This window comes from Rosa chinensis, chromosome 5 (assembly GCF_002994745.2).
Source record: "Rosa chinensis cultivar Old Blush chromosome 5, RchiOBHm-V2, whole genome shotgun sequence".
Taxonomy (NCBI): Eukaryota; Viridiplantae; Streptophyta; class Magnoliopsida; order Rosales; family Rosaceae; genus Rosa; species Rosa chinensis.
The window spans coordinates 64,128,317-64,199,490 of NC_037092.1; the positions used below are offsets into that span (position 1 = coordinate 64,128,317).

Below are 71,174 nucleotides of genomic sequence, written 5' to 3' on the forward strand. Positions count from 1 at the left end.
ATATGCTTGCTTTGAGCGTATCAACAAATATATAATCTATCGCCGTACTGTGTGAACTGACATATTCATACGAATTTCCATGTGAAATACTATGATTTCACACTGATTCTCATCCGTGTGTGATGGGTACTTTTTCTAGTCGTGGTGGTTGACTTTATGGATGTTTATTTTATGTTAATATCATTGTCTATGTAACCTCCCCGAAAGAACACATTGTCTTCGTTGAAGATGTTTTGGGCTGCCATCCAAATGCAAAGAGCCAAAGACTCAAGTCTTGCAAATACAATAGTACAATTCCAAGTCATAGTTTTGGGAGGGCAGTGTGAAGAAAATTTCCAAGATCCCTCGGAGTTCAAGTACGTTGTGATCGATTAGTGAAAAAAGAATGGGAGTATATAGTCCGGTTTTGTTGATCATCTCTCTCATCACTAATCTCATTGTTCTTCACTCTTCCAAAGAAGAAATTTGTCGAGCAGCCTTCTTCTGTAATGAAAAGATGAGTGATATCAGCTTTCCCTTAAAAAACAAGACTCATCCTCCTGACTGTGGATTTTTCATTGTTGATTGTTCTCAACCTTCTCATCCGAAGATCCAAATGGAAGACAAAGGATACTGGCATGAACTCCAAAACATCTCTGTGGTGTCAGATACACTCATTTCTGTTCATATCAATGACAGAGAGCTTCAGGAACAATTGGTTTCTTGCCATGATGAAGTTCTCAGCGGTTTGAGTATTCCCAACCCTTCTCCAGTACTATATAGTCTATCCACTTGCAACGTGACAGTGTTCAAATGCGAAAACGAGTTGATGCAGGCCGACATTGCTTATTGGGCTCTTAACTTGGCCTGCAACAATGCTTTCCATACTTACTATTTTTCATCAACATATAGTACTTTACAAAAGAAGCTCCCACCACCTTGTTCAACAATCCAGCTCCCCCTTCGGAGTCACAATGAATCTCCCTACAGTCTTTCAGGATTGACTGCAAACTTCACCCTTGAAGTGCAAGTATCCCGGGACTGTTTTCAATGTTATAGTGCATACGGCACATGCCGTCTGGATAGCAATGAAAACGTTCAGTGTTTCAAAGGTATCAGAATTTATATTATCAGAGTTTAATCTACTTTGCTTTAACTAACAACATTTTTCTTTTCGATTTACGTTGCAGGAGAGGACATGGGATGGAGCATACTACAAGGTAAGATCTATATATATGACAAAGTTTCCAAGTATAGTAAGGGATTGATATGCTAGTTTAGGGATTTGAATATAGGGAAATTCATTATAGACCCAATTCCAATAAAATCTAATGGAAAAAACCTACATATTATTTTTTTGCTTCCAATCTACACCAAATTATTGCCAACTAGGATAAAATATTGTCTTTTTTTTCTTTCCTAAATTACACATATTGCCACTATTTAAACTTGATATACATTAATGAACTAGCAAAATTAACGTTCCCTTTAAATATCTTAATTGTAGATTTTTTATTGGTCCTTGTTGTAGAGAAACTGAATTTGAGAGGAATTTGCTGTGTATTCTCATTGATAATAGGGGCCTCTTTATATAGAGGATTACAATGCATAGAATCTCAATCATACAAGGAAAGTAATTCTACATTGATTAGGATTCTAGATCCTTCTAATTAAATCCTATTACCACTAGGTCAAGTAACCTAGAGTTTGGGCTAAACACAAATTAGGTTTTCCTTGAACACTCCCCCTTGTGTTGCCCAAACGCGGTGCTTCTCTCATTGCCTCGTTAAAAACCTTGTCGAGTAACAAAAATCCAGTGGGACAAAAATAACCTCGGTCGAAGGGGAAAAAGAGCACAACACACCCTTCACGATTCGAGACGAACATGTAGACATCTCCCCCTGATGTCTGCGCCTCCCCCTGATGACTACGATCATGGGAGTTCAGATAATTTCCGCAAGCCAATTCTTGCCACATGTTTCTCGAACGTGGATTTGGGCAATGACTTAGTAAACAAGTCTGCCTCACTGTCCTCAGATTGAATCTAGTTCACTTTAATCTCGAGGAGAGTCTGTTGTTGATGATTATGCTTGGTGTTATCGCTTTTGATGTAGCCTTGCCTCATTTGTTCAAAACAAGCAGCATTATCCTAAATGCTTGTAGGCTCATCTGTGGTAGACTTCAAACCATAATTGTTCGAACATGCGTAATTATGAATCCAATCCATATTCATTCACGAACCACTTCATGAAGAGCAATGATCTCTGCATTATTCGAAGATATAGCGACTAGGGTCTGTTCTGTAGACCTCCAAGATATCACGGTCTTTTCCCATGGTGAACACTTAACTAGTTTGGGAATGACCATTGTGTGGGTCAGAGAGATACCCAACATCAGCAAAACCTTCCAAAACACATGTCGTTTTGGGATGGGGATAGAGAACGCAGGCCAGCGTTGGCGGCGTTTCTGGTGTGTGATGGGTCCGAATCCATCATCTCTTTGTAGGGATAGAACAAGCCCATATCATTCATACATCTCAAGTATCGAAAGATATCTTTTACACCAATTCAATGGCGTCGCGTTGGCGTAGAGCTATATCTAGCTAACAAGTTCACAACATATGAGATGTCCGGTCTTGTGCATTGGGATAAGTATAATAATGCGCCTATTGTACTAAGTAAGACACTTTTGCCTCTAGCACATCTTCGTCATCATCCTTTCGACGAAGATGATCCTTTTTAGGATCAAGACTACGGACGATCATGGGGGTGCTCGAAGGCTTGACCTTGTCAAAATGCCTAAGCATCTATCGACACGATGCTCAAGTTCCAAACCGAGACATAATCGTGTTTTCCCAAAATCCTTCATCTCAAACTCGGATTTCAAGTGTTCAGCGGTTTCCCTTAACTCCTTAAGGGCTTCTAATGAAGATCATGTCCAACATGAACCGCGATAGAATCCGAAACTTGTCATAGAAACGCGTGGGCATATCCCTTCCCAATCAAGTAGTCACTTTAGTGAGCGTTTCAACCTCTTTGTAAACGCGCTCCATGGTCTAGAGCCACTTGACTTGGGTAAATGAAGTTCGCCATGAACCTTCATGTATATTCCGTATCTAGATCCCTATAGAGATACGTAGTGACCATATTTGTAAGCTGCATGTTCAGTTATTCGGAAACTACCAAACTGACAGGGTAGTGGAGTGCAATGACATCCATTACGAGAGAATATGTCTCATCGTAGTCGATTCCAGGGCGTTTTGTGAGAAGCCTTGGCCATAAGGCGAGATTGCCATCTCTTTTTCTCATCACGCTTTCTAACGAAGACCCATTAGTCAACAGGTTTTATGTTAGGAGGTGTTGGCATCTCTAGCTGGAAAACCTTCCTCTTCGTTAGAGAATCCATCTTAACCTGGATCGCATCTTTCCATTTAGGCCAAAAACTCTCTACGTTGGTATTCATTCATCAACGGAGCGTAGTTCGATATCATCTTACTCAACAAACTCATGCGCAACGAAATGCGCAACTACATCATCAATTATGATGGAGTTTTTATCCCACGTCTCATGTACACTAGTGTAAGTTTCATAGAGCTCTATATTCTCAGGAATAGGTTCTGATGTTGAGGCGTCCCCCAACGGTAACCATAACCCGGAAGATACTCATGAGACGGATTTTGAGTCTTGATGATCAAAGGATTGGAATGTGCCAAAGTATCCTTCGAACCCACGGGCCTCCCACGCATCCTAGCTGGGGCCATGGCCTATAACGCCATAGTGCCACTCTCTTTGGCATTGGCGCCATGCCTACCTCCGTGTAGGGTGGCGCTACGTCCTTCCTTGCAGGCATGTTTGCAGCATATTTGTGTGATCTCGTCACTTTAATAGGGATCAAGATGAGACATAGTGGGGACAGACCACGACAAATCCTGTCGTTCCTGTTGAACATCTGTGTTCTTATCTCCCCCTAACGACGGGAAGACTGTCTCATCAAAGTGACAACCCGCAAATCTAGCGGTAATGAGATCGCCTTGCAAGGGCATTAAGTGGCGGACGATTGTTGGAGTCTCAAATCCAACGTAGTTGCCTATTCGTCTGTAAAGACCCATCATAGAGCGCTGTGGCGGCGCAATTGGCACATAAATGGCTCACTCAAATGTGCGTAAGTACAAAAGACATGTACCCAGTCACTAGCTGTAACGCATAGGTACATTGAGTGGCGGTAGGTCGTAGACGAATTAGCATAGCTGCATGCGATATTGCATCACCCCAAGCAGATGTAAGAAGATTGGTGTGCATTACCAATGTTCGGACTACCATCGTAGTCGTTTCCGCGAGACCAATTGGGTGTGTACATGGAAATGTGATGTCCAACATCAAGCCCATTGCAATATCCATCGAAAGTCTTTCGATGTAAACTCTCTAGCATAGTCAAATCCAATTGAATGAATAGGATGATCTGGGGAGTGAGCCCGTTGTCATATGATATGTGCTAGGAGTGTAGCATAAGCAGCATTTATAGGTGGACAATGGCACAACATGTGACCGGCGTGTTTGCGTGTCAACCAACATCATAAAATATTTAAGCGTCCGCAAGTTGGTTGAATTAATCCACAAAATCCCTACGGATTCTTTGTAAGAACAGAATGAGTAATGTCATATCCTTTGCATAGGACGGTCTCAGTCCTAATTTCCCTAAGGAACAGGCTTAGTAAAAGATGTCCGTGTGAAGTCTTTTTGTAGACGGATCATCATATCATGACCAGGATGACCTATCCTGTCGTGACAAAGCCAATATGTGTCTAAGTCCAAGAGATCTTCTCTCATAACTTTATTGGATTTAATAGCTCGAATAGTGACATAAAGTCCACTAGAGCGACACATAAACTTCTCTAAGATGCGTCTTTGTTCGCAATCATTAGAGGTAATGCAAAGGAACTCATTTCCGTTCTCTACATGCATTTTCGCATGGGATTCGTTGGCTATTCATAGGGTACTATTTACCCCAAGAGCGTAGAGAGTTTCTGTGATAACTGTAATCAAGGTGCCATTTGGCAAGTGGAACTTGGGCTATTCCATGTCCTTGAATTAATACTGATGGCCCAGCCATTGTAGTCACAAAGTCATATGCTCAGAATCAAAATTGAGTCATAATGAAAAGAACTCGAAATTTTATTCATAAGCCAACGGAATACATCATTGTTTCTATGATCAAAGAAAATCTAATCCAATAAAAAGTAATATGGCAATCGCCTACAACTCTTGGAAAATAAAAAGACTTAATCAAAAGCGCCAGTTTCTGGGTCTTGATCCTTGTAGTCTTCCACCCTTAGATCTAGATCGCCATCTTGATCTTCTTGTGCCATGTAATTCGCTTCCCTTGCTTCACGATACGTCTTGTATGCGTTTGCAACATTCTGGGGTGCGGTACATGATTTGGCCCAATGTTCAGTTGATCCACATCGAAAACAAACATCATTATGGTCAGGCTCCCTTGATCGAGGCGCCATTGGGGCGCGATTTGGACGACCTATCCTCTTGGTGGCGTTACGACCATGGTCGGAGGCTCCGCCTCTCTCTCTCTTCACACGTTGACCTCCACGGTTCCGTGCACGCCTCTCTTGGCGATTTCCTTCCTCTTTAGGGCGAACATATGGACCAGAATGTCCAGAATTGTCCCTATCCTTAGGGTTTCGCTCCTTACGTCCTCCATTAGGGGCGCGACTATAGTTAGACTCCGGAATAGGCTTAGTTCCCACGGGTCTAGCATTATAGTTCTTCACAAGGATATTGTCGTGCTTTTCAGCTACGTTCATGGCGCCAATGAGCTCATGAAACCTTGTGATACGTCCTGCATTTACATCAATCCGATAATTCTTTGAAATCATCAGTGCAGAGACAGGGAAGGTAGAGAGAGTCTTCTCGATCAACATCGTATCAGTTATGGCTTGGCCACAAAACTCCATCAGAGACTTGATACGAAGAGCTTCCGAGTTATAATCAAGCACAGACTTGAAATCACAAAAGCGGAGGCTATGCCATCGCACTTCTAAATCAGGAAGCAGGGAGTCACGAACGTTGCCAAATCGCTGCTCAAGTTCTACCCATAGCTTTCTTGGGTCTTCCTCATTGAGGTATTCATTTTCGAGCGCGTCATTCATGTGCCTTGTCATGAGAATTATGGCTTTAGCTTGTTTTGCTTCGAAAGCAGTAGCTTGCTCAATGGAGAGCACGTTCTGACCAGGCTCTTGGATGGCTCCCAGAAGTCCATCAGCCTTAAGATGTTGGTGCACATCTCGGACCCACCTATGGTATCCTGCGCCAGTTGTTTCTAGTGGAACGAAGTTCAACTTGTTCAGGTTACTCATCCTGAAAAACAACATAAGATTAGGGTTAGTTTCGGAGCGAAATGGCTACCACGAAAAACTATTAAATTTCTGAGCGTAGTCGCTTCCAAGAAATTAGAGATTTTCTGAGCGTAGTCGCTTCTAAGAAAATCCGATTCCAAGAGGGGTTTTTGGATTAGATCGAAACAACGATGTATGTGGTCGATCGTTTTCTTCTCAACAAACTCTAAGTTTGGAGGACTCTACAAGCTCCAAGCTTGGAGTGAGCACGAACCCCCACAGTTCGGCTTTTGGTCTCCCCTATAAAGAAGAAAGGGGGGTAGAAGAAGGGATGTTGGAAGTCCCCGAGAAAAGAAGAAGAAATTGAAATAAAACTTCAAAAACGGGAACTTTTAGAAAAATTACCTTAAAAAGATGATCGGAAAAAGTCGTCGCCGGGAAGTACTGTAGCTGCCGGAATTACTGTAGCTGACAGGAAAGTTGCCGGAAGTTAGCCGGAAAGTCGCCGGAAAAGTGGTCGGAAGTTGGCCGGAAAAGTCGCTGGAAGTTAGCCGGAAAAGTCGCCGGAAAAGTGGTCGGGAAGTTGGCCGGAAAAGTCGCCGGAAGTTGGCCGGAAAAGTCGCCGGAAAAGTGTTGACCGGTCGTTGACCGGAGGGTTGACCTGTCGTTGACCGGGTGCTGACGTGGCAGGTCCGCGCGCTGACATGGCAGATTAGTTTGGCGGCTCGGTGGCTTGGCTTGCTGCACGTGGGCCTGCCGCACTTGGGCCCAACTTTTGGGCTTGGGCCTGCAGCAGGTGGGCTGCACAGGATCTCCTCCCCCTTTTTTTTTTTTTTTTTTTTTTTTTTTCCTCTGCCGGTTCAGGTTTAGGAGGATTCCGGTGGCCGGTTCGGTGGAATTTTGGCCGGTTCTGGTGATGAAATTTCCAGTTCCGGGTTTCTGGGGTGGAGACGCTGCAGGTGGTCGAGTATGGCTGCAGGAGGTGGTGAGGAAAGCTTTGAACCGGGCAGGGGAACCTTTGCTTTTTCCGGTGGCCGGTTCTGGGGGTGAGGCCGCCGGTTCTGGGCTCCTGGAGTTGGGATCTTCAAGGTGGGCGGCGGTGGTTTCTGGGATTTGAAGGCTACGAATTTAGGATTTCAGGGTTAGGGCTTCGTGCTGATAACGTGTTGTAGAGAAACTGAATTTGAGAGGAATTTGCTGTGTATTCTCATTGATAATAGGGGCCTCTTTATATAGAGGATTACAATGCATAGAATCTCAATCATACAAGGAAAGTAATTCTACATTGATTAGGATTCTAGATCCTTCTAATTAAATCCTATTACCACTAGGTCAAGTAACCTAGAGTTTGGGCTAAACACAAATTAGGTTTTCCTTGAACAGTCCTATTATTATAGCAGTTTTCCTTCTACCCATCATTATTGCTAGAATTATGGAGCCTTTCTTTACTATTTTTTTTTAAAAAAAAAAAATTCAAAAGCTTTATAGATTTAAATGAATAAGAAATTTACTTTTTGGTAATTTAAACTGGAAAACCTAGGTGACGCAGTCAGAAATAACATGGGTTTACAAGCAATAAACCCTAAAAAGATAAATCTGGAGTCCACTAGAGAATTAGAGAAAAACTCTCGTTTTTATTAAATTTGACATGATAAACTTGTTCCTAATACAAAGCATGACGGTGCTTTTATAGGCATCCAAGACCTAATCATAATCTAACAAGAAATCCTAAAGAATCAAAATTATAAAGGAAACTAAGAACCCAAAAGTAAAAAGAAACCTAAATAGAATGTAAAATTAGCCTAAAAATATTAAATCCTGAATCGGATAATTAAAACAATATATTTTGGCCTAAATCTAACATGGCTCACAAAAGTGAGTCTTGAAGATCTCTTCGTTCCCATTCTAGAAAGGTATCATGCGTTTCAAACAGACATTTGAAGTTTATCCTAATCTGATTCACAATTAAGACATGTCTTTTTGCACGAGAAACCAGAAAATTCCAAAAACAAATCTTCATGAATATTCGAGCGGCTAGTAACCTCATTACACGTGAGTTACTTAGTTTCCAATAACTTTTCTTGATTTTACGCCGCTTCTTTACTTTTATGGTTTTTGGGCTAAACTGGGCTCATTCTAGTCCTACATCATTCTCCTCCACTATGAAAGAACTCGCCCTCGAGTTTCTTTTGAATAAAAAATAAGAATCGATAGACAAGAAACCATATAAAAAATTAGACACTTGAACTTGTGAGCTATTGGCCTGATCCTCTGCAAACTTTGATGGCACAAATCATGAACCCAACGCCAGAGATGAGTCGGTCATATGCATTTTGGCTCTCATACGCAACATTAGTAGATTCTTCTCGGCTCTCAAGGTTGCATTCTTGAATGATATCCGGATCTGAATGATTTATTTTAGGCTCCAAAACTTCTTCATTATTAATAATCATATCTACATGAACAATTTCATCTTTAACCTCTTCTTGGTCATCATGGATAATTTCTTGTGGAGTTTCTTCTGATCCATTAGAAATTCTTCTAGCTTTTCTTTTGATAAACTATTAATCTCAATCGGCAAAGAAAATTCTTTGGACTTTAACTTCTTCCCAAAAATCTTAGGAGGGTAATTCTTGATCGAAAAATCTCTTAAGTAGAAACTTTTTGCTAAGAAGACTTTTCATCTTCCACCATGTCCGAACAAGCTCTTTTCCTTCCCTTTGACGAGAACTCAGACTGATCCCACCAATAAGCAGCATCTTTCTTCAGCTTCCGAGAAACCATCCTAACTTGCTTATTCTCCAGGATATCCATTAGATTGAAGAACCTCTCAACCCAGGAATTCATCCTCAAGTAAGGAATATCAGCCTTGGTTCTGAGATCCTCATAATCATAATCAACATCACCTCTACCACCATGTGGAGCCCTAGCACGTTGTCCTTCCCCGCCTCTGTTACAGTTGTTGTTGTTCATTTCTTCCAACAACCCACAAAATTCTACCATTTGAGCGTTCATGGCAGCTGTCATCTAAGCGATAAGAGCATCCAAATCCGCTCTTGTAACTGGAGCACGTTCATCAATCATTGCTACAAAGATAAATAAAAAGAGATAGGGAAGACCTGCTTTGATACCACCTAACGCAGTCGGAGGTAACCTGGGTTTACAAGTAATAAACCCTAAATAGATAAATCTGGAATCCAGCAGAGAACTAGAGAAAAACTCTCATTTTTATTAAATCTGATATGATAAACTTGTTCATAATACAAAACATGATGGTACTTATATAGGCATCCAAGACCTAATCATAATTATAATTATAATCTAACAAGAAATCCTAAAGAATCAAAATTATAAAGGAAACTAAGAGCCCAAAAGTAAAAAGAATGCTAAAAAGAATGTAAAACTAGCCTAAAAATAATAAATCCCGAATCAAATTAAAACTATATATTTTAGCCTAAATCTGACAGGGCTCACAAAAGAGGGTCTCGAAGACCTCCTCATTCCCATTCTGAAAAGGTATCATGCGTTTCCAACAGACATTCTGGCCAAAAGTTGATCCCAATCTGATTCACAATTAAGACTTGTCTTTTTGCACGAGTAACCCGAAAAGTCCAACACCAAATTTTCTTAAATATTTCAGCGGCTAGTTACCTCATTAAGCATGAGTTACCAATTTTTTAATCACTCTTCTTGATCCTATTTAGCTTCTTTTATGATTTTTGGGCTAAACTGGGCCCATTCTCGTCATCATTATTGCTAGAATTATGGAGCTTTTCTTTAGATTTTTTTTTAATTCAAAGGCTTTATAGATTTAAATGAATCTGAAATTTACTTTTTAGTAATTTAAACTTTCTATTTTAAAGGTAGATTATGTGCTTTTCATCAAAGGTTACTTAAGGATAGAGGTTTAAGTTTTTAACCTATCTAATAGGTTTTTTTTTTTTTTTAATTACAACCTAAACAATTTTCATATCAATATCTTTCTTAGGTATCCTATCATTGCGAGTTGACCATATTTCTTCGATTGAAAATCTCTAACTTATCCCTATATGCATATATCTATTGATTAGGTAACATTTTTTAGAATGAACAATGATCAAATTAATATGACAATATACAAAAGGAAAAGTTCAAACCTAGAACAAAATAATTTATTATAAGAAAACTCAGGGTACAGTGATGAGAAAAGAAAAGATTTTAGAAACTAAATCTCATGAATAACATTCCTTATTAGTAGATACCATACTTTCGAAAGAAAATATGGTCACGAATGCATAGGTGATACATAAGTTCACAACAAAAAATTTGAACTTCTTTCTTATGGTCTACATGCAGGAACTAAACTAGTATTTGTATAGTTTGAAATCATGCTATATATAAAAGTTTTCCTCAATAAAAATTTGAAATCAAAGCATGCATGAATTAAGCCATAAATCACATACTTTTCAAAATGTTATAATTATATATCAACACTCTGTAAGAAAGATTCCCTAAGGGTAAGTCAAGCATATAGAAAAATAAGAAAAAATATTAATTATACCTCAATACTCTAAAATAAATGTTTGCCTACGTGGATTTGGTGTTGATTGATATAAAAATATACATGGTTTTTTCTCAATACCTCTTTAAAAAATTCCTTCTCATTTGAATGTTACTATAAAAGCTTTTATGGCCAAAATTTTAGAAAAGCTGGTTTATAGTTTTATTCCATGACTTTGCCATTTTGTTGTTTCATCAGTCAGTGCAGTTGCTGGATTCATGGCTATAGTGATCATTGCTGGCCTCTTATTCAGGGGGAATTTATCATTTGATAGATCTTTTTTCTTTTTGAAGAAGCAAGACAAAAGTTGTAAAATTGTTAAGACGTCCTTTCTAAGGAACTATGGGCCACTTCAAGTTAAAAGATACAGCTATTTGGATATTAAGATGATGACCAACTCCTTCAAAACAAAATTGGGGCAGGGGGGCTTTGGTAGTGTATACAAAGGTAAGTTACCGGACGGCAGTCTTGTAGCAGTAAAGGTCTTGAACAGATCTAAAGGAGATGGAGGAGAATTCATGAATGAAGTGGCCACCATTAGTAGAACTTCCCATGTCAACATTGTCAGCTTGTTGGGGTTTTGTTTTGAGGGTTCAAAAAGAGCTCTCATCTATGAATTCATGCATAATGGATCACTAGAAAAGTTTATCTTCGATGCAAAGATTCCCCAAAAAGGTCATCACTTGGGATGGGAAACATTGGAGCGAATTTCAATTGGCATTGCTCAAGGACTTGAGTATTTACATCGTGGCTGCAACACAAAAATTTTGCATTTTGACATCAAGCCTCATAACATTCTTCTTGATGAGAACTTCTGGCCGAAAATATCTGATTTCGGCCTTGCCAAAATATGTGACAGGAAAGAGAGTATTGTGTTGATGTTGGGTGCAAGAGGTACTGCTGGATACATTGCTCCAGAGGTGTTCTGTAGAAACTTTGGAGGGGCCGCACAAATCTGATGTGTATAGTTATGGAATGATGCTTTCGGAGATGGTTGGAGGAAGAAGAAACATCAATGTTCAAGCTGATAATAGTAGTGAGATATACTTTCCACACTGGATTTACAAGCGTCTTGAATTGGATCAAGAACTTGGCCTGCAGAGCATCGTGAATGAGGAAGACAAAGTAAGAGCAAGGAAGATGATAATTGTGAGTTTGTGGTGTATACAAACGGACCCTTCAAACAGGCCAGCCATGAAAGAAGTCATAGAAATGTTGGTAGGGAGTGTGGAGTCCTTACAAATACCACCTAAGCCTTGCTTATTTTCTCCTCCTAAATCCCCTGCGGTGACAGATTCTTCTACTACATTGGTTTCAATACAATAGCACGTAATCTGCATTTATATTTTAACTGAAGGCATCAATCTGTATAATGAACAATATTTCAGTGAACTATCTATGAGTGTTCTCATCAGGTGACAATACGTACTATCTCATTATGTAGGCACTTATTTTCTATTGTAACAGCCTCATTATGAAATATTGCAGATTCTCATTATCTTTTACCTATTGAGCATTGGCTATCCCATTGTCTAAGTCAAGCCCAGCCCACGACCTCAAGGATTCCAATTTCCTGATCTGAACAGCCTTCTCCCACTTAAAATTAATTAACAGAGCCACAGACTTGGTCAAGAGTATGACATTCCTCAAATTTAACACTAGCTCTGCACATTCACAGCTCCAAACTAGACTTTCATCATCTTTCTTTACAGAATACCAAAGTGAAGCATGGCCTCTTCTTCTCCCTATTCATAAACTTACAGGTTTCGACAGCCTACAGTTGGTCAAGACTGGCATGCCTCAAGTTTAATCATAGCCTCTACACTATTTGAACATCTTTGTTTCAAATTCTGTGGAGGTGAAGGTTGAAACCATGTTTTCTCGCAACATGAACTTGTTTGAGCTGTAAAAGGTCGACGTGTCTTGGTGATGCAGGGCAGAAGCTAGAAGTCTTCTGGATGATCAAGGCCAATATTATCTATGCCACTTCATCTCTTTGCCATGGTTAACCACATGTACTTTCTGGGTACTTGCTGGGAATTGAGTTTATTTACTTATTTATTAGGGAATGAATTATCTTGTTTTTGTTGAATGCCAATTTTATTCGTGCCAGTCCATTCTAGATCTTCTTTATTGAAACGGTCAATCTTAAAACCCCTCTAATCATCATCATCATCGTCAATGTCATCATGATTGTAATTAACGCTAATTAATCTTTCTGGAAACATACTTCCATCATATTATGGTGTACATGCTAGCCTTGGTTTAGCTTGGGTGCCCTATAAAATAGATTAAACAATCACGACTTCAACATAATTAGTGGTAGTCTTGCCAACATAAAGATCAGTAGGAGCGCCTCCACTTCATTCTAATTCTAATATACGAAAGTTTGGTTTACTATTCAGTATTCATACTGTTCATAAGCGGTTTGGTGTATCGGCTCGAGCCGAGCCGATCATCAAATTACGGTTCTGCCCCTGCTTCCTCTCCTGTTAAAGCATGACGTTCAATTATTATATTGTTGTTTGATGTAGATTAACATCAAATGCATTTTGAACTTCTGGCCAAAATGATATATTCGAAATGTCGAGTTTAAATTATTTCATGACCATAACTTATGAGTGAAGGACTTTAGATGGTCATCTAGTTGGTTTGATCATTGAGGAACTTCAAGTTCTCATGTAATTAAGGATCAGGAACTACAGGTTTTGATCTCTTTTAATTACAAAATCCACGATCACAAATTTAGGGTATACTCATACTCATTCGTCATAAACCAACGGTTAAATATCTGCTTACTTTTAAATTGGTGTCAAAATAATCCCCTCAAAGCTTCAGGTTTGAGGTTGACCTAGCACTACTAGAAAAACATGATTTAAGGACATTGAAAATGAGTCCTCTATTACATTTAAGGACACGCAAAAAACGTGTCCTCTATCCGGGAGTCATTATAAGTCACATACAAGGACACTGAAAAAGTGTCATCTTTTCCCTACGAGGACACTTAAACAGTGTCCTTAAAAGCAAAAAATCAGTGTCCTTGTATCTACAAGAGGACACTTGAATTGTGTCCTTATATCATCAAAAACAGTGTCCTTGTAACTATAAGAGAACACTTGATTTGTGTCCTTATATTATCAAAAACAGTGTCCTTATATGTACAAGAGGACACTTGAGTTGTGTCCTTATATCTGAGAATAGATGTCCTTAAATATAATAGAGGACGCATAAACCGTGTCCTTAAAACTAAAAAATCGTCCAAAAAAATATATATTAAAAGTATGATCTATACTCCAATTCAAGTCCATATCACAATACATATGACTTGCCAACCAAAACGATCTTCAAACTAGCAATATTCAATTCAATACAATCTCAAATCACTTGATTACAAATGAGGATAATTCAAGATATTGAGTATTTGGGATAGACTACACTAGCATTCTAATTGTTTACAGTATATTTGATTTCTTGACAGTGAAGGGTTCAAATAGAAAAACCATGTTGTGCTCTGCTTGGATTGGCTGTAGATATTATCACTTGATGAACTTTTAGAACAATGTTTGTAAGTGAATGCCTTCAGAATAAACATAGAGTCAAAGCTGTGCTTTTGCAAGTACCTACAGCAGAATATAAAAAAACGACCATAGTAAGGTTGAATAAAGAAACAAAATTACTCAAACAAAAACATTTCTAAGCATGAGCAAGTGATAGGATTTCCATGAACAAAAATATACTTGAACACAGAAACAATCCTGAGTTGGTTGAATATAAAAACCATAGTAAGGTTGAATAAAGAAACAACACTACACAAACAAAAACTTTTCTAAGTCTGAGCAAGATGCATAACTATTCTATGTTTTCTAATCAGAAGAAAAAGCTAAAGTATTAGTAAAACTATAGCAAACAAAATAATGAACAACAGCAGCCGATCCAGACTATTACTTACATGCAATATATTAGCACACGGTCAGGTAATAGACCTTCCCAAGCTCTTGTATCCATGTCTTCCTCATCACCTTCCTTGCCTTTTGCAAAACGAATGTCCCTGATAAATTTGGTTTTTGCATCAACCGACTAGACACGATGAAAGTCCTTGATCTTATAACAGAAAATTTGAAGGAAATAAATGAGATCACAATTAAGACACCAGTATACCGTGGCAAGCATTTACGGTGGTAGGATGTAGGACAACGCCTACACACAGCAAACTGCAATTCAGGATCCTTCTTATTCTCTCCTTGCTTACAAAACCAGCACTTGTGAATTGGACATGTAAAAGATTCCCCCAGCATAATTCTTTTCTCAAGTTCTTCTGCAGAAACTCCGGTCTCATGATATCTTAATTTTGCAATACAATGAGGATGATAAAACTGACCACACCTTGCAGAAGTGCAGGGGAAGACCTACAGTTCATATATATACCTCAGTGCTAACTTCTGATGAAAGAAACTTTCATTGTGCACAAACTCAGACACAAACAGCAGCCCACGAGTCTATACATAAAGCACAATTTACAAGAAACAGAGCAATTACAAACTCACATGACAACTCAAACCACTAGCAGTTTAGTCAATACTCCAGAGTAACCGAGAATAAAGAATTGCCTTTCAATTCAACCGAAACTGAAGGCCACAAGGCACAAGGCTGACAAGAACCCAGTCATTCTTCTATATGTTTCACATTTTCTAAAATAACATTTTTCAGAGAGGAGGGGGGGTTGTGTGTGTGTGGTGTGGTGGAACAAACAAATTGAAGCAGAGTAATATATGTTGTAAAACTTAAAACTCTGGATAAAATGAGAATCATATAAGATATGAATGCCAACCAGAAATAATGGATACGCGATGCACTGCGCACTACAAAATGCAAATAAAATGTCATTATGAATGTTTATTGCAATCAAAATAAAATTGCAACACCTTCCCTTCAAAATGACAACAACAAAAAACAAAACCACAGGCAGTAATGGGGATAGATCAGTACAATACTGATTCATACCTCAGCACCTAAAGATTTGTCCGAGGATCCTAACCTCCCACAAGCATAGCACTGATGCTGTTTATATTGACAGTTCTTGCAGTAGAAATCAATTTTTCGAATTGCCTACCAAGTTCAAAACATAGCACAACAACAATCAATAATAAAAATACCAAAAAGACACAACCAATAAGAAAGAAACATGACTTAGAAGTATAAAGGAGCATACATCTACTTCATCCTGGGAAAATCCAAGAGATTCACAAGTAAAGCCCTCACCGTCCTTTACAGTTGCATGAAAGGACCTTAGGCATCGCCCTTCACAACTGGTTTACATAACAAAATCGATTAAAACCATAGATTCTAGACATTATATTATATAAATAATCTCAGGATTGTTAGAAATTAGCCAACACAAGAGCATACCACAAAAGGCTGCCACCATTATCACAAAAAGCACAAACCGTATCGAATATGTCATCAGTGGACAATCCTGGCTTTTTTCTAACTTGGATATCCTGAATGAGTTCATGCTCAATTAATTAAATAAAGTTGATAACAGAACTCAAGAATAAAAGCAGTATGCATGATGAAAAGGGTGAACAGATTAGCGAGAGAACTTATTTTTGGTTTCGAATTTGTAAAACAGGGCTGGGGAAGCAAAAAAGAGGCCACATTAATAAAAAAGATGTAAAACAGTGTAACTTTCCATGATAATTACAAAGACAGTGCATAAAGAATAAAAAACCTTATGCCAACCAATGTCTTGAAATCTTGGATTTATATTAACTATAATTTGATGTCTTCTGATCAATTAATTATAAATACCAGTATCAGTTCTTTCCAATCAAATTAGAAAATAATGTTTTTTGTACCTGATGACCAACATCCCATATGATTTTATCGTCAGGGGTGCTGAACACATGATGCAATGCCACTGATAGCTCCACCACACCCAAGCTAAAACTGAGATGCCCACCTGTCTGTGAAACACTGTGAACAATATCCATTCTGAGCTCTGCTGCTAGTTGTTCGAGATCCTGAAGAAAAATGGTTCGATAACTATGAGTAAACCAACATAGATGAATGAAGCGACGGAGGAGTAACACCACAACAAAACTTGTTGCCTGTATCTACCTGTGTTGATAGATTCTTCATGTGAGCTGGGTAATTGATTGTGTCCAGCAATGGCGTGGCTGGTTTTTCAGTAGTGTACTCGATCTTACATCCTCCGTCCTTCTCCTTTCTTGTCAACTTGCGGTCCTCGCCGTCTGAGTTACTAGCTGAAGCCTTCAAACAGAACTGCCACAGAGAAACAAAACAATCATTGAAACATCAGTAAACACAGTTCTTAAACAAGACCCACATCAGAACAGGAAATTCAAGAGTCAATCAGAAAAAGCAAAGGGACAATCGTGAAAGGACCATTTTCATAGAACACAGCCAATTCACTACTGCAACCTGTAATCCCCAACCGGGCCAAGGCTCAAGGAATTGCTTTCCTCGGCATCTCCGTCACACGATTTCGCGGGTTCCGCCGCCTTCATCACCTCCTCAAACCCCTCCACCAGCTCCTTCTCCATCGCCCCCGATTCTTTCAATCTTTCCTCCCTGAAATCCCTAAGTCAAATTCACACCCACGCACAAAACAAAACTTTGAATCACTGAATTGAAGGGAGACACTGGAACCTAACACAGAGAGATCGACGTTGTTAAAATCAACGAGAGAGGAAAGAGACACTGTCATTCTCTCTCCAATAAATTTTCCAGATTTTCTGTTTGGGAGGGAGCAATAATGAAAAAGCAATCGACAGATCAAGAAAGAGAGAGAATTACCCATCCGTGGGGAGCGGATTTATTTTGCTCAGAGCTAAAGAATCTGAGCTCCAATTTGGTTTCGACGAGAAAGAGATGGCAGACGAGAGAGAGAGAGAGAGAGAGAGAGAGAGAGAGAGAGACTCTGTGAAAACTGAGAAGTTTTTAACTTTTGGCCCAAATTTGTGTGGGAAAGAGGGAGCGGGAGGGAGGGAGTTTTTGACTTCTAGCCGAATTTTGTGTGGGAAAATTTAAGTTTGGCCAAAACAAAAAAGGCTAATGTTGCCCTGTTTTTTTTTTTCTCGTCCTCTTAAGGTATTTAGGGCACTTCAATTAAAACGTGTCCTTGTAAGTAGTGTAGATTAAAACTTTATGATAAATTGTCTATATATGTTTACTCGAGACTTATAGCTCGAGTCTGCACAATTAGACCTCCAAGTTCTAAGGTGGAGTGAACTTCTTGTACAGCTGTACAAAAAACTTATCAAACGACATACGAGAATTCATTGAAACTTCTGGTTCGAAGTGGATATAGAGTTAAATAAACTGTGAATGTATATCTGTAATCGAAGCTTCAAGTTCAAATATTTTTTTTCTATGAATTGCAAGTTCTAATATTCCGTAATTTGAACTTTGGGTTCAAATAAATTTGGTGCTCGAAACTTCAGGCTAGAGGTGACGAAAGTGAATCTTCAAGTTCACTTTTAACTAATTTATATTTTATACTCAAAGGTTCGGGTTTGAGTTTACTGTTAGAACTTCAAATTCTGGTATGAAATTTTTGAACTTCTGGTTCAAAAATATTACATTCGAAATTCATATGTTCGAGGTATAGGACTGCTGGTCCGTATGAGTAACAAAAAAAATTATTTAAAAGATAAGTACTATAATGAAAGTACATAATAAAATAGAAAAATTGCGAGGAAAAATAAATAGATAAACTATGCAATAAAATTAACTGTGGAAACTTTTGGTTCCATTAATAAAGAAATTACACAGAACTTCTGGTCTGCTTAACTTCTCAAAATGATAATCTTTTTTTTCTCTCCTCTAATCACACAAGAACAAGAACATAATTTTATCTTGTGGAGAACGTAGCTTCTAGCTTTGGCAAGTGTTCAAAATTGAACTTCAAATTCATATTGTCGTGCAGAGGAGGGAACCCCAATACCCAAACATTTTACGGAACTTCTGGCCCTCTTATAATTATTGGGGATCAAAAATATGTGAGTTCATATACTCGATTATATAACTCTGAGGATCTTCTGGGCCTTGTAATTGTATAAATTTGAGAGACTTCATGTCACAATTTTCCAATTTACATTTCATTTTTCCAATTTACATTTCATGATCCTAGAGGAACTTCAGGTCTCCATCTGATCAGGGATCAAGCAACATGCGATTTTGATCATTGTATAATTCTGAGGAACTTCTGGCCCTCGTTAATTGTATAGGCTCTGAGAAAAGTTATATCACAGTTTTAATTGTATAACTCTTGAGGAACTTCAGGTCCTCGCGTAATTGGATCATGAAGCTTTTGTTTTGATCTCTTGCGATTACAAATTCACAGTTACATATGTGACTTTATTCATTGCTGGAATTAATAGTAAAGAGAGTAAATTAAGATTGAAACTATACCAACATACCTGAGTTTCTTTCAATTATGTGTGTTCCAATTCGCACTGTACCACAACTATATTTCAATTCGGGTATTGCATATATGATATGATGACTATCAATTTTGAAACATAATATACAGTTGCACCATTAGCTAGCACCGATTATACAATAAAATATGCTATACTATAAAAGATCCACTATGCTAGCTCTAATATCAAAAACAAAATGTCATGGTCGAAATAAAAGGAACAGGCTGCAATTGAAATTAAACAAAACATAGATGGTACATATATAACACAGTAGTGATTATAAGGTACGGTCAAAAGCAACAAGTTGGAAAAGTTAAGCAATTATATAATATGTAGAGAATCAAGCCATTCGTCATCTAGGAGTTAAGAAACAAATCATATATTAGTTTTTGCATAATTGGAAAAGTTAAGCAGTCCTGCAATATGTAGAAGGCATGCGTAAATGGTCTTGGGCTCTGTATCTATGCATATAACCGACTTGCAATATACAGGTATCGCAAACGATGTTAATTTGATAAAAAATCATCACAAGAATATGCAATCGCATAAGTCAATCTAAAAGGATAAACCCATAGATCATGAGTTAGGTCAAAAAGCAACCTGCTTGCCCCAAAAACTCTTAGATCATCATAGAGTTTTCAGAAAAATAAATAAGAGCAAAGCGTGCTGATAACGTGTTATATAGTAGAAAGAAGATAGAGAGAATAATTGGGAGGAAGAAGAAGTACTCTCATTCAGTCTCATTAGCCTCCTTTATATAGAGGTAGGGTTTACATCAAAGTACATAACTAATGAGTATTTACGTGGACAGCCATACAGATAATAATATCTACAATATGCACACACACACACACAGAGTCCTTTTATGCTAAGGAGGTCCTTAACTTAGCTTATGGTACGGATTTCCATATTTTGACCACTTTTCGATCATATATTCATATCTTAACCGTTCAGTTTTTAGGTCCTAATGTATAGATCATATCTGCAAATTTTCAGTCAAATTGATGATCGTTAAGACATCCAAAACTGCAATTTACACGAACGAACTGAATCTGTCAAACCTGAACCGTTCGTGTAGATTGCAGTTTTGGATGCCTTAACGATCATCAATTTGGCTGAAAATTGTAAGATATGATCTATACATTAGGACCTAAAAACTAAACGATTAAGATGTGAATATGTGATCGATAAGTGGTCAAAATATAGAAATCTGTACCGTAAGATATAGATATATATATATATATATATATATATATATGCACGCGAGAGAGGGAAAGTTGTACTGTGCTAGTAGAAAGTGTTCTCTTAGTTTCCTCCTTCCCAAGGCCATAAAGACTTGTTCTTAATTTCAATAAAAGAAAAGGAAAAACAAAAGAGACTAGTCGTTCCTTTTTTTTTGGATATTAATGAAGCTTCATTAATAATTACCAATGGGAGTAAACCCAATGGAATGTGCCCAAAACAAGTCCCAAGTACAAATAAACCCAATAAGGAAAATTACAACTCAACCATAATCCACATGGATAGGGCAAAAGAGTGTAACCCTAAAAATTAAATAAAACATCAACTCCTACAATACTAACACAGCCGCCGCCACCCAAACTCTTCCGAACAGCCGCCGCTGTAGTCGCCACCACCGCCACCGCCAGAAGCCAAGAGGATGCGAGAAGTGCTAAATCGAGGTGATGAGTATCGAATAACCGTTGCCAGAACAATCCTAAAAAGCAGATCCAGTCAAAACCAAAGTTAAAGGGGATGAGAGAAATGAACCAATACCACACATTGATTCTCTGTTCTCCACCAGAGAGACTCAAACCGGGAAGGGAACAAAGCCACCGAAATGGGACAGAAGACAATAACAAAGAAAAAATCCAGTGGTGAATGGGGGGTGAAATACCCATGCGTGAGCACCCATACTCCTTTTGGTAAGTGATTCTCACTTTTAAGAGGTAACCACTAAATCCTTGATGGAGCAGGTCTTTGGTAGATGGAGGGGAGCTGGTGTGAGGTGATGGGTGAGGGGAATCATGGAGTTTTTTGGATCTAAAATTTTTTTGGGTTGATCGGCAAAGAGAGGAGGAACAAAGTCCTCTAGAACTGGACATGAGCCAGCAAAATCACCACAAGATGGGTGAAAATCACCATAGGGGTGTGAGAGAAGCAAGAGAAAAAGATGAAGAACAGAGGAACTGAGAAAACAGAGAAGCCAAACGAGAGAGACCGCCCCCAACTCTCAAGCCTTCGATCTAGATCTGGCAAGAGAGAAGGGGGAAGGAGATAGGTTTTCTCAGATCTGTTTTCTCTCTCTAGGTTTTAGAGAGAGATGCTCCAGTGACTCAATAAGTCGTCCCTTGGTTTGCATAGATATGCCTAGACTAATATTATCCCCTTCCTGGGAAGTATTCTCTATGGATGAATTCATTACTAATCAGCAAGTTCTTCTCTTGTTATTACAACTTAATGAATTTATGGTCCCCTCAAGTCATTACAAATCAGGGTATGATGTGATTGTTGCTGGAGGCAATCTAATTGATGCAAGTTTTGTTTACATGTGTGTTCACTTCACGGTATTGGACCAAGAGTGTTGTGGATAGGGATTGGCGGTTCAATCTTTTTTGGCCAATAAATGGTTAGCAACATCCATCACCTCAATACTGTTGATCACCATTAAAATGCTACGACCGGTAAATTGACATAAACACTTCTGTATCAGAGTCTTCAATCGGCTCTGCCATCAAGGGGCATCCCCACAAACATGGCCTATGCTAGAGATAACCATCTCAAAAGTGGATGTCTTTATTTTCAAAGCTTGGCTGCCTTCCACATATGATTATAATACATTGAAAGTTTTATCAGCTTCAAATTCAGTTATACATTTCTCAAGTTTTTTGAAGCATTCTAGCTTATGCCTTATCATACAATAAAATCACACAACTATATATCACAATACATTTCTAAAGTTTGTGAAACATTCTACCTTATGCCTTATCATACAGTAAAATCAGACAACTATCACAATACATTTCTCAAGTATTTGAAACATTCTAGCTTATGCCTTATCATACAATAAAATCAAACAACTACCACAGACGGAGCTACTTGAAAAATCTCATTGTTTTATCGCACATCACTTTGAGTTCATCAACATCTCTCTAATTCCAAGCTCGAACATGATCCTAGCATAAAACAAATAAACAATACAGCAGTGCAGGACTTCTTCATTTTGAAGCACCTCCAATGGAGGCACGCATGCTTTTGCTGGAAAGCCTACATGTTAAAAGTTTATGAAAATCAGGTAGCCAGCTTGCTTCTTATAAGAATCATTTTTTATTATAATATGGGGTAATTAATAAAAGTTTGCATTCTTTTGGTACTAAGTCCTAATCTGAATCCTCATTTTACATACTTTAGTGAATAAGCAGTTATTGGTACTTTATCTTGCACCAGTTGTGAAAGATTGGACAAGGTAAAACTAGTAGCTAGCACATATACGAGTGTAAAATAAGAAATGATGATCTATGATCTATTATGCTTTAAATAAGATTTTGTTAACCATTTGTTGTTGTTGTTAAAACTCTTAATTATCTTATATATGAAAGCCACAAATGTTAAGAAGAAATCAGTAAGTAACAGATAGTTTGTTACCTAAGTATCAATTGATTTGGTATTGTCATTGAAAGCTCCTTCTTGACGTTCAGCTACATCTTCTTCATCATTGGTGTGCCTTCATCTTCTTCATCTTCAGTCCATCATGGGTGTACCTTCATCTTCGTCTTCTTCATCATCAGTATCCACATCAGAGTCGAGTGTAATCTTTGGATGACTTGCCATCTTCGACAACCAATTCTCACCTTTTAATTGCCTCTTGCAGCTTTTGCTCAATTTAGTACACCCTTTAATGTTCAATTCTCTCAACTCAGTAAGGCACTGCAACCCTTGCGGAAAAGCAGACAATTTGGAGCATTCTTCAATGTGTAGTTGCTCGAGGAATTTGAAGTTTATCAACTCTGGAAGTGCCGTGAGATTATGACATTCAGAAACTGCTATGCTCTGTAGAGTGTCTCTAGAATCTTCAAGCCAAGGGGGCAAAGCCTCCAAACTTGATTTCATGATAATCAATGATCGAAGACCTTGAGGACCTTCCCCTGATCTCATCATCAACTGAAGCTCCTCGCAATCATCGACAGTCAAAGTATCTAAAGTAGTCATGCGTTTCATATTTGGTGGCAAGGATTCCAAATTATTACAACTGCTAATCCACAAATTGCGAAGCTTGTTGAGGAATTCGATCTCTTCTCCCAAAGATTTAAGATTGACACATCCATGAAAATATAAAAATTGAAGTAAGGTGAGGCGTCTAATTCCTTTCGGCAAATACATTTGTTGTGTAGTTATCACCAAGCTTCGGAGGTTGATCAGGTTTCCTATGTCTTTGGGTATCTCCTCAAGTGCTTCGCAACCCCAAAAGGACAAGGTCTCCAAATTCAGCAGCTTACTGATGGAATTGGGAAGCCTTTTTATCTTACTATTAGAAGACAAGTTGAGAAATCTCAAATGAAACAAACTACCAATGGAACTTGGTAGCTCCTCAAGAGGCGAACCACTAAGATCTAGCACCCGCATATATTTGAATCTTGAGATGCATGTCTTCACAAAACGTTGATTCATCTGGCCATCTTCAAAAATTAGAATGGTTCGTAATTTCTTTGACTTGAGAATGAAATCGGGAACTTGTGCCTCTTCTCCAAGTAAGTCTTTTTCTGATATTGACACATGTCGAACCATTTCCAAAGCACTAGAGGGACGGAAATTGATTGTGGAGTACTCTACTTGTGCCACTGAAATTGCTAAATCATGAACTAGATCATGTATTTTAAAACTTATGGTTGTTTTGAGATCCATCTCCACTTGAAACAAAGATCTAGAGCAAAACTGCCTTATATAGTCTATACCCATATGTTCAAAATCTTCATTTTTCTCAGATGTCTTGAGGTAGCCTTGTGCTGTCCACAGTGGAACCAAAAGGTGACCCTGGAATAAATAATCCTTTGGAAAAAGTGAACAAAATGCAAAACACGGTTTCAAGTGTTGTGGCAATGCGTCATAGCTCAATTTGAGTGCAGGTAGAATATTGACATTCCTTATGCTCCACATGTCATCATCTCTAACACGCAACCAATGGTGTTGCTCTGTTTTCAAATAGAGCATGCTCCCTACAGTAGCTACTGCTAAAGGAACTCCTCCACACTTCTTCACAATATCCTCTCCAATTTCTATCAAATGTTGATAGCGTTGCTCCTCTCCTTTCTTAAATACCCTTTTAATGAACAAGGACATGCATTCTTTGTGGGAAAGACCTTCTAAGGGGTGCATGTATGCAGGATTCACAAGTAAAGCAATTGAACTATTTCGTGTTGTTATGATGATTCTACTTCCATTAGCTCCCACATTTAACAGATTTTTTAAACCAATCCATTTTTCTATCGTTACTCCAATTAACTCCGTATCCCAAACATCATCCAACACTAACAAAAACTTTCTACCTCGCAAAGTATCTTGCAATCTTTTTTTCATGAGGTCCAAACTTTCATCCTCACATTTTTGTTTAATCGCAGCATTGATAATGCCACGAATTAATGTTCGGATATCAAAGTTTTCTGAGACACATATCCACATTTTCATCTCAAAATTCTCCTCTACCATGCTATCATTATACACTAATTTAGCAAGAGTTGTCTTTCCCAACCCTCCTAAACCAAGGATAGAAATAATAGAAATATTCTCCTCACTAGAGATATCAGTGTTATTTAAGAGATGGCTGATAATTTGTTTTTTATCATTATCTCTCCCAATAACATCTGAGGCCTCCACTAAAGAGTCAGTCTCTCTTTTATTATCGTGCATCCCTTGGGGCGCATGATGATCTTCAACTATCTTGGCAACCTCAAGGAGAGCAAACTCTCTCTTTTCATTATCAATTTCAACCAGTCGTTCTCTAATCTCTTTCACTTTATGTCCCATTTTGAAGTTAAACACTACTGGATTCCAACGGGAAAAAGATTGGCGTACCTTTCCTTTGATCTTCCCACAGTTATCGACCTCCACTTTCAACCACAACTTTTGGAACTCCAGTTTGTCCAAGACATCATCAACGTCATGGCAAACATCTTTGAGATTTCCTAACCAACGAGTGATTGGGGGATTCCTCACTTGCTTCTTCTCTGCATCCTCGAGCACTAGTTTGATGGCAGATAAGGTCTTGTTGAGCTTGGTGAGCTCAAGTTGGGCACCCCATGCCAAGGAGACTTCTTGGGAAGCATGTGAAGCTAGCCTACCCAAGACTGTCTCAGCTATGCCGTAGACAAACTCCATGATGATTTGGATGAAAGAAAGAGACAAAGTTTATTCAAAGAATTAGTAATTGATGTATGTTGATAACAGGGGACACTTATATAGGAACTCTACGTGGCCAGATTCAATTCTTAATTTGGTTGACTAGGTATCTTCTTCTATCCAAGTGAATGAAGCAACATACATGAAGTCCGTTCATCCAAGTCACCCAAACAAAAAGCAGTAAGCTATATATATACCTTGAGTAGATGACAAGCATAAAGCATAAAGCATTTTGTTCGATTTTCATGGAGGGAAAAGGAAGAAAACTTAATGAAGGTCCTGATATTGAATGACACTAATTCTAGAGGTTAAGAGCATCTTTAGCAGACTCTCTATTTTGGCTCCGTAGCTATTTTGGAGAGCATGTTTAGCTTTTTATCTATTTTAGCAGCTGCACCAGACTCATAAATGGCTCTCCATTAGAACTTTTAGCTATCTCGCTCCTAAATATAGAGAGCTAGATGGGGCTCTCTATAATTTAATACATGCATTTTGAGTTATTTTATGTAATTTATAAATACATTTAAACTATTTAGTTTTTATTTAAAAAATAATATAAATTCAAAATTAGCAAAAATAGAGAACACTGATACAGATGTATTGTTAAAGCGGTTAGCCAAAATGACTTTTTAGCTATTTTGGCTAAAATTTAACTCAAAAATGGCTAGCATTGCTAAAGATGCTCTAAGGTCCTGGTATTTTTATTTTAGTTATCTAATACAATAGATCTGTATAGTGACTGAAGTCCAGTACGTCATTCAAGTCTTTCATTAATTATTTTGTTCCACAACTTAAATCGATGAGCCGTGTCTTGTGTCCAACTGGTATATATATATTTTTTTTCGGGAGCAAATAAAGGATTAGGCGATATTAGATCTACATTAGCAATCTTTGTGACTAGCGCCTACTCTCCCCAAAGAGAGATGACCACTACACCAGAAACCCACCACCCTACCTCTTATTTGAATTTATTAAAAGATAAGAAGGAAGAGCCTTAAAAAAAGAAAGGCACCAAAGATGTGAAGGCATTGCCCCTACTGAAACTGATTAGGGCATTTTTTGGGATCCTTGAACAAATAGAAGTCTAATATTCAAATCTCATCATTGTTAATTTTCTATATTTTTAAAAATAAAAGGAAATTTTATATTTGTAACGCGCCAACAGGCAATATATTGTGCTTGGGCCGTGTCAGGCCCATAATGGACTCTGGCTGGGCCGACCCATAGGCTAATATACCTAAACCCAGCCCGACCCTCTAGAATGGGATGTGCCGGCCAGCCCACCCTTAATTGTGCTCGGGTTGTGTTGGTCCAATTTCAACCATGTCGGGCTCATGCCATGCTTGGGGCCTAGCTAGCAGCCATTTGCCACCTCTAGCTTGTGAAGATGTTAGTTGGTAGTTAACACTACCACGAAACTTGCGTTTGTAGAAAATCAATCAATTGGTAAGAAGCAAACCATTATACAGCTGTAGGGTTAGGTTTAACCATGCATTGCAAGCAACTGCAACTGTAATTACCGGTTTGACCAATCACGCAAAGGGAGAAGGAAAAAAAAACCTAGTTATGGCAGGGAAGGGAAAAAACATAGACGATGTGGTGTTAGTTCAGTGGTTAGAGCACCCACTACCTAAGATCAAGGTCCTGGGTTCGAGTCACCATGGGGGTAGGAGTGAAATCCTTTGATACTCTTTAAAATAAAAATAAAAAATAAAAATAAAAAAAAAAAGGGAAGGGAAAAAACATAGACTTAATACAAAAGTTGGGCATAGATTGGAATAAGGGAACTCATAACTTGAAGCCCTACAATACACTAACAAATTCCTTTGAAACTGTGAATGTCAAGATACAAAAATAACAACAAAAACAAGCCTTGCATCTCAGCTTCTCAACTGGGTTCAAAAAGGAACATAAAGACAGATCGAGCCACAAGTTATATTTCATCTATAACTCACTCCTTCACCAGTTATAACCTCACCAATGCAGTAAGCTCCATTTCCATCTTCAAGTATTTTGTGGGATGCCTCCTTACTCACAACAAGAACCATCCCAATACCCATATTAAAAGTTCATCTCATTTCAGCATCTTCTACTCTTCCAGCCTAGTGTTAGCATTAGATAAATAAAATGAGAAAACACATAAGATACTTAAATGCCAGAGAAAAGCTCAGAAATCATAAGACGAGATTAGATGAAATTCTTGTTACCTCTTGGATCCATTTGAAAACAGCTGGGACTTCCCATGAATCTTTATAGATGACAGCTCTTAGGCCTTTTGGAAATACTCTAGGTATATTGTCGATGAAACCACCTCCTGTGATGTGGGCTACCCCCTTCACACCTCCCTTGCTAATTATGTCAAGCACCTATTTCAGCAAGCAAAAGAAAAAAGCACAAAGCATTTTCAGTAGCTAGTTAAACACAAAACAAGAAAATGAGCACAATTTTTTCTAAAGAAAAAAGGAAAAGAAAATGATTACAAATGCAAAATATTATAAAGCAAGGTCTCATGTTGACCGGCTTAACATATATCACTGTGGGGGCCATCAAAGCTTCACCCAAGGTAAGAGTTACCCAGTAGTTGGTCCTTTACAGACAACCCGCTATGAGCTAGAACCCTATAAAGATGTACCGGTGCTAATTTTATCAGGAGTTAGAACCACAGGGTCATACAAGAAAAAACACTGTTCAAGTTAATTGCACATGCGAAACAGGGAAGATGTTTGTTTGTTTCTTTCAACAACACCAACCTTCTTACAAGAGAAAAACTAGGGCTGCCACTTAGTTTGGTAATTACCAAACCGACTGAATACCAACCGATGTTTTAGGTTTGGTAAACCGACATTTTGGTAACCGAGACCGATAAAACTGAAATTGAAAATTACTGAAAAAGTTGGTTTGGTTTTGGTAAATACAGAATCTACCGATTATCTAAATATTAGATTTATATACTACAGTCTTCAATACACATACATGTATATTAAGAAATAAACATAAAAACTTTGATAATAGTATGAACATTACTACATTAATAGTACATGTATTTTAAGTAACCTAGTCAAAGATGGTTAAATAACCTAGTTTTATTGAAAATTACTAAAACTTGATGTCATATATACAAAAGAAAGCTATAATTAGTAGATAAATAAAAAGTTTATGACTATAAAAAATTCTAATTTATATTATAAAGAATTAGTTGTTCTAAAGTTGGTAATACTGGAAATCTAAATACCAAATTTGGTAGATATAATTAAAAATCAAAAAATTTGGTTGGTAATTGATAGCTCAGTTTTGAAACCGAAAGCTTTAGTTTCGAAGTTGGTAATACCTATAACCGATTCGAACCGACCGAGTGATAGCCCTAAGAAAAACCATTGGAATGAACCCCACTAGATGGTAGGCCAATGAGGACGTCTCCAGCAAAAATGTTTCCCATCAATCACTGATTCCTTGTTCACAATTCCAACCACAAAACTACTGAGGTCATACTCACCCTTTGCATAGAAACCTGGCATCTAGGCAGTCTGAAAATATATGCAATTCACTGCGTTCTAATTATCGAAAATATGAATAACATGTGTCTACAGAACACAAGGAAAACAAACAATATACAGACATATTAACATAAGAATACATGCTTGAAAATGGATTCCTCAGCCAACAAGACAATTGAAATTGCAAAACTAAGTCATTTGGAATACCTCTCCACCTAAAAGAGTACAGTCAGATTGTTAGCAACCATCAACAATTCCCTTGATAACCTAAAACAAAGAAAAGGAATCGAAATAAGCTGCAGTTGGTGGTATGTTATAGAAGTTGAGGTACACAGTGACCTCTACCTTTTCAGCAAGATCAACATCAAGGCGGCTTGTAGCAAAGTAATCAAGAAAACATAATGGCTTGGCTCCAGAAGTGACAATATCATTGACACTCAGGGACGTAGCCATGTACAAGGCTACTTGGGCTGCAGCCCAACCCAATTTTCTCCCAAAAATGTTTATATACCATGAAATGTACAATACTTGGATGAGTTTCTCACAGACCAGTTGGTTAAAGGTTTGATTTAACACATATCAGGTCTTTGCTTCAATCACCAATAGAGTAGATTTTTTTTTTCCTTTTCTTTCTTTCTTCTTTTACTAATTTTCATTTTCTTTTCTTTTTTGATTCTATTCTTTTTTACTAATTTTAACATCAAAAAATTTCTAGCTTTGTCTATTCTTTTTCATGATGGGATTGAGTATAGTAAATGAGCTATATTTCTCTAGATTCAATTATTTACAGTTGGTACAATTATTGTTAATCGATAAAAAGTGTATCACATAGGTATTAAAAATAAACTCAATCATTTTTTAAATTTATATGCTTTTAGCACGAAAATAATAGTTTATTGTTCTAGCCAACCCAAACTTGACATCCTTGACCCATCCCTAGCTAAAATTAGCCTAACCCATTTTCAGTTCCTAGCCACGTCCCTGTTGACACTCATAGTGACCTAAGAATTGAAGTTGATCAGTACAGAAATCAAAACATGTACGCTACCATATGACTCATCTTGGGTATTAGTATTACCAAATCAATACCAATGGTCTCATGAATTTTGGTATCAAATGCAAGCTTAAGTTTAGTTCCCACACCATCAGTACCAGCAACAAGATATGAATCACTTGTTCACCATATAACTCGTTCATGCCAAGAAATAAACTCAAACTTACTGAGAACCACCACTATTACTAATTGCATACACATAACTCAAAATTTCATACCGAGAAGGAAAAGACCTCCAAAGCCTCTAATCCCAGGAGCCATCTTGGCAATTCATCGAACAAGTTCCGACCCGGCGTCTATATCAACACTAGCATCCTTATATGTCAGACCATCGTTTTGACCAGAGGTTTCATAGGAATCATCCTTCGAAAGTGAGCATACGCGTTTGCTCTGACAAATTCCACTCGATGAAGCCATAGAGAGGCTGAAGAAGTTGTTAGGGAGAGACGCCGATGGCAATCTAGATAGCTGGGTATGGGTGGAGTTGGGTTTCGGATAAGAGGGTCTAGAAGAAGAGGCAAAGCCAAGAGCAAGCTTTGTGTTTACTTTGAGGCCAGCGGATATGGTTAGTGTACCTGGACTTATCAATTGAAAAGAAACATAGAGCTAGTCAATCCCAACTGATTCAGCGATGTACAATAGCAATGGAATACTCATCAATGAATCAAAAAGATTGAAATTTAAGAAAAGCCCATGATTCAATGAACCATGCCAGCTACAAATAACTGAAACACTAAACAAAGAATTATGAAAGAAATGAAAATGCAGAACAAAGAGAGGTCTAGAGCATATAAATTTTGGAAATTAGAGCAAATTAAATCAATTGAACAGTAGACAATGGTTGAGATAATCCCTAAATAAAAGTATGACGAATTGAACGAAATAAAACCCTAAAATAATCCACAATTGCGTACACAATCACCTAAAGAAGACAAATATGAAATAGTTTCTTTTTATCAGTTACTAACCAAGTGAACACCACTGCTTTTAGCCAAGCGTTTTTATTAAACTGGATGTATATACTTTCACTATATCAATAAACTCATCAGACGACAGAGCTCAGACGACAGAATGATTGTTTTCTGTTGTTTGAATAATTTTAACGACATAATGAAAAAATTATGTTGTCTGAATATAGTGTATATCATGGTAAATTAGGTTTTTGAAAAAGGTTTTGTTTCAGATAACAGATTTCTGTTGTGCATTAAACTGAGATTGATTTAATTTTGGTTGTTTGGGTTTTTTTTTTTCCCTGAAAGGAGCTGTTTATAAAAGGCTGTGTTTCAGACAACAAATTTCTGTTGTGCAATAAAGTGAGATTGATTTTTTTTTTTTGAATCAGACTTCCTTACAATCGGAAAGACCCCTAAGGAGGGTATCTCAAAGGCTTCCTAGGCCCAAGACTAATCCCCCCCCCCCCCAAACGCCTATGAAAGGCTCAAACCATGCATTGCAGCATGGTGCTTGGCCACGTTTGATAATCCAGCAATTACAAAGTGTCGCCCCTAACGTTCGAACCCAGGACGTGGGGGTTCCATATTTTGAGTTACCCGTGGTGGGAACCATTGAACCACTTGCCGTGGTTAAAGTGAGATTGATTTAGTTTTGGTTGTTCACTTGTTTGGGTTTTTTTTTCCCCTTCCTTTGAGTCTGGTTTTTTGGCACAACGTGAAGACATATTCGTCTAACACTTAATGATATTTTGGCCCGAAAAATTTGTCAAACTGATAGAAACGTAGAAACAGTCTCTCAGCTCGTTTTTGCTCTCAAACCAATCTTTTCCCTCGCTCTGGTACACAACAGAAATCTTTGAACTGAAAACCCAATCCAACATCAATCTCGATCTATTCATGGTAGCTTGAATCTTAGCCATCTTCTTCTTGCCCTTATTTGCAGACTCCTCTTCGATAAGCTCGACGAGCTTCCAACTGTTCTGTTCAATGAATCAACCCTAAGTATTCATCTCACTTTGCCTAGGCGGCAACACAAGCGGTTTAGGCCGAGGCTGTTATCTCTTGAATCCAAAAGCTGAAGAGAAAAGTTCAAGGGAAACCCACTGATTACTACCACTTCTCCACTCACGAAGATATGGGTATTCAATCTCTCTCATTCTTTCACTTTTTCCTTTATTTCTATATATTCGCAAGGTCTCAGCTTCTTGGTGTTTTCTAGATCTAGATGAATTTGTACATGAAGAGATGGGTTGAATCCAAAAGCTAAAGAGAAAAGTTCAAGGGCAAGCCCACTGATTCCTACCACTTCTCCACTCACGAAGATATGGGTATTCAATTACTCTCTTATTCTTTCACTTGTTCCTCTATTTCTATATATTTGCAAGGTCTCAGCTTCTTGGTGTTTTCCAGATGTAAATGAATTTGTACATGTTTTGCACATTCTGATTTTGAATTTGGGGTTCAGTTGAAGATTCAAAGTTAGGTGGTTCAAAAAAACATAAAAGGTAATTTTACTCCTACTTTTTTTCTCTTGCTTTATTGGTATTGGCAGTATGGCTTTCCCTCTGCGGTCCTCACTCTTTCCTCATCTATGTAATGAAATTGTTAACTTAAATTATCAGTGATATAGTTTAATCCATGTCTTTGCTCTGTTTTTTAATTTATTTGTTATTTATTTATTTATTTATTTGTTTGATCAATAAGTCATGTGTTTGCTCAATAACTGGGATAGTTTGCAAATGTTTTATGCACCAGCTGCAGTTTGAGGGCATTGCTACTTGTAGTTATAGAACAGTAGTTTGAGATTGAAATTTGAAATACAAATTACTTCTTTAGTGATGAAGTTAGTTAACATTGATTTGTGGAGGTCGTATTTACGTTTATATGCAGTGTAGCTTTTATATTCAGTAGATTCTTCAAAGTAGTGGCTTAAGCTGTTTGGGTAGTTCTATGTGTGATACAAGAAGGAACTAAACATATTTCATATAATTGGCTCTATGGAGCGGGGGTGTTTGAGTGTTACTATTTGTAATATAACCTTATTATAGCATCCAAATGCATCAGAATAAAAAGTAGCATGTAAAGGGAAGTGGGCTCAGGGTTTCAAAAAGTAGATGGTGGAACTAAGAAAGGTGGAAAAACGAGATGAGTTGTAAAGGAAAATGATCATGGAAGGTGTAATTGTGCTTTCTGATATCCAAAAATCGTCCACTCCTTCAGGAATGGGCTTGAAACTGGGGCCTCCACCAGAGTCATACAATCTATAGGAGATTATGAACTTTAGCAAATGGCTAGGAGGAATGTTGACCCAGATAATAGATGGGAGCAAACCAAGGGCCTGACCATCCCTACTAACCCCCTGTTCAGGGAAAAAGGTACTATTGTCATGCTATTGTGTTTGGTAGTGTTATATGAGTAGAAAGATTAAGTATAGGAAGGGAAAGGGCAATCAAATAATCTTTTTTCTCGATTGATGTCAAATGACATGGCAAATGATTACATGTACATTTGGAATTGTGGAAGAGAAAGCTTGCATAGTGATTATTCTTTGCCTTGGTTCGCTTTGAATTCACTTTTTAATCAAGTCGTAAAATGCACAGTTTGTATTTCCACGTTCAAAGGTGTATGTATATATATATATATACACATACATATATATATATATATATATATATATATCAAATTAGTGAATCTAGAAATCCAAAAAAGTCATTTGTAGTTGGACATTGCTAAGCCAACCTTTGGAGCATTAGTCATTTATGATAAAACTCTAGAAGCCACATTGTTGCGGTCATTTACTAATGGTCCTGTTCCTACTTTTGTCAGTTGACTCAGTGACTTCCATTGCATTATAGCTTCCTTTCCTTTGCCAACACTTCTCCAACATCAGTATGTATATAGTCCTTGCCATGTGAAGCCATGCCTTTGTACCTCTTCACTTGCTGCTGTTTCTTTCCACTCATTTGATTTTACATTCAATGGCAAAGTCATGTGTATATTCCTGAATAGTTAACAATGGTAATTATCTAAACCTATTAAGTTTTTTGATTATGTATAGCTGCTTCCTTATGTATTAGCTATTTTCTTATGTGGGTGATTAGTGAAACTCAATAGTTACTACTACTGCAACATGGATTACATAGTGTTTTGTAATGTTGTGTTTGTGGAAGTATGTGTATATGTTCATTCACTTTGGATTAATTTTTACTGTTTTCTCTTGATTCAGATCATCCACAATGAAAGGTTTATTGGTCAGCCCAAAGTGAAATCTGCTATTGTTCCTAATCAACATCCTTGTCATAATTCTTCTTCGATTTTTTTTCCTGTTAGTTCTAACAAGTACGTACACTACTGGACTACTACTCTTCCATTGCTTTATATCAACTAGTAATATTTTCGCACATTAACAGAACCATATAACTTATGATTTACATGGTACATATTTTCCTTGCTTGATCTGTGTCATGCATTTTAAAACTAGTTTCTTCTCAAAATATTTGGGGCTTGTATTTTATTCTTGCATGTTAATTAATTATATATTCTAGTGGGATCTGGTATTACAAATTTCATATATTGAGCTAATTGGCTAATTTTAGATTGATAAATGGTTAATTTAATAATAATTAAGCAGATTGAACAAAACAATTCTGGCGAAGAAGGCAAGAAGTTAAGTGAAACAATTCATACAAAATGGGTTTGGAAGTTATTAATAGCCTTTCTTTTGCTATTCGATCACCTTATGGATTGGTCTTTGATCATCCCCTTTGTTTGTCTAGTTATTTATTAAGTAAGAAGCTATTTTTCTATATTCTAATAGCTATGCAGATTGTTTGATCTCTCTGACTTGTATTAAAGACCCAGTACAATATTGCTATCCAACTTTTGCTAAACAACACACACACACACACACACACACATACATATATATATATATATATATATATATTTACTTACACGCACACCATATTATATATGCGATATCCGAATCGAAAAACTTTGCTACATGTCTAATAAAAGAGACACAGAGAATGCGCTAGCTTGCATATTATAGTAATTAAGTTGCTACATTTTTTAACATGTTCTTGTATGCAGGTCTATTTGATACTTGACTAATTTAGTCTTGCTGGAGAGCTCCAAGAAACAAACAAGAAGGTGAGATTATTTGATCTATCCTACAATCTTTCCACATTTATCTTTTTCTGAAGTTAAAGATATAAATGACTTAAATCATAAATTTACTTTATCTAAGATGAATTCAGGAATTGTGAGAGCATGTAGGGTTTTTAGTTTTCTTTATCTAATATGGTCTTCTTGCTAACAAAGAACAGTAATAATCTTGATAGACCTCGGAAATGTATAATTCCAAAAAAGTATGCAACTTATCTGTTATAATGAGTATAATTCATACTAATTAAATTATGTAGCATGTACATGTTTGTGTGAACTAGTTTAACCATATATTATGATCCTAGCTAGGTAAAATGTTAGAATTCTAATTGTTTTTTGTGTGTGTGTGTGTGTATAAGATGGATAAATCATGGATGAAAGAAGATAGGAGATCACTAAAGTTTCAGATAGGACTTGAGAATTCCTTAAGTTTGCATTGGCTAATGTGAGGGACATAAATAGCATATGCTGCCCTTGCTTGAAGTGCTTTAACAATGATGTATGGTCCATAGGGGTTATCAAGGAAGCCTGGACAGATTTATTTGGTGCCATATAACTCAGGGTATGTAAACTGAATTACAGCAGTGGGGTTGTTATGTTATATTGCTTCTAAGTAGTTGCTTTATATAAACTAGCTTAACTAAACTGAAAATGAGTTTTGTTTGTGGTTCAGTTCTCATTGGATTTTGTCTGTTGTGAATCCCGATGAAGAGATGATTTACTTCATAGATCCGTTAAAGAGGCGCCTCATAACTGGTGAATGGAAAACAATTTGGATAAGTGTGTCTCTTTTTCACTATATAAATCGATCAATACTTGGTGTTATTTGCACATAATTATATAAATGCTTTACTTATGTTGGTGTTTTGCTATTCATTTTGAAGCTCCATTAAAATCTACAATGCGCACAAGAATAGGAAAGGGAGGAAACTAATCCAATGGAAAAATCTTGTTGTAAGTTGATGGAGGGATTTGAAGTTTCTTAGCCTCTTAAGGTTTTACATAGTAACTAGTGCTTCTAATATGGTGTCTTGTGTTATTTTCAGGGCATTCCGGAGCAAAATGGTCGCAAGAGTTGTAGTTATTGGATCATGCGTTACATGAAGGAGATAGTGGAAGACACAAATTTGGAGTTTGCTACTAAGGTATTTGAGCAGCTTCCAATACCATAATACACTTTATTTCTTGGTTTGAATGTAAGCTTCATCAATGGGATATATCATAGTACTTTGGTTTTTTTTTTTTTTTTTTTTTGCAGTGGGAGAGAAGAACAAATCTTGTTTACACAGAAAAGAATATTGATGAAGTTCGAGCTGAATGGGCAAAGCATGTTATAAATTTTGCACAACTGTAGTGCGCACAAAAAGGCCTTGTGGTATATGCATAGTTAGGGTCTTATCTATTTTTGTGCATATTGACATTGCGTGAATAGCTAGCTTATGGAGGGTCTTTTTGCTTAACTAATATGATCGACTTTTGCCTTTATCGATCATTATTCTGACCTCCTAACAGATTACTCAACTTTAGGATGGATTGATGGTAATGTTGAATATTGATGTAGTTTGCTGGCTGATTGAAATGAAATGGCTTTTGACTTGTTATAGTTGGATGTTGTTAATGTGCTCATCAGTCAACACAGGTTTCTCAATATATGTTGTGGTTATAACACAACTCATATAACATAAATATCAAAAGAAGCTGATGTTGCACTAAACATCAGACAACAGAAAAGTAAGGTTGTAAGGCAACTCAGACAACATAAATACCAGAACCAACTGATGTTGCACAAAATATAAAACAACAGAAACCTGTGGTTATAAGACAACTGAGACAATTGAAATAACCAAGAAACTGATATTGCACCCAACATCAGACAATAGAAAACTTTGGTTATAAGACAACTAGGACAACATAAATACCAAAGAAACTGATATTGCACCTAACATCAAACAACAAAATTTAACCAAATATCTGTTGTCTGAAACAACTGAAGACCACATAAAAACAAACCTTCTATATTCCTTATGACAATCAGACAACAGAAAACCACAAAATCCATTGCTCAAAGTAAATTACCATAACAAAACCTACAAACCAATAACGTTGAAGCACACTCAGAACCACTGTAAATTTTCAAGCTATTGTTTACAGTATTGTACATCGACATATTTTTGTGGTCTGAAACATAGTCAGACAACAGCACAGCACAAGAAAAGTTCTGGCCTATTTATTCAAACGACTTATTTATGTCATTTTAATAAAAAAAAAAACAATAGAACGTAATAAGCATATGTTGTCTACAATAGATTCAGACAACAGAATATAGCCAAGATAGTTCAAATCTCTATATATTCACACTACCGATTTCTGTCATCTTAATTCAATACATATGATAGAGTTTTATGAAAATATGTTGTGCAGAATCCTTTATAACAACATATAATTGTCATCTTGTTACATCTGCAACCACAGAATGTCACATTTCGGCATATCTCGATATAATCAGACAACAGATTATTGGCATGTCTCTATTGTTTGAGTGGCATATAAACCATGGGTTATATCTGTCGTCTAAAGACCTAAGAGACATCATGCCAATAGACAACAGAAAATTTCTGAATCAGACGACAGTCATCGGCTATTGTCTGATGACTTTGGCGGCATAGTGTTTGTTGACCGTTAATCAAGACTAGCACCAATCAATAGTTGGGATATATAAATAGCTTGGGTGGACAGAAGAATTTTCTGTAAATCTCACATTAAATACCCTGAAAGCGAAACCTTGGGCCTATCAATTGTTTGTAGTATTTAGCCGTGAAGAGCAACGAAGCCAATTTGCATATGGTGGATCAGTTACCCTAACATGTGATAGTGAAAATCCTGGAAAGGTTGCCGATCAAAACCTCAATCCGCTTCATTATCTTTTCAAAATGCTGGCGCTTCATCAATCATTGTGTGTAAGCTAAGTAATGCCATTTTTCTTTTACTTACGACAAAAAACTTAGTGCATGTCAAAAAACAATCGAAAAGGACAGAAAACATAGGTAAACCACCACGTTTCATATGCAGTCACTTCAATCATGTAAATCTCACATAAGACCCTGCAGCCCCACTGTCTGAGCTCCTCGGTTCATTGCAAATGGCGGATCACTTGGCCGAAGATTTGATGGTTAAAATCCTAGAGAGGTTGCCGATCAAATCCTTAATCCGCTTCACCTACGTTTCGAAATGGTGGCACTCCATCATATTGTCCGACCCAAAATTCGCCAAATCCTAGTTCCAAATAGCTTCTCAGTACCAAACCTTCCATCACAGAGTCCTCATCTTCACAATGAGGAGTTTTGTGAACTCTCCATAGTGTCATATATGACCTCCGTTGTAAACCACAAACCTATTCCCGTACCTACTTCATATCTTGCTGTTCAGAGTAGTAGATAAGTCATTTAAGTGGTTTTGAAGCTTCTAGGTTAAAGTGTTTAAATCAGGATTAATTTCAGTTTACCTACCTGAACTTTCACTCATTCTTCATGTCAGTTCCTGAACTTCCAATTCGATCAAGACTACCCCTGAACTCTCAATTTCCATCACTCGTGTCCAACTCTCCTAACGTCATCCAAAAATTTCATTTACTGTTGATGTGGGACGAGTCAGCCAACAAATTTTTAAGCCGTCGGGCCCACAGAGAGGACTAAAATAGACAATTTGCAACTTTTTAAAAAAAACAAATCAGCTGCGTCTTTGTTGATCACATTAACCCCAGATCCCTGAGCCTCGATCATTTTGGGGAACAACATAAAACCTCTCACAGATAGGGAAATTGGGAAATCTTTTAACTCCAACAAACAACACAGCTCAATCAATTCATGAGCTTATGACTCCAAACAACAACTCATTCAACTCGGCCATGAGTCCAACTCAGACTCTTGACTCACCTGCAATGCACAAGAACCTGCACATTGACGCCCTTCTCTTTCCCATGCCTGTTCACTGAAATCCCTCACAGATGAAGGAGCACCACCATGCTGCCAATTGGAAACTCCTTCTACTACTCCTCCTCATCCTTGGCTCTGCAACCCCAAATTCCACCAATTCAAAGCTAAATCACACACACTGTTAATGCTCAAGTCCGGCGGTAGCCGACTCTTTGTTTAACGCGGGTCCGGTGGGCGGACCACTACTCCAAGGATTAGATGTCTTCCGTTTACTGCAACACGAGAGACAGGGCGTTAGAGGGAGACCGCGTTGGGCGGTCTTCACTTCTCCGATGCCTAAGTCAGTCACTGTATATGGCAGCATAACAATAAATGAGTAGTAATTGCGAAATTAATGAGGAGAGAGGAGAGAACCTTTTATAGTTGAGGAAGAGGTTGATCTTCTTCTTATTTCCGATATGGGACTGATGTGCTTCGATTCCCAGCGTCTGGAGCTTCTGATGCTATCTTGACGCGACGTGTGGCGGCACGTCAGGGGTGATCTGGGGGCGGTCCCGGGCTCAAGCGGTAGCCTGCCTGGCCGTGCCTTCACAGGTCACCCCTTTGGTGGGAGTCGGTACCTCTGGCGGTACAATGAGCGTGGCTCATTATAGCTAATTATGCTCGTTCTGGCATATGTAGGTACACACACAGTAAGACCTAGATTCCACAAACCAAGCCAGCATTTCAAAGATCCAAAAAAATGAAATCATAAACCACAAAACCACACACGCACAATTCACTCACCCTCAGAATTCTCGAAGCTTCAGAGAGCAGCAGAGGATGAACTGCTGGCATGGTGCAAGCAGGCCGCCGAAGAAGCTAGACAATCTACCAACGTCTACCGTAGCGGCTTTGGCATTGAAGAAGATCTCAGCCTTAAAACTGCTCCCACTTCTCCTCCTCAGCCAGACACCTGAAGCCTCGAACTCCTGGGTCGTCAAGCTCCAAGACATTGTCATCTGATCCGAACCAGTTGACCCTTCCTCAGCCCATCCAGAGCGAAATTAACCCGTCGACTTGCTTCATCATCTCCTCAATCTCCTGTGCCTCCATCAACGTCGCAGTCTCCAACACCGTCGCGGCTTTTGTGAGTCTTCTTGGCCTTCTTCGATCTCCGAACATCGGCTATTACAAATTGGGCCTTGTTAATGTTTAAAGTTCAGCGGTGGCTAAACCTTTGTTAACGCTGGTACGATGAGCGGACCATTACCTATGCTATTCTAAGAGCTTCCGCTACCTGTCAAGTGAAATACATAGGGCTTCAGAGGGAGACCGCGCAGGGCGGTCTTCTCTTCTCCGATGCCTAAGTTAGTCAATGTATTTATGTTGACAAAGTAGCAGTAGGTAAGTATTAAATGCGTAATTAATGAGGAGAGAAGAGAGAACCTTTTATAGGTGAGAAATGAGCTGATCTTCTTCATGTTTTCAATGTGGGACTGATATGCTTCAGTCCCCAGCTTCTGGAGCTTCTGATGATGTCTTGGCACGGCACGTGGCCGCTCATCAGTGGTGATCTGGGGGCAAGCTAGGGCTCAGGTGGTAGCCTTCTTAGCTGTGTTCCCGTAGGTCGTGGGAGTCAGTACCGCTATTGGTAGTATGAGCATGGCTCATTATAGCTAATTATGCTTGCAAATGCCTATGTAAGTACAAGTCCCCAAGTCCCCAGTCAAGGAGGGCAATCTTGGTTGGGGAGTTGCCTAGCAGTTGGAAGCGTTGCTTCCGCCAGTCTTGCAAAAGCATAATTAGCGTCAGTGCATTGTCAACCATGGACTTACTGAACAAACGCTTTATACCCTTTCAGGTGGGCCCCTGCTAGGCCCCCTAGGGAATCCCCCACTCCCCTGCTAAGATAGACCTTCATTTGGCCGGTGTATTGTTTGTTGAGGGGAGCTGCGCTGAGCAGAGGGTGTTAAGTAGCGAACCCACTCTTTGATACCCAAGTGGCGGCGGTCAACATGCCTGATAAGGGCCGTCGAAGACTGTTGATGAGCTCTTCATCTGTTCCGGAGGACCATGGTTTGACTGCAACGCGGCATTGCGGTCGTTGTGAAAGTGAGGCATTGCCTCGGGAATCGTCATTATGGGGAGTCCCTCCGCTGACTATCAGTGGCCGGCCATGTTACGCGGACCTGCCTGGCGGCAGCCTTGTGGATGGCTTTGAGGTCAGCGGTCTTTCTTCCAAGGTGCCAAGGGAGAAGTTCCGCTAGCGGGGTTGCGCTTAGCGGAGACTATCTCGCTTCCAAGATGGAAAGGGAGCAGTTCCGCTAGCAGAGTTGCGCTTAGCGGAGACTATCTCGCTTGCAAGATGGAAAGGGAGAAGTTCCGCTAGCGGAGTTGCGCTTAGCGGAGACTATCTCGCTTGCAAGATGGAAAGAGAGAAGTTCCGATAGCGGAGTTGGGCGGAGACTCTATCAATTCGTAGTCTTCCTCGTCAGTGGTTACTTCGGGTAGACGCTTCGTTTGACAATGCCCGACACGTGGCCATCATAGATTGGGTTAGCGTGTGTGATAACGTCTTTTCAGCACGCCCGTCTCTTCGCCATTAATGCGAGTAATTATTGATTTGTAGCCTCGGTTAATCCGGAGAGTAAGTGCATTTGTGGGGCACGTGTACGATTGTGGTGCGATGTCGTTTTTCAGCGGACGGCCTAGATTAGTTTGATGTTGACATAAAAGAGAGGGAAACCTGGAGGTTTGACACTTCGTACTTTTTACCTAGTGTCGTCGTCTTTAAGCTTTGCCGTTTGTTCCTAGAAGATTGCTACGATTCCGTGAAGTTATCGATTTTTGAAGCACGAAGATCTCCTGTAGTGAAGAGAAGTGCCTTCGATCGCACCAATACTTTCACCTTCGAGGTTGGTACTCTGAATCTCATCCCTGTTCTATTGGATTTTTGTGTGTTTGCTTCTGTCGGTTTCTGGGTTTTCGATTTGGGGTGTTATCTGTTCTTCCCCAGTGTGTGCTGAGGGTGTAAAGCGAGTTTTGGGGGTGGGTTTTGATGTTTGATAGAGTTGGGGTCTAGGGACTTGTTAGATGGTTGAATCTGGGTTGAGTATACAGGTGCATTTTGTTCTTGTTTTGGCATTTTCTAGGTAATTGTTCTTGATGTTCTTGGATGCAACACATAAAGGGATATCCTAGATCTTGTGCGAACTGACTGGTTTGGGTTTTAGGGTTGTGGGATGGCTAGCGTCGTAGATATCTTGAGCGGTGAGGATTCCGGGTCTGACGAGTCGCTCAATGTGGCGGATAGGGTGTTTATTGACTCGTTGAGTCCGTCTGCCCCTGTAGAAACCTCACCGTCTGAACTGCTAGACATTGTGCCACTACAGACCATACCCTGGGAGGTTTCCATGGGTCGTGCTAGTCGTCCTTCGAGTTCTAGGGCAAGAGAGGAAGTTGCCGCTAGCAAAAGGCGGGAGGAACGGTTAGCGAGCAATAGCGCCGCTAGCGGTTCCGCTGGCTTGGTGAGAGAGGCTGGCGGGGAGGAGGTTGAATCAGCTTGAGTTCTGGCCGACGGCACCACAGTTGATGAGGCGGGAGGGCCGATGTAGGCGGCTGCAGTCAACCGTGTGAAGCGAGTCTTTCGTCTCCCCGGCGTGGTGAAGTTGCGACCGCCGAATGCCGCTGATAAGGTCTCCATCTTGCCTGCCGGACATGTCGCCGTTCACGAGGCCATCTTCCTCCAGGGTGTGACCTTCCCGTTACTTCCCAATCTTCAAATCTTGGTATGCGAGTTTGGTCACGTCTTTGGGCAGATCTGCCCCAACATGTGGCGGTTGCTATTTGCGTTGAACTCGTTGTGGCGCCTATCGAGGTGTGAAGGGCCGAGCATGGCTGAGGTACTTCACTTCTACGAGCTTTCATATGTGCGGCGGCAAGGGTGTAGCGGGCAGGTGAACCTCTCCCGCTGCCAGGGGGCACCCAAGTTGATAGAGAATCTGAAAGATTCGATGTCTCCCTGGTGGGCAACCTATTGCGTGGCGGTCTCGGGGTGGGAGTATGATGCCAGTGAGAATGAAGGGGCGCCGACGTATAGGATTAAGTCAGAGTTCCAGGCAATCCGAGGTTGTCGATAGTCATTTGCGATTGCATTTTGGCGGATACCTTCCGTAAGATGTGCCTATACTATGTTGTGTTTTTTATTCTAACCCTTGCTTCATTTCTTGTGTAGCGGGTCTTCGCTACAACTTGACTTGTGAGGAGCAGTGTCGCCTGGCGAAGATAAGAGGTTGTTGGCAGAATCGTAACCTGCTCGACCTCCGTTTGCTCACCGGTGGGAATTGGTGGTTGATCTGAAACTGACACGCGCTGTTGGTAAGCAGAATCACCGACCTGTTACTTGTCAACCTTTTTTTATTTTTATTTTTTTATTTGCACAATGGTTGTAGAATCACTGCCGGGAAATAAAGCCAGTCGCGAGGCGTTTCAGAAAGCTATGGATCGTGCAGAGATCAACAATTTCTTGGAGACTATGTACGCCGCTGGGCTGGAGGCCCAGCAAACCACCGTTGATCCTGGGACACTAGCGGTAAGCCCATCCTATGTGCTAGTGGTGTTGCCGATGCCGCACCACTCTCATCTTGGTGCCAATGGTTCGCCCGTGGTTTAGCCGAGGACTGGCGCTGATCAGAGGGAAGTGGGTGGAAGTAGATTCCCTACTGCGCCTCTGCAACCGAAGGAGGGGGTGCCCGCCATCAAACATGGGTCCCAGCGGGAGAGGGTGGTGCCCTCAAAAGAGGCAGTAACAATTGTGGGGCTGAAGCCGCAGACAAGATCCCAACCTGTTGCCGTTGGTGCCACCCGGGTCGTATTGCAAAAGAAACAGCGGCAGAATGATATTGATGAGGAGGATGATGCCGTCGATGCGGAGACCATCGGGGCCCGCTAGCAGAAGAAAACGAGGCGGAATGCGATGCCTTGGATGCTCGCGGCAAGCTGAAGATTGCTATTGAGCAAAACCTTGAGAGGAATGATCACATCAACTGGCTTTAGCAAGACATAGTTTAGCTAAAATAGCAGATGGCGGCCAAGGTTAAGAGGATTGACATTCTTCAGAAAGACTCTGCCGCCAAATCCGCCGAGGTAAAAAGATTAGAGGGTGTGGCTGCCCAGCTGGAGGCGGAGAGGAGCGATGTCGAGGTCGCCGATGTGGATGCCTTTAAGTAGCCTGCAGCATATAAGCAAGCGCTGATGGATGAGGCGAAGGCTGGTCTGTTGCCAACGTGGAGCTTTTGACAAAAAAGGGCCCTATTGATTGGGCGAAGGCGTCCGGGTCCGCCAGCACACCCAGCAAGCCGTCAACCCCAGGGGGCGGGTCCTTAGAGGTTCAGCCTGGCTTACACTCCGGCAGTGGGGAGAGTGATGATGACCCAGCGGAAACCTCCGAGCAGACTCCAGTGCCTACCCAGTCCGAGGTCTCCAGGGCCAATGTTGTGGCGGATCGTACCCGGCCTGACGAGACCATCATGACCCCTAGCCCGACTGAGCATGGCTCCAACCAAACAAGTCATATGGGCAACCGCCGGTCGTGGATGAGCAGGGCGGTATTGAAAATTGTTGAAGACGCTGCCCTCGATACCTTTGTATTGTAATGTCGCCGAAGCCTGCATACGTACTTTTTTTTTTGTAATTGACTATTTTTGGGCGGGTGGTCCCGACCCTGCATGGATGGAAGTGTGAATTTTCAGTGTCGTATTCCTTTTGATCATTTGTTGTCTGAATGTGGATTTTACCGCTAGAGTTTTTTACTGTTGTTTTGTGACTCAATGAAACATTAAAGGGATTAAAATTGTTCCAAGTGCACGATGTAGTGGACGTAGTCCGCCGAACTTTGTTAGCGTTGCCCTTTAATTCCTGTGCTTGAACTTGGAGACAATGGTTTGAATAATTCCTCGTTTCATTGATAACTGATATGTCAGTGTTTACAAAAAGCGGGGTTGTACCCATTGGGTAGCTTCCCTTAGCTAAATATTGAGTCAAAAATTTAGCTAAGCCAAGATGCTCTAGGGTAGCAGCCTGACTATTTGTAGTAATACCGAAGGTGTTCGGTATTCCAAGGGTGGGTCGTTGTGACGCCATCCTTGTCCATTAAGTAGAACGTGCCAGAGCTAACGACTTCCACAATTTTGTATGGACCTTCCCAAGTTGGGCGGACTGCTGTTGGTGGCGGAATAACTTCCTTCATTACCCAATCCCCCATCTGGAGGTTCCGGGTTTTGACTTTGGCGTTATAAAAACGTGAGACCAGTTGCTTGTTTTGCAAATTGTGCAGATAGGCCTTGTGTCGTTTCTCCTCTAGGAGGTCCCTGTCGAGATTGACGCCTTCACCTTTGGTCTCAGGGCATTAGGCTTCGACCCTAGCGGTAGGCTGAGATACCTCATTAGGTAAGACGGCTACAGTTCTTAACATCATACAAAATGGTGTTTCCTTAGTGGCGGAAATTGGGGTGGTTCTGATGGTCCAGAGAACTTCCGGCAGCTTCTCCTCCTATAAACCTTTGGCGTCGTCGAGCTTCTTATTTAGAGGCTTCTTGATTATCTTGTTTGCTGCTTCGACCTGGCCGTTGGTTTGGGGGTGAGCGACAGATGCAAAACTCATCTTGGTGCCCAGGTTGGCGATGAAAGATATGAGTTCCCTATTGTTGAACTGTGTGCCGTTGTCTGTGATGATTGTGTGGGGGACACCATAGCGGCAATAAATGTTCTTCTAGAGGAAGTGAGTTACCTTAGTGGTAGTTATTGCCGTCAGTGGCTCTGCCTCTATCCACTTGCTGTTCTAGTCGATGGCGACAATAATGTATTTGAATTGGCCTTTGGCGGTTTGGAATTTTCCCATCAAGTCCAGGCCCCACGTGGAGTGAATCCATGGACCAATGATGATGGACAGTGGTTCCGCCGGGGCATGTGGGAGATCAGCATATTGTTGACATTTGTGGCAAGATCTTGATACCCTCCTACCGTCGTCGCCAGGCGTAGGCCAGAAGTAGCCTTGTCGCATTGTGCGATTGGCCAAGGATCTAGCGCCCGAGTGGTTTCCACATTCCTCGCCGTGTATCATTGCCAGAACGACCTTTCCCTCTTCTGGGGTTAGACACCGGAGGTTGGGGTGGGTGAACCCCTGGTGGTAAAGCTTGCCATTCTGGATGTTGTAGTGGGTTGCTCTCCTCTTGAGCTGTTGTGCTTCGACCTTGTCCTCTGGCAATGTCCCATTGCGCTTGTATTCGATGATCTCATCCATCCAACTGGGATTGACCTCAATGTTAAAGATCTCCGCTATGGTTTTTGTGATGCTTGGCTTGTCAAGACATTCCACCCTTGTGTCCGCTGGACTTTGGTGTGGCTGAGCGGTTGCTAGTCTGGCCAGTGAATCTAGACTTTCTTTTCCCTAAGGATATGCCTGATGGTGTGAAATTTGAATTTTTTTAGGAGCATCTTGACGTAACCCAGGTATGCGGCTAACTGTTGGTCCTTGGCCTGGAAACTGTTGTTGACCTGGTTGTCGACTAACTGGGAGTCGCTGAATATGTTGACACTGTCAGCCCCTGAGTCAATGGCAAGGAGTAGGCCGGCGATGAGCGCTTCGTACTCCGCCATGTTGTTTGAGGCTTTGAAGTTGAATTTTAAAGTGTATTCCACGTTCAGTCCCCTTGGCCCTGTTAAGATGACTCCGGCGCCACTGGCCTTGGCGCAAGCGGAACCGTCCATGTGTAGGTTCCAGTCTGACTGTTGGGGAGCTGGTTCTTCAGCGGTTACCATTTCCGTGCTGGGTTCAACCTGTCGCTCGATGAGCTCAGCAATGAAGTCTGCCACCACCTGGCCTGTCATGGCAGTTCTTGGTTTGTAATCAATGTCAAACTCACTGAGCTCGATGGACCACTTGCTGAGGCATCCCGAGTGCTCAGGGTTCTGCATTACCTGCCTTAGCGGTTGATTTGTTAAGACATGAATTGTGTGGGCCTAAAAGTACTGGTGAAGGCGTCTAGCGGTAATGATGAGTGCGAGAGCGAGCTGCTCCAGGGGGGGATATCTTGTTTCAGCCCCGATCATGCCTCTGCTGGCGTAGAATAAGGGGAGCTCATCCTGGCCGTCCCGCCGGATAATGGCGCAGCTTACCGCTGACTGTGATACCGCTAGGTATATATATAATGTCTCCCCCTGCACAGGGATAGAGAGGAGCGAAACTACTGCCAAGTACTCTTTCAAGCTTTGGAACACTGCCTTACAGTCTGGGCTCCAGTCGATGACCTTCTTGTGGGTTGTCTTCAGGACTTTGAAAAATGGGAGACATATGTCAGTGAGTCTAGAGATAAACCGAGAAAGGGCGGTTAGTTTTCCCTGGAGACTGATAGGAGCAAAAAGTGTGACGATATTATTGAATATGTGCGCCATTTTAGCCTTGTTTCTCCCTTAGTTTAGTGTTTTGAGTCATTAAGTCATTTTGAATGTCTTGTTGAGTGTGTGGAGTGAAATAGGCGGAAAAAGTAAAATTAATGAAAAATCCTAGCTGGATCAGGATTCCTCACTGTCGACTGTTTTTGCGGTCTTTATATTTTAATTCCCTTTATTTTCTCTAGAAAATTCTGATATTCTCCTGCTTGTTGTATGAAACGTTGCCTGGTGGAACTCTTGGAAACAGCAATGATGGAGTCATAAAATAAAGCATTAAGATATTTGACCAAGCAATAAAGAAGAGAAATAAAGGAGAAAGACGTTTTCAGTTGGGGAATAAAGGAGAAAGACGTTTTCAGTTGGGGAATAAAGGAGAAAGATGTTTTAACTGGAAAATAAATAAGAGAAAGATGTTTCAGCTTGGAAATTAAAGGAATTGCCCCATTATGAGAGGAGTTAAGGCCTTCAAGGAGATGTTTCAGTTGGAAAATTGAAAGAATTACGATGCAATCCCATCCGTCCAATGATGAAGGGTATGATCGACAAAAGCCAACCAATGCTCCCCTATAAATAGGCAACGTCCCGAACAGAATTTGTATCACTTCCTAGCCAAGATAATTCCTTGCCTATCACTTCCTGGCCAAAAAACCATTCCAAGACTGCCCAATTCACTTCTAAAACCTCCATCTCCTACAAGACCATGACCACCATCCATCCATCAATCTACGAAGCTCTTAGGCGCTGAGTCAAGGACGCTCCACCACCATAGCAGAGACAAATTCATCACCTTGTTGCTAAGCCGCTGAGGAAAGCTTCAAAGTGTAACTATGATTCTACTTATAATTTTTGTTTCGGTTTTGTGTGTTCGGATTTGCGAGTTGTGTAATTGGAGACATGAAATTTTCAGAATATTTTTATTAATATTTTTGAGATTTTCAGTTTATTATTGATTAATTTCGAGAATTCTTTTATGATGCGTGTTACAATATTGTGCCCTTTTACGTGTTTAGGTAATTTTCAGAGTTAGGTTCATAAGTTTGCATGCTAGAATAACGGTGAGAGTTCTTGTGTGTTTGCTTAATTTGCCAAGAGTAATTGTTATTTGTTAAGACGCTGAGTTAAACAAGTAGTAATTAGTTCTAACGAGTGGTAAAAATCATGCTTTAATGATTAAATGATTCTGGAAATTACGTGTTAAATTCTATGTGTAATGGTTAATTTGCACGTGTGAGTTGATTCGAGGGTTAGATAATACTACTAGTTAAGAGAATTACGCTGAGTGTTTTCGAAAATTAGTAGTATTAGGCTTGGTAAGGACTTTTCCGATCCAAGCCTACATTAGAACGAATCAGATAAATGGATTGATCCGCTGAGGCTTTTCATTTGGGCTCTTATCTAGGCATTTAAGATGGGCACATTTTTGTAGCTTGTTGAAATGAATTTTCTGTTTTTACACTTAGTAATTTCCGAGTGATATTGGTCTAGGTTAGGGAAGTCGATCACTGTATATAGTTTTATTTGTTTTGTTTTTATTTTAAGTAGATTAGGAACCAAATTTGAAAACCCCCCATTTTATTCTTTTATTTGTTAATTGACCTTTTTGTGTAGGTGTACCCTACAATCCCCGGACTGAATGATCCCTGCTTATCCTATACTGACAACTACATTTTGCAGGGTTAAATTGTGAGGCTATTTCAGCCGCATCAGAGATTCTGAACGTGTTTCTTCCACTCTGGAGCCTTCATGTTGAGGATGGCTTGTACCATGTCAGGGTTGGCCTCTATGCCCCGTTCACTGACTATGTAACCTAGAAATTTGCTAGCGGTGACGTCAAAGAAGCATTTTTCTGGGTTAAGGTGCATACCGTAAGCTAAGGGAATGGCGAATATGATTCCGAGGTTTGCCACGTCTCCGCTAGCCTTTATGCTCTTTACCAACATATCGTCCACATAGACCTCGATGATTTTTCCCAGATGTTCAGCGAACATACCATTCATCAACCTCTAGTAAGTTACACCAACGTTCTTCAAACCGAAAGGCATGACATTGTAACAGTATAGGCCCTTGTCGGTGGTGAAGGAGGTGCACTCTTGGTCACCAGGGTGCATCTTGATCTGATTGTAGCCGAAGAAGGCATCCATCATGCTGAGTAGCTCGTACCCAACGGTTGCATCAACCAGTTGGTCTATGCGAGGTAGCGGGAAACTATCCTTGGGGCATGCCTTGTTGAGGCCCTTGAAGTTGACACACATTCGCCACTTTCCGTTGGGTTTTTTTACCATGACCAGGTTGGAAATCCACTGAGGGTAATTCACTTGGCGGATGAATCCAATGTTCTGGAGCTTGGCAACCTCTTCCCCTATTGCACGGTATCTCTCCTCATCAAAGGCCCTTCGCTGCTGCTTGACAAGGTAGGTGGATGGCTTGATACTCAATTTGTGTGTGATGATATCAAGGGAGATGCCCGGCATGTCAGCGTAAGACCATGCAAAGACGGCGGCGTTGTCACGTAGAAACTAGGTGAGCTCAGCCGCTACCTCTGGGTCTAGCTGAGCGCCGATGCGGACTGTCTGCTCAGGGTGCTTGTCGGAGATGCTGATAACCTTAAGGATGTTTCTGGGTTGACAGGCTCTTTTTTGACGTATTTCTTCTCGTCATCCCTGGGGTCCTCAAAGATATTTGGTGTCGTTGCATGATTTCCCACTGTTAGGATTTCATGGCAGCGCGCTGATCGTGCCACAGTTATGGAATAGCACTCTCGTGCCAGTTGTTGACTTCCCTTCACACAGCCTGTTCCGTTGGGAGTAGGGAACTTCATGAGGAGCATGTACCCGACGATGATGCACTTGAGTTTGTTAAGTGTTGGTCAACCAATGATGGCATTATATAAACTGAAGCAGTCCACAATGATGAACTCTGTATGGATTTTGGCCACTGGTGGACTGGCGCTGATAATTAGTCACATGTAGTCAGATCCCAATGGCTGTGTGACTTTATCGGAAAAGCTAAGCAATGGCTCATGATCTTGTAGTAGTTTTCTATTTCGCCGAAGTTTGTCGTAACACCTGTTGAAGATGACATTTACAACGGACCCGCTGTCGACAAGGATCCTTCCCACTGACCATTTATCGAGTATGGCGTCGATCAAGAATGGATTATCATGGGGCAGATGTACTCCACACTCCTCTTTCTCTGAGAAGGTAATGGGCTCCCAACAAGATTTTGGGAGTTTAGCGGACCTCTCATAGCGGATATTGCACACCTCTTTGGGGTGGTTAGCACGTGCATAGAGCTTTTTGGCTCTGTGGGACATGTTGGTGATTGGAGCACCACCGTCGATGGTGTTGATGCAACCCAAGGCCTCAATGTTGGCAATCACAGGTGGTGGTTGGTGCACCTTGAATTGTTCCATCTTACCATCTTGGTATAAGGTCTAAATGGCTGTTTTGAGGGCGTTGCAATTGTTGGTGTTGTGGCCGCTTTCATCATGATATTTGCACCACTTGCCAATGTTTCTGGGTTTTCCTACCCTTTGGGTATTTTCTTAGGGGTGGTGGCAGGATCTGGTCCTTGCACTGGTCGTATATTTCCTCGTATGAGGCCGTGAGGACTGTAAACACTGCGTACCGCTGGGATGACTCCGTCTGTTTATTACGGTTATCCCCATGGAATGAGCGGCTGCCCTTATTGTAATGTTGGTCCTTCTGCCGCTTGCTCTGGTGGTTGCCCTGTTGCCACTCTCTCTTCTTATCAGTTGGCGGCGCAGTAGAGGTTTTGCTAGCGGTTTCCTAATGGCTGGCGGAGGATTGGGTGGACTTTACAGGTGTTGGTGTTGGTGTCGGGTTTCTCCATATGTGATGAATTCTGCCTGTGCATGGATGACAGCCTCGCTCATGACATGGTCGTAACGGCGTTTGGATGATTGTAATTGAGGTGATAGAGAAATTGCCCATTGAGGAATCCCTACTTGAAAGCTGCCAGCACCATTGTCTTATCAAGATCGCGGCACAGGGACGTTGCCGCTCGCCACCTGGTGACAAACGCCTTCAACGTTTCCTCCGCCCCTGCTTGAGGCTGAATAGTTGAGTTGTACTGTGGTGTCCGGCCGCCAACAGGATGAACCGAGAGAGGAAAACATTTAATAGTGCATGGAATGAGTCGATAGACCCTGGCGGACACTCAAAAAACCAACTCATTGCCTCACTATCCAACGTTTCGCTAAACAAGTGGCAGAGGGTGGCGTTATCGAACCCCTTGTTATTGGTGACTTTTTTGAAGGTGTTCATATGGACAAAGGGGTCAGTCATGCCGCTGTAATGTGACATCTTTGGTGTCTTTGCGTGCACCGGGTGGATGGCATGCAGGATCCTGGAGGTGAATGGTCCTGGTCTGGACGCAAAGAGTGGATTTGGTATCGGCGCTGGGCGCCTGCCTCTACCCGGATTAGCCTTTGCTTACATCCGCTCCAATATTAGGGCGGTTGTGTCTCCATCGGGTCCCTCCTGGATGTTCCGCTGAACCAGCTCTCGCCTGGAGACAAGTATATTACCCTCGGTTCTAGCCCTGATTGTCGAGCGGCTGGTGTGCGGTTGTGACTCCGCCTCCTGCTCCAACATTAGTCGGGGCGGAGAAGGTGGTCCCATTCCCCGTAGCTCTGGTGGGTTCAGCGGTACCTGCATCTGTATGATTGGTCTGGGTACCAACCCGCCCGTGTTGGGCTGACTGCGCCTGGTGCTCAGCGATTGCTCGCTTTGCTCTGGGTTGGCGTTTGCTTACAGCGCCTTCTTCAGCTCATCAAATCTTGACATCAGCGTGGCCACCTACTTTTGGGCCTCGACTTTTTCTCTGCGCTCCTGCTCGCGCTCTCCATTTGCTTTGTGAAGGTCCGCTTGTGCCAGCTCATACATAGCGGCGAGGTCCTGCACCGGTGGGCGGCTGCCGCTCGGCTGAGCCTCTGCTATAGTTTGGGTTGGCGGGATCTGGGAAGTAGCCTGGGGTTCCCCGCTGGGGTTTGACCAGCGTGTTGAATAGTGCTCGGTTAAAGTTAATCGCTGGATTAACGTTGATCGTTGGGTTGGTGGATTGATCCGCCTGCTCTTCAGCGTTTCCCCCGCTACTGTTAGTCATGGTGGATGTTGTGGTGGGATGGCCTTTTGTTCAAGGATTCCCACAGACGGCGCCAATGTTAATGTCTAAAGTTCAGCGATAGCTAAGCCTTTGTTAACGCTAGTCCGATGGGCGGACTGCTACCTGTCAAGTGAAATACAGAGGGCATTAGAGGGAGATCGCTCTGGGCGGTCTTCTCTTCTCCGATACCTAAGTTAGTCAATGCATTTATGTTGACAAAGTAACAGTAGGTAAGTATTAAATGCGTTATTCATGAGGAGAGAGGAGAGAACCTTTTATAGGTGAGGAGGGAACTGATCTTCTCCATGTTTTCGATGTGGGACTGATGTGCTTCATTCCTCAGTTTCTGAAGCTTCTGATACTAACTTGGCAAGGCGCGTCAGCGGTGATCTGGGGGCATGCCGGGGCTCGGGCTGTAGCATGTTTGGCTGTGTTTCCGTAGGTCACACAGTTGGCGGTAGCTGGTACTACTGGCGGTATCATAAGTGTGGCTCATTATAGCTAATTATGCTTGCAAATGCTCATGTAAGTACAGTAAGTGTATCAAGAGCATAAGTCTCCTTATTGTAAGCGGGAGTGGAAGATGATGAATTTGATTTGCGAAATAGTAATTCTCTAGAGTGTGTTTGGATGAGGGAAAAAATGATGAAATTTATTGAAAGTAAGGATTTCATAATTCCTACAAGTTAATTCCCTCGTTTGGCATTATCAGATTGAAAATTTTAAATTTATTTGTGGAAAAAAAAAGAAGGAATTCATTATATAAATTCCCCCCTTCAATTTCCACCAAAATAGGTATTATTTACGAATTCCTCTGCAATATTCAATTTTCTTTTCCAAAACAAGGTTTTTTTCTATTTTATTTATTTTATTTGTTTTAAATTTTCTTAATTTATTACACATTTCAAATCCTAAATTTTTTTTTTAAGAATATCATGTCGATATATTAATATTTCTCAAGCTAGAAAGGATAATTACATATCATCCCTCTACCATCTCTGGGTAGATAAAGAGTTTGTGGTGAAAACTACAGCGATACATAAATTAGGTCCGATCATTTGACGGTAGCCATGCTCACTTATTTAAAGAAAGCCTAGAAACTATGTTACAATGACAAGTAAATAGGCTTAGTTCAAAAGAAAAAACTAAATTTTTTCCTTGCCCTTAACACTAGGGCTAGGAGGTTTTCCAGGGCAAAGCATGCTAAGCACCTCTTCAGTTGCAATTTTCTTACCCTTTGAAGAGTTCTTGTTTTTGGAGCCCAGAGGCCGGCCTCGTTTCTTCTTTTGTTCCACTTGGACTAGCTGCATAGATTCCTTAGAGAGTGATCCTTCCTTAGGAACTAAGACACCTCCCGGAGCTTCAATGAGACCCAGTGATTTAGCAAAGAATTTGGTGAGGAACTCTGGAACTTTCAGTTTCTTGGGCATCATAGGTGAGCTAGCAGCAGTCTCACCATCATTAAACATAAATTTCAGTTTCTTTGGGGACGTATACGGTGATGCAGGCCTATTTCTTCTCACAGTTGATGACTCCACATCCACAGGAACTAAGGCTAGGGCATTTCCTTCCTCAACAGGCCTTAGGTTTTCACTACGCACTACAATAGGCTTGCAGTGCTTGTTTAGAGCAGAAGTGCCAAATAGGTTACGCACTACTGGAGGCAGTAGCGGTGTTTGCAGGCCTTGAAATTTGAACGATCCATTCTGGAAACGAAGATCAAACAAACCTGGAAAATGGGATGTGAGCGACTTCTCTGATGTCTCTGATCTTGTAGTGGTGTTATGCACAGCCTCGGCATCAACAGTAGGGCAAACATCCTGTTTATGAAACAGAAGATGGCAATCTTTGCATATTCCATGCAAATTTTCATAGAAAAAAGTAATCTCTTTCACCACTCCAGGGATGATGTTGAGAGTCCGTTTCAAGAAGAATGGATGGGAAATAGCATGAGCTACATGAACCCGAATTTGATTATTATTATCATACAGTCTTTGATCAAAATCCAAATACTTACCCGCAACAGAAGCAATATTCATGATCATCTTTTTCTCTTCTAGGGCTGGCGGGATACCTGTGATTTTGACCCAAAAAAAGAGCAGATACATGGGGATGACAAGAGGATCTTCCAGGCCATCATATTGCTGCACCAGAACCGGAGCTTTGTTAAAATATCACGGCCCTCCCCGTAAAACCTTATTTCTATCACGTTTCAGATCAAAGGAAAAAACAAAGCGGACTTGGGTACTGTCTTGAACCTTGAAGGCTCCATCAATGACCTAGATGCGTCAGAAATGGCGTTGCAGATCCTAAGTGCCAAACTGTTTCTTTGTCATTGGTTTGGCCAGAAGGAAAGCCTGAGAGTTTGAACGCCTGTCGGAGCTGTTCAAGTGCAAGATGTCAATGACATCAGAGCCCGCTAGGGTGAGAGATGCCGCGAAGCTTGCGGTAACGTAGTCAATGGACGTCATTGTGCAGTAAACAGGGTTCGAAGGGTGTACCGCCGTGAGGAGGAAATAAGGTTTGGGAGCGGCTAGAGTCGCATTAGGGTTTATTTTCAAATCCTAAATAGATACAACGAAACAATAGAAATTGTAATTAATGAAAATTTAGATTGATGGAGTTAAAAGATTCCTTCATTTATAAATTCTTACGGATTTCATAATTTTCTTATCCAAACGCACCGTAAATTAAAACAAATAAAAAATTGCACAGGATTTAAACGACTGCGTTTCAGTTCAGTCATGTAAATCTCAGTGCTGTATCTCACAATTTCTCACGTAAAAGGCCCTGAAAGCCCCCCAACCGTGGAGATTACAAACCCCTATGCTCCGCAGTTGATTGCAAATGGCGGATCACTTACCGGAACATGTGATAGTTCAAATCCTGGAGAGGTTGCCGACTAAATCCCTAATCCGCTTCACCTCCGTTTCAAAACGCTGGCGCTTCATCATACTGTCTGACCCACATTTCGCCAAGTCCCAATTCCAAATCGGTTCTCACCACCAAACCCTCCGTCACAGGCTCCTCATCTCCTCCGCCTCCGAATCTAGATTCAAGTCACTGGACTTGGATGCGCCGTCGCAGTCGCCGTTGGGAGACATTTGTTCGGTTAGGTGCCCATTGGCGCAACAACCGGGGAGCCCTCCTATCAGAATACTGTGCTCCTGCAATGGTTTGATACTTGCAACTCTTGAGGATCAAGAAAACAACATGTATATATGGAACCCATCTACTCAATTCTTCAAAAACTTACCTGACCCAGCTGATCTTCCCTCAAAACCTCAATGTCTAGTCTACTATGGTTTTGGCTATTTGTCGGCCACTGACGACTACAAAATTATTGCCAACCTTGAAGTCATCCTTGGTGGTGAGGTGGAGGGCAAGGAGATGCACATCTTCTCATCAAAAGCAAACATTTGGAAAAGGACTGAATCCCCTCTCGATTCCGACATTCAATACGAGGGGACTCTTTCAAACGAGGCACTTCATTGGTTGGACAACCTTGGCATCTTAGCTTTTGATCTAGCGAAGGAGGAGTTCCGAAGATTGCCGCTGCCTATTCTAGATGGTGACTTTAGGGGTCTCAGGGCTTTTGGAGACTGTCTCTGTGCATTTGATTTTGAAAATCTTGATTTGTGGGTGATGAAAGAATACGGCGTGGCTGACTCATGGACGAAGCTCTTTAAATTAAAGGTTTCCAATCAGCCTGAGAAGATATTTGGTTGCTGGCCAATGTCGGTAATGGAAACTAGTACATTTCTGCAGAAAGGGCCTTTATGCCGTGGTGGGGAGCTTGTGTTTGATTTGATAAGGAGTGTTCATACGGAAGAGAAGCCTGAAATGCATGTGTTGAGCAGCGATGCAGATTTCAGGGAAATGATCGAATATCAAGAGACACTACTTTGGCTTGGTTAGTCACTCATTTTCAGATTTCAACCGGCCCCCTTTTCTCTTCATTCACTGGAATTGTTTCCGTTCACATTTGCAATTGATTGAATCCGATAATATCATACCATATGCTTTTGTCAGTTTTAGGTTGTGACTTTTAAGTGTCTATAAAGGCATCACTACACTTTGATATGTTCATGCTTAAGTCTGTGTTTGTGCTTGCTATAAACCGCATAAGGGAGCAAAGGCTATTGCCACTCTGATATTTAATATGATATGTGATGACCCTGTTATTTCTATAACCCTATCAAAATTGGGATGGTTGTATTGATTATGTGCTGTTGATATGACGATGATAGCATGTCACTTAACTTGATTTTAATTCAACCTCCTTTTGTTTTTGTTTTTGATCTGAAACATGGCATTTTGAGTTTTCAATCATTCCATCATGTTTTGCATGCAAGTAGATACAGTCAACTCTGTGATATCGCCAACATATAATGGCAAATATTATCTAGTTTGGGAAAATGGCTCTGGAGATTTCTTCTAAAGAATCTTTGTGGCATGTTGTAATCAGAAGTAAATATGGTTACCGTGAAAATGGCTAAATTGGTTAATAGAGATTTACAAGTAAATATGACTAACCTGGTTAATGGAGATCAATTAGAAGCCCTTGGAAGGAAACTTCTGCTGAGACTTATCTGCACACTCCCGTGCAAATTCATGTGGTTGTGCAATGTCTGGTAGCTTCTTATCTTTGGCAGAAATTATATAGGGAGGCTGGGTGACTTGGGAGTCCCCTGCTTACAGTATTTCTACTTTGTTTTGCCAAAATCACTTTGGTTTTGGGTGAGGGAAGAAGGCAAAAGGCACTTCGGGGCTACAGTGTGTTCATCGTAAGCTTTGGATGAAAAAAATATAAGAAATTCAGGTGCAGGGGTGGAGGAGAGAGTAACATTCTTGATTGGCTCTTTGGTTCAAGTCTCTTTTAACATTGCAGCGTCTCTTGTATTGTTTTAGTTTGGAAAGCATAGTGGGTTTTAATTTTTCTTTCTTGAGCTTCTTCTTTCAGGGTGTTTTTGTGGGTCTCTCGTCTCCTGCTGTTTTTTATTTTATTTTGAGCTTCTGCTTCTTTTCTCGTGTCGAGTGTGGACACCTTATTCCCTTTATCTTATACCCTGATATTTTGAATCATGTTTGATGGTTAAAATCCTGGAAAGGTTGCCGATCAAATCCTTAATCCGCTTCCCCTCCGTTTCAAAACGCTGGCGCTCCATCATATTGTCCGACCCAAAATTTGCCAAATCCCAGTTCCAAATAGCTTCTCAGCACCAAACCTTCCGTCACAGAGTCCTCATCTCCACTGCCCATGAATCTGAATTTGAATCCCGAGACTTGGCAGCGTCGTCGTGTCGTCATTTAACGACAATTCTTCAGTGAGAAAGGTTAGGTGCCCGTTCAATCCACCTGGCACTGTTGTCAATTTCCTTTGCTCCTGCAACGGTTTGGTATGTGTAGCTCTTACTTTTGACCAAACCAACATTATCTGGAACCCATCAACTGGGTTCTTCAAAAAGCTACCTCACCCAGTTGCTGTTCCCTTGAAAGATCAAGGTGTACTCTGTTACGGTTTTGGCTATCTGTCGGCCACTGACGACTACAAAGTTGTCGCAAAACTTGAAGACCATGGGGGGAAGGAAGAGCAGGCCGAGATCTTCTCATTGAGAGCTGACAGTTGGAAAAGGATTCAAGACCCCCCGTTTTACAACGATTATGATTATGATTATGGGACTCTTTCGAATGAGGCACTTCATTGGATTACAGGTGATGATATTGTAGCTTTTGATCTGGCTAAAGAGGAGTTCCGAAGAATGCCGCTGCCTGTTGGTGACCACCAGTTTGATGAGAAGCATCTAGTTCATCTGGGTTAGAGGTTGCCTGTGTGTGTTTGGTCGTGAGAATACTGATGATGTTGGCTCTCCTGATTTGTGGATCATGAGAGAATATGACGTGGCGGAGTCGTGGACGAAGCTGTTCAACTTGAAGGTTTCCAATCTGCCTAATGAGAGATATTATCTCAGGCCTATCTTGGTGATGGAAACTGGTACATTTCTGTATAAATGGACTTACACTTGTGGCAGGGGGGTGGATTATAAATTGATAAGGAGTGGTCATGAGGAAGAGAAGCTTGAGACGTATATGTTTACCAGGGATAGACCTGACATGATTGAATATGAAGAGAGTCTACTTTCGCTTGGATGAAGGATTGATCCCAGTATTCAAATTATGGTTAGTCATTCCTTAATTTCACTCTGCTCACATTTGAATCCCTATATTATTTGCTCATTGGAATTTTTTTAGTTAATATGAGTAACTAATCTGCGTCACTCTCATGGTACTATATCTTCAATGTACCATTTGCTTTTGTCAGTTTTAGTACTTCAAGTGGCCAAAAATCCTTCTAAACTCTATTATAGACGAAGGGCGCCAGTGAAGAGATTATGAAATGGCTTTGCTAGATGATTGATGTTATTTGAATACAGATAATGATTTAAGTACTAAAACTATGCTATATGATTTGATACATGATTGAGCACTTGGGCAAAATATTCTTCCTTATATTAGAAAAGTGTTCTACAAAATGGCTTTGCTAGATGCCTGATGTTATATAAAATTATAAATACAGAAAAGGAGTAAAATATTAAAACTGTGCCTATTTAATTTGATACGCGTTTCATGACTGCATATAGAGAGTCTAATTTGCGTATATAATTGATCTGTGAACCCGAATTTTGGTTAGTCACTTCTCATTTTCACTCTGCTCACGTTTCTGCATGCTCCTGTTTCTTCATGTAGTTGAAACTTTTATCTGTTTGTTTTCCCTTGGTTTTCTGCTGCCTTTGAAACAAACAATGGTTCCTTATACCTATTTTGTTTTACCATGTAAACTTCATGCTTTAATGATTTAGCATTGTATTATTTGGATAGTTCGCTAACTTCTTTGCATCGTTTTAAATAATCAATTGTATGGGATCATTTGAAGACTTGGGTTATGTGTGGTCACTAGATACCGGATAGTTCTGTTACCCTAAGTGGATGTAGGCAATGACGATGTGTGAACAATTTTGAGATTTATTCAAGTTTTATTGTATCCTTAGACATGGATGATTAAAAGAGATGAGCAAAATGGAAGTATCTCTTTTGATCAGTATCACCATGGGATTAAGAGTAACTGTTGCTGTTAAGAGTCTAGGAAATATCTAAACGAATAAAATTTTCAGGCTCGTTTTACATTTGGTTTTGAAACTGAAGAGGTTCATCGTCTTCAGTTTTTTATTTACATTTTCTTATCTTGATTTCCACTATTCCTACCGTTTTCATACAGCTTTTGAATACTTTACAGTTTTCACTTTTCAGTACGCTCACAAGATTGATCTCAAACCAAACAAGTAGTAGCGAGATTGAAGTGACTGTAAAGTCAAAATAAAATTTTGTTCTTTTATATTCCATCTCACTTCAGCTGAGGAGTAGTTTTTATTTCCTTTTCTTGGTTTGACAGGTATTGATTGTTATATCTCTGGTTGGGGTAGATCTTAGAGCGTACATCTGCAAGAGCAATTGGGTGGACCAAATGAAGTCTTCTTAGAGGACCTTGTTGCATTTCGCCATTATAGCAATGATGGTATCTTGATATCTTCCCCAAGATATCCTTTGTTGGAGGCAATCAGTGTCTGCTATTCTATGAATATTTGTTGTTGATATATGATCATGATATATCCTATGATAATATAACCAGTGTGTTGTTTTATTTTATTTCTCAAGGCTTAACTGTATGGCTATAAAGGCATCACTACACTTTGGTGACTTTGCTATGTTCATGCTTAAGTCTGTTTGTGCTTGCTATAGACCGCATAAGGGAGCAAAGGCTATTGCCTCCTTTGGAACAGGGAAAACGCACATAACATAATCACCTGCTTATGCATCTGATAGTGGCCTTCCTTATCAGGCTACCACATTTGATTTCCATGATGCAATGTACTGCAGTTTGCATAATGTTTTTGATAAATTTTTTGTTTTCATAGTCTTTATAGTCCAGATTTAAATGACCAGTCATGTAGTATGTCAAAAGATGGGATTGGCCAGTATAATTTCTTCTTTGTTTCTTATTAATTGTTTGTGAATTGGAGTATCTTTAAAAAAGAAACTTTTCAATTTTCATTAGTGAAATCAAGTTACTAAGCGTTGGTTCTTTTGTATTCTATTTCTCCTCAGGACATGCAAATGTTCTAGGAGCCTCCGACTATTCTACTTGAAGATTAAGGGTCTATTAGGCAGTATATTTTATATAGTTACGTTACGTACTAAAATTAATATTAGCTCATCAAAACTCGATGGGGCAAGCAACTCTCAAGTTGGTTAGTCACCAGATGCATTTCGGTCATCAGCTACACACCATCATTTCAATTGCACTAGTAGCTTACCAACCAAGCTTGCCAAGCCAACTGCAAATATGGCGGAGCACATACCATAAGATGTCATGGTGAAAATCCTGTAGTGGTTGCCGATCAAGTCAATCCGCTTCACCTGCGTTTCGAGACGCTGGCAGTTCATCATGATTTGCCAATTCTGAATTCCAGATAGCTTGTCAGTAGCAAACCCCGACTCCCAGACTCGTCACCTGCTCTAAATCTGAAATTGAATACCTACACTTGGAGATGATTCGTCTTCTTCAAAGCTTAGCCGCCCATACAATCAACCGGGTCGCGTTTGGTCAGAATACTGTGCTCATGCAATGGTTTGGTTCTTGCAGCTCTTGATCTGCAAGAAGATTGACGACATCCTGTACCTAAACCTGGCAGCGAACACTTGGTCCGTAAGTTGAAGAAATCTATCTATGGACTGAAACAAGCATCTAGGCAATGGTATAAAAAGTTTGATGCTGTGGTTACTTCTTTCGGATTCACTGAAAATATTGTTGATGAATGTGTTTATCTGAAAACAGTAGGCAAGCATTTCATTTTTCTGATTTTATACGTGGATGACATATTGGTTGCTAGCAGTGATCTAAATTTATTGAAATCAACTAAATCTTTTCTATCTAAAAACTCTGATATGAAAGATCTGGGTGAGGCAAATTATGTGCTAGGTATTGAAATCAAGAGAGACAGGAAAAGGTGTTTACTGGGTTTATCTCAGCAGAGTTATATAAATAGAGTGTTGGCTAGGTTTAAAATGCTAAAGTGTGCACCTGGAGAGGTACCTATTTCTAATTAAGCAAGAAGCATTCTCCTAGGAATGAACTTGAGAAGGAAGATATGCAGAACAGACCCTATGCTAAGCTTGTTGGTAGTAACAAAAGATCCAATATTCTTAACACATAGATTTGAAGTTCTATAGTGTTAGACAGAGGGTGAAGCAAAGGGAAATTGAAGTAGTTCAAGCGGATACACTTTCACAGTTAGCTGATTCATTCACCAAGGCGTTAACAGTAGCAGCTTTTCAGAAACATGTAGCTGATATGGGAATTCTTCCAAATTTAGACCCCTAGGATCAGTGGGAGCATTAAGTTTTCTTGTATGACTTCATTTTTCAGTTTTTGTTTTATATTTTGTTTCCTGAAAAGTTCAGATTTTCATGTAGCGGTTCCAGATTATTTTCTTTTTAGTATTGTCTTTCCTGAAACTTGAGATTTATGAATCATTGTTGTTTCAGTTCAAGTCATTCCATGGTATTCATTACAGTAATGATTTGCTGCAGCTGTGTCTTTTGTGTGTGTGTGTGTGTTATTTCTGTGTTGATTGGAATCTTGCAAATAGCTATTTGATTTTTGTGATAGATGGATCTAGTTGATTATATCAACATTTCAGTTTAGTCTTTAGTTGTAAGCACATCAGGTTATGATCCATACCGTTATAAAGCTGTGCTTATGATTTTGATAGTCAAAACCCTTCAGTTTGGACCATATACATATGCATTAAGTAGGGACCATATACATATACATATCCACTGAGTTTTATTCTACTTTCATTTTATCAATCGAGCTCTTGTAAGCTGCAGTTCTGGTTTGGTAGTTTTGGAGTGATATGTTTTTGTAAGCATACTCTTTTCCTCAGCTTTATTCTGGCAGCTGCAACTTAACAGAGCTTGAACTACGTTTTTGGATTCTATGCAATTTCATGTGCATAGTTCAGTGATTACTTCATTGTTCTAAATGTCTGCAGTTGAGTGATTAATGTAGTCCAAGTGCGTGGGAGAATGTAAGATTGGACTTGCATTATTCACGTTATGATTTCAACAATTGCATATGGTTACTTACGAATGAAGTGATCGAGATTCCTTTAAAGATTCTGTTAAGGATTTTATATGTGTGATCCTTATCGTATTGGGAAACTTAATTTACTTCTATGAGAAGTGATTAAATTGATACAGAATATACAGGGCCTAATTGCTTTAGTATTAGGATTGCGATTATGGGATGAATCCTAATAATCAATGCCTATATAAGTCTAAGGTCCCTACACCCTCTTAGTACTCGAATCTGAGCCCCATTGTGAGTATTCTCGGAAATAAAGCTTTGCAGAAGACAGGACTTGCACAATGGCGTCTTGGTTCCTTCTGATTGTTCTTAAGATATAAGTAACACCAACCACATGAAGCTAAAGAGGAAAAACAAAAAAAATAGAACTATACATCAGCAATTTTGCAATTTGCCATTATTATAGCAGTCTTTTTCTGACTTTAATTGTCAAATTTATTCGTTTGTTGAACAAATCAAAGATATGATGGCGTTTGATATGCTTAGATTGTAGACAATATCAAGTAAACAAATGAACAAGTGCCTAATTTTCTATTACATATGCATCTCAAAGGCTTACTTCATAGATAACAATCACAAGTGTACGACTTTATGCAAACTAGTGATTGATGTTACTGTTCTTATGCTGTTACAGAGGCCAGAGTCAGTTTAGGGTCTTCCCTGAGAAATTTTCAGTCTGACTTACCAGAACTACAGTTTACATAGCAGCAATATTCATTAGCCCGAAGTCACACAAATTGTTACATACAACAGACTACTATGTGCATGTCTTGAATGTAACCTGCAAGACGACGTAAACTGCTTATGACCAAAAACAAAAAAGGACAATGTATTAATGCATGTTTTTCCACTTACTTAGATTTTATAAATCACAAAAATAAATATATTATCAGTCGGCAGCAGCTGGAGATATACTATTGGTTTGCTGAGCAAATCAAATACAAAATGCTAATTTCAAATACAAAATGCTAATTTGTTCTGCAAAAGTCTTCTCTCTTGTGTAACAGATTTATTTTGAGGTTGTTTCAACCCTCTCTCTGTGCTCCATTATTTCCCTTAATTCCTAGAACCTTGATCCATCTCTGTTTGGTAATCTGCTCTTACAGCCTCTAACTATTCTTATTGGATTTTACAGTATTTGGTTTCTGCAGTTTCTCCTTTCCTTCCTATTCACTACAACAAATGTGGGCAAAAGCCACACATGTATTGCCATAAAATTGTAAAACTGTGGATACACAGCTCATACCCACTTACAATGTTTTTTTTTTTTTTTTTCCGACAAACACTTTTATATATAGTCCCGTTCACCTGATCAGCTATTGATCGAAAATGATTTCCTCACTTACCGTCGATTAAAATCGGATGGTTGACAGATCTCATTCCCCAAATCTAGATACCTGTCAACCGTGCGATTTCATCTTTCTTATTTTTAATTCAAACCAATTATTCAATACTTATTTATGTGTGGGCCCCAATTGTACAGAATATTTTAAATTTTCTTTTTTCTCTTCGTTCACCTCCACACTTTTAGACTTGAAAACACCCATATTGATTCTCAGACTGTTGTCTCTCTCTTCTTCTCGAAAGAAAAAAAAGAAAAAGAAAAAACAGCAATTCTAACTCTTTCTCGTCTCTCTGTATCTCTCTCTCTGGTCTATGCCTATCATCTCTAATCCAACATCCCCAATTTCATCACTGAGTTGAAGGCTGAAACCATGGCAGTGATTGAACTCAAGAAGATCATCATTCAGATGCTGGTATCGGTGAGTACTGTTCCTTGTTTGTTTCTTCAACACTAACTTGAATTATGGACCTGGACACTCAAAATATTCAAGCTATAAATATGGATTGCCTATGTTTTCAGATTTCGACCAAGTCAATTGTAGACTGAAGCTGCTTTCTTTGCTTCCCCATGTACTCACCAACTTGATTTCAGCCATCCATCCCCAGAAAGATGAAATAAAATGAATAATATCAGGAATCTAATCAATTTCAGAACTGCAAAGAAGCAATAGGCTGGACCATGACCATGAATAGAAGCAATTTAAAACTCTGATTCATACCCATGGTCCCCACCATGTCATAGCTGCAAATAAGCAACACACACAATGAAACTGAGACAATTAAGGAGAAAGCAACCCCTCTACTGAGCACTGATCCGAACAAAAGTGGCTGCAATATTGTTTGTTTCTTGCATGTTATTGAGACATTATTTTACTAATCTGTGATTTTCAATGGCCTCGATCTCCCAAACAGCCTCTGCATCTTTTCCTTCACCTGCTCCTAATTGGAAGTATGATGTCTTTTTGAGTTTCAGGGGTGTAGATACTCGCAAGGGTATTACATTCGAATTATACGATCGTCTGCACAACAGAAGAGGAATTAAAACATTCATGGATGACCAAGATCTTGAAGTAGGAGCTCTTATTTCTTTAAGACTCTTAAAAGCAATCGAAAAGTCAAGGCTTGCAATTGTTGTTCTCTCCCTGAATTATGCTTCTTCGAGTTGGTGTTTGGAGGAACTTACCAAGATCTGTCAATGTATGCAAGATGATGATAGAATTCTTCCGGTTTTTTATCATGTGGATCCCTCTGATGTAAGATATCAAAAGAAGAGTTTTGAAGAAGCTTTCACTAAGCATGAAAAATCTGGGCAACAAAAAATCAAGATGCAGCAGTGGAGAGATGCTTTAAATAGGGTGGCCAGTTTCTGTGGGTGGCATACACAAAATTATAAGTAAGCATGATGATACTATCTTTAATTGTTCAAGAATTACACTTGTCCTTTTGGATTATTATCAAGTTTGTTGATGATTATTTGACCCTTAATTCTGACTCGTAGGACTGAAAGAGAGCTTGTCCATGCAATTGTGGAATCTGTGTGCAGTAAAGTCCGACCTATTAAAATTGAGTTTTCAATGTCCACAGGAGATTTTAAAGCATTTGAAGCAACAAAGCAAGCCATGAATAAGGTAATGAATGCGCTAAATGATGATGAGGTCACTGTGGTTGGGGTCTACGGAATGGGAGGTGTTGGAAAGACAACCATGGTGAAACATGTCGGTGCACAAGTGAAGAAAAGTAGACTTTTTAATCAAGTGATTATGGCTGTAGTATCACAAAACCCTGACTTGAGGAAAATTCAAGGCACATTAGCAGATTTGCTGGACTTGAAATTGGAGGATGAGACAGAAATAGGAAGAGCTAGTAGACTGGAGGAGAAGATAAAAAGAGGAATCAGGATTCTCATAATCTTGGATGACGTTTGGAATAGAATAGAATTTTCAAGCATAGGAATTCCCAGCCATCACAAACTTCAAAGATGCAATTCCAAAGTCCTACTCACCACAAGGAGATTTTCTGTATGTCATTTCATGAACAGCCATGTAAACATTCCACTCAATATCCTATCAGAAGAAGATTCTTGGAACTTGTTTGTGACAGAAGCAAGACAATCTTTTGACAAATCCACCAATTTCTATGATGTAACAAGGATGGTGGCTAGAGAATGCGCTGGTCTACCAGTTGCACTGATAGCAGTTGCGAGGGCACTTCGACATGCAAGTTTCAATGAATGGAAAGACTCGGCTCAACGACTAAAGGCGTCTCAACCTGCCAACCCTGAAGATGAGGGAGATGTGTACAAATGTATAAAGTTAAGCTATGATTACTTGAAAACTGATGATTCAAAATCATGCTTCTTGCTTTGCTGCCTGTTCCCGGAGGATTATGACATCCCAGTTGAACAGTTGCTGAAGTATGGAATTGGGAAAGGAATGTTTCAAGATTCCAACATGCAAGAAGCCAGAGCCACAACGCATTTAGTGGTCAAGTCCCTTAAAGCTTCTAGCTTGCTTCTGGACTCAAAAAAGGATGGATATGTAAAGATGCATGATGTCATTCGGGATGTGGCTGTATTAATTTCGCTATCTGAAGTTGGTCAACGGGTTTTGGTAAAAGCTGGTTGCGACTTAAAGCATTGGCCAATGATTAATGCGCATAGAGGCTTCTTTGCAATTTCACTAATGAAGAATGAAATCCGCAAGCTACCTGAAGAGTTGGTATGTCCAAACCTTAAGATTTTATTACTACAACATAATGCTAATTTAAATGACATACCCGAGACTTTTCTCCAAACCCTGAATGAACTAAGAGTCTTAGATCTTAGCCACACTAGTATTTCATTACCACCCCAATCATTCAGTCTCCTGACCAATCTCCAAGCTTTGTATTTAGATTGTTGCATGAAAATCATTGACTTTTCCATACTCGGAAAACTTGAGAAGCTTGAGATTCTTAGTATGAGGGAATATCCTCTTAAAGAATTGTCGAGAGAAATAGGACGCTTGACCAATCTAAGAATGCTGGATGTCAGTGATAGTTTCAGCCATGGACACATTGTTACAATTCCATCTAAAGTGATATCAAAGTTGCATAGACTAGAAGAACTGTACATGCATTGCAGATTTGGGGACTGGGGAAGTAAAGTCGAGGGAGGAGGAGAAGAGACTAATATTGGATTTGATGAGTTAACTGGCTTATCATATTTATACATTTTGACGGTTCGCATATGGGATGCAAAATGTTTGCCTAAATGTGTTGAGTTCAATCCAAATTGGGTTTACTTTGATATCTGTTTCGGTGGAGAAAGAAGAGTGCCGCACATTCAGTCTCAGAATGGTCATAAATATTCCAGATCCTTGATTCTTAACACGACCATCTGCAGCTTACCGGATTGGTTTGTCAGTGTGGTGACAAAGAAAACAGAGAAGCTACAGTTTGCAAAATGCGAAGGGTTAAAGAACATTCTTGTGGAATATGACCGTGGGGGGTTATGCGGGCTGAAGCATCTCTCTATTATTGGTCCCTGTGAGAAGTTGAAAGAGCTGATGAACACAATAAGTTGGATTTCAAATAAACCTGTGTTCGAGAACTTGGAGGAGTTGCACTTGGATAGTGTGGATTGCCTAAATGAATTATGTGTTGGTGAATTGCCACCTGGGTCTTTGTTTAATCTTAAGCTGTTGAATGTCTGTAATTGTCGTAACTTGGGGAATGTACTGTTGCCATCAAAACTGTTACGGAAACTACCAAATTTGGAAAAGTTGATTTGCAATGTTATGGGTAGCATGGAATATGTATTCGGGTATGAAGGGTTTGAGCCAGAAGAATCAAAATTCAGAGAGATGACATTGTTGAGTCTGTATGCTCTAAAAAGCGTATGTAATGGTCCTGCTCCCTGTACAATATTCCAGACTCTTAAAAGTTTGATCATTTACCATTGCAATCAGCTTCGAGGAAGCCTCTTCACATCTGATGTAGCTCAGTGCCTTTTTCATCTGGAAGACCTTTTTGTATTCAGTTGCCCTTTCTTGAAAAAATTAATTGAAGCACGCGAGGAAACAGTGAGCAAGAAGAAGATTGTTCTTCCAAAATTGAAGAACTTAATTTTGCTGATGCTTCCGAGGCTGTCTAGTGAAAGTGCTATTGGTATTGAGTCACCTTCATTGGTACATTTGTATGTCCAGTATTGCCCCAACTTTTCGAATGATGCTATTAACTTCCACAGCAAGAACCAAGTCCAACTCAATGATGAACGACAAATGAGGTTTCTATGGTCGAGGTATGTTTCAAGTGTCATAAACTCAATTCATTTGTGTTTTCTTCTTTTTTCTTTTTGTTGGAAAGGTCTTAATGAAATTGTTGGCAAGCAGTAAACTAATTTGTTTCCAAAAGACGTGTTTTCTGAAGTCGAGTAAATTTTTTTCTTAGCTAACAATCAGATGAAGAAGCTAGTGTATTGTTAACAATATTGTTAGACCCTTATTAAAATTTCTGACTTATTTACTTCTCTTTTATTTCAAACCACTAGATTGATGGGTGGTGGTCGGCGTGGAGTAAGTGGTCGGATGGGTGGTGGTCGGCGTGGAGTAAGTGGTCAGAGGCCAGATCATGGCGGCGGTATACCATGGATCGTATGGCGCTGACTCCTAATCCACGGTGGGTCGCTAGACGGAGATGGCAGCTGTGGTGGATCTGGGTTTTCAAGGCGGTGGGCATGGCAGGCAAGGCACAGTGAGTCTTTCATCGATTTCTTGTTGATAGATTTGCTGTGGTTTGCTGTATGGTTTAGCAGGCACCTTCGACTTGGGGAGATTGAAGACATGAGGCTGCGGTGGTGGCTTGCCGGCGGGTCATCTGACGACAAGGGTGAGGAGCACTGTGGCGGCGACTTCTTTCCTTTGGTTAAAGTCTTGGTTTTAGTTAGGTTGCTTTTTAGTTTACTTTGGTTATTGGTTAGTTTACTTTGGTCAATAGTTGGTCCCTACTCGTTTGAGCTAGGGTTGGGTCAAATTGATGTGCCATGGATGTGGTGTCTTTCCTGGGGATGAGATGGTGTAATTTCGGTTTTATCTTATGGTCAATGTGCTAACAAGCAATCCTTGCATGTGGTCTGGTTTCATTGGGGCGCGGTGTGGAAGAGGGCGCTGGTTTCTCTGGCGGTTGTCTATGGGGTGTTATCGAGTTTCTCGGGGTTATCTGTAGCCTGTGAGGTTGGGCAAAATAGGTGGTTAGGGGTTGGGCTCTTTTGGCTCATGGATGTCATCCTGGATGACGGACCCGTAACTAGTTCGGTTTTTAGGGAAGAGAGTGGGGAGTTCTTGTCCACCACCGGTCATTCCCATATTATGTAATATTGGTTGTGTTCAATAAAGGATTCTTATTCTCAAAAAAAAAACCACTAGATTGATGAAGAACATACCGTAACTGATGGGCATACAAGAAACACGACGAGATCTTCATTGGCACGGAAGAAGATTCCTCAGCTGCTTGTGAAGCTTTTGTCACTGTTGTACAATATATATGCTAGTGTTGTTAATAATATCTTTAGAGTTCACATTTTTGTTTCAATGTATGTACATCTTTTTTTTTTTTTTTTTTTTGTGTTTCGGTCATGCGTTTGTATCCATTGGTAATATATGGGGAACTTGAACTTCTGAATGTTTTTCCTCAATACTTTTGGGCATAATACACTACTAGAAATCCTGCTATAGGACACTGTCTACTATTGTTCTGAATTAACAATAATACACACAGTTCATCACAATAGCCGGGGGCGGCCCTGAGGATGTGCAAGTAGTGCCGCCGCACAAGACCTCCGAAAATGGGAGGCCTCCGACTTCGAGTTTCAAGTATGTGTGTGTGTGTGTGTATATATATATATATATATATATAGGTATAGTGAATATAATATATTTAGTTCCTTATAAAGAGGCTAGTTGGAAGGTTGGTAAAGGCGTGTGCGAGCATTCATTCCCTTGTCACGAGTTCGAGTCTCAGGCTCCGTATTTATTTTTCCTTTTCTCTTTCTCTTTTTAATCTTTCTTTCTTCTTTTTCTTCCTTTTTATGTTTTTTCTTTTTCACTTTCCTATTTTATAATGCCCCTTCATTTTTTTTTTAAGTCATTATGCAATGAACATAAGGTCTTGGTTAAATTTTCGCACTAGGTCTCTGAATTCTCAGGACCGGCCCTGACAATAGCCACTATGCAGCCACCCATCTAGTGTTAGTGCCCTTTACTATAGTTTCCTATAAAACATAGAGCACCAATTGGGTAATTTTCGCACATTACCAAACATCAAAATTGAAAGTTATTAAAAATTTCCTTTCACAAGGAAAGAAATTTAAGCTTTTGTTGAGAAAACAAAAATTAAGATTCCTATCTACTATTGTGTGAATTAACAATAATACACACCATTCATCACAATAGTCACTATGCAGCCACCAATCCAGTGTCAGTGCCCTTTACTCTAATTTCCTATAAAACATAGAGCATCAATTGGGTAACTTTCCCACATTGCCAAACACCGGAATTGAAAGTTCATGATAATTTTAATTTCCCTTCACAAGGAAAGAAATTTAAGCTTCTGTTGACAAAACAAAAATTAAGATTCTGTTTAAGTATATTGGTATTGAGAGAGATTGATGAGAGAAGTGTATTTCATTATAGAGAATAGGAGCCCTATATATAGGGATTACAAAGTGCATAATCTAATGTTACAAGGAATACCAATCCGTGTAGGATTGGGAAATCTAGAACCTT

At 40.0% G+C, this 71,174-nt stretch overlaps 4 protein-coding genes, 1 long non-coding RNA gene and 2 pseudogenes across 11 annotated transcripts; 4 read left to right on the forward strand and 3 right to left on the reverse strand.

The window, feature by feature from the left end:
• The first annotated feature begins 11,083 nt into the window (after positions 1–11,083).
• On the forward strand, positions 11,084–12,191 carry LOC112167950 (annotated as a pseudogene).
• Positions 12,192–14,194: 2,003 nt separating this feature from the next.
• On the reverse strand, positions 14,195–17,840 carry LOC112166903 (protein ENHANCED DOWNY MILDEW 2). Of its 5 annotated transcripts, none has more exons than XM_024303830.2 (10): positions 17,682–17,840; positions 17,307–17,456; positions 16,983–17,147; positions 16,721–16,885; positions 16,272–16,363; positions 16,075–16,171; positions 15,867–15,971; positions 15,024–15,271; positions 14,815–14,913; positions 14,195–14,485 (listed from the first exon to the last, which is right to left on the reverse strand). In XM_024303830.2, the coding sequence occupies exons 3-10, from the start codon at positions 17,001–17,003 to the stop codon at positions 14,302–14,304; spliced, it is 1,011 nt and encodes a 336-aa protein (XP_024159598.1). In that variant the 5' UTR covers positions 17,004–17,147; positions 17,307–17,456; positions 17,682–17,840; the 3' UTR covers positions 14,195–14,301. The 5 variants fall into 5 exon arrangements, with proteins under 5 accessions (XP_024159598.1, XP_024159596.1, XP_040361316.1 ...); XM_024303828.2 differs by having other exon boundaries at positions 17,271–17,456; positions 17,682–17,839; XM_040505382.1 differs by having other exon boundaries at positions 17,271–17,527; positions 17,682–17,835.
• A 4,019-nt stretch (positions 17,841–21,859) lies between these two features.
• LOC112163829 (putative disease resistance protein RGA3) lies at positions 21,860–25,702 on the reverse strand. The gene is made up of 2 exons (XM_024300083.2): positions 22,955–25,702; positions 21,860–22,576 (listed from the first exon to the last, which is right to left on the reverse strand). Exon 1 carries the CDS (start codon positions 25,679–25,681, stop codon positions 23,051–23,053), a length of 2,631 nt encoding a protein of 876 aa, XP_024155851.1. The 5' UTR covers positions 25,682–25,702; the 3' UTR covers positions 21,860–22,576; positions 22,955–23,050.
• A 1,940-nt stretch (positions 25,703–27,642) lies between these two features.
• Positions 27,643–30,667, reverse strand: LOC112163830 (annotated as a pseudogene).
• A 1,314-nt stretch (positions 30,668–31,981) lies between these two features.
• On the forward strand, positions 31,982–32,693 carry LOC121048997. The gene is made up of 3 exons (XR_005799100.1): positions 31,982–32,342; positions 32,423–32,531; positions 32,614–32,693. It is a non-coding gene; the product is annotated as an uncharacterized LOC121048997 (long non-coding RNA).
• Positions 32,694–55,622: 22,929 nt separating this feature from the next.
• On the forward strand, positions 55,623–61,840 carry LOC112168056 (F-box protein CPR1). Of its 2 annotated transcripts, XR_005800473.1 has the most exons (3): positions 55,623–56,775; positions 57,974–59,042; positions 60,313–61,840. XR_005800473.1 is itself a non-coding variant. In XM_024305171.2 (2 exons), exons 1-2 carry the CDS (start codon positions 55,710–55,712, stop codon positions 60,348–60,350), a joined length of 1,104 nt encoding a protein of 367 aa, XP_024160939.1. In that variant the 5' UTR covers positions 55,623–55,709; the 3' UTR covers positions 60,351–61,840. The 2 variants fall into 2 exon arrangements, 1 of the variants encoding a protein (XP_024160939.1); XM_024305171.2 differs by lacking the exon at positions 57,974–59,042.
• Positions 61,841–64,610: 2,770 nt separating this feature from the next.
• On the forward strand, positions 64,611–69,808 carry LOC112168128 (probable disease resistance protein At4g27220). Of its 2 annotated transcripts, XM_024305249.2 has the most exons (4): positions 64,611–64,832; positions 65,387–65,806; positions 65,912–68,692; positions 68,942–69,808. In XM_024305249.2, exons 2-4 carry the CDS (start codon positions 65,463–65,465, stop codon positions 69,054–69,056), a joined length of 3,240 nt encoding a protein of 1,079 aa, XP_024161017.1. In that variant the 5' UTR covers positions 64,611–64,832; positions 65,387–65,462; the 3' UTR covers positions 69,057–69,808. The 2 variants fall into 2 exon arrangements, with proteins under 2 accessions (XP_024161017.1, XP_024161018.1); XM_024305250.2 differs by lacking the exon at positions 64,611–64,832 and having other exon boundaries at positions 65,675–65,806; positions 65,998–68,692.
• The last annotated feature ends 1,366 nt before the right edge of the window (positions 69,809–71,174 follow it).

Excerpts from the sequence above, each read along its gene's own strand:
- LOC112166903 (XM_024303828.2), bottom strand. Across the intron at positions 16,886-16,982 it reads TGAAGAATCTATCAACACAG|GATCTCGAACAACTAGCAGC; the intron begins GTAGATACAGGC and ends ATTTTTCTTCAG. Across the intron at positions 14,914-15,023 it reads CACCGTAAATGCTTGCCACG|GGACATTCGTTTTGCAAAAG; the intron begins GTATACTGGTGT and ends CAAATTTATCAG.
- LOC112168056 (XM_024305171.2), top strand. The coding sequence starts at position 55,710 with ATGGCGGATCACTTACCGGAACATGTGATAGTTCAAATCCTGGAGAGG. Across the intron at positions 56,776-60,312 it reads AGAGACACTACTTTGGCTTG|GTATTGATTGTTATATCTCT; the intron begins GTTAGTCACTCA and ends TTGGTTTGACAG.
- LOC112168128 (XM_024305249.2), top strand. The coding sequence starts at position 65,463 with ATGGATGACCAAGATCTTGAAGTAGGAGCTCTTATTTCTTTAAGACTC. Across the intron at positions 65,807-65,911 it reads TGGCATACACAAAATTATAA|GACTGAAAGAGAGCTTGTCC; the intron begins GTAAGCATGATG and ends TCTGACTCGTAG. Across the intron at positions 68,693-68,941 it reads ATGAGGTTTCTATGGTCGAG|ATTGATGGGTGGTGGTCGGC; the intron begins GTATGTTTCAAG and ends TCAAACCACTAG.
- LOC112163829 (XM_024300083.2), bottom strand. The coding sequence starts at position 25,681 with ATGGAGTTTGTCTACGGCATAGCTGAGACAGTCTTGGGTAGGCTAGCT.